The sequence below is a fragment of the Papaver somniferum genome, chromosome 5 (genome assembly GCF_003573695.1).
Source record: "Papaver somniferum cultivar HN1 chromosome 5, ASM357369v1, whole genome shotgun sequence".
Lineage (NCBI taxonomy): Eukaryota > Viridiplantae > Streptophyta > Magnoliopsida > Ranunculales > Papaveraceae > Papaver > Papaver somniferum.
The window spans coordinates 145,016,895-145,088,983 of record NC_039362.1 but is presented as its reverse complement, the minus strand read 5'-3'; the positions used below and the strand labels follow the sequence as shown (position 1 = coordinate 145,088,983).

At 35.9% G+C, this 72,089-nt stretch overlaps 3 protein-coding genes, 3 non-coding genes and 1 pseudogene across 6 annotated transcripts in view; all 7 read right to left on the bottom strand.

The window, feature by feature from the left end:
* Positions 1–13,246: 13,246 nt before the first annotated feature.
* LOC113283070 (protein LUTEIN DEFICIENT 5, chloroplastic-like) lies at positions 13,247–17,942 on the bottom strand. Its single transcript, XM_026532221.1, has 15 exons — positions 17,535–17,942; positions 17,209–17,422; positions 17,012–17,083; positions 16,821–16,931; positions 16,550–16,741; positions 16,257–16,418; positions 15,872–15,967; positions 15,682–15,783; positions 15,488–15,520; positions 15,248–15,328; positions 15,037–15,119; positions 14,631–14,762; positions 14,214–14,274; positions 13,982–14,047; positions 13,247–13,790 (listed from the first exon to the last, which is right to left on the bottom strand). Exons 1-15 carry the CDS (start codon positions 17,822–17,824, stop codon positions 13,629–13,631), a joined length of 1,857 nt encoding a protein of 618 aa, XP_026388006.1. The 5' UTR covers positions 17,825–17,942; the 3' UTR covers positions 13,247–13,628.
* A 13,896-nt stretch (positions 17,943–31,838) lies between these two features.
* Positions 31,839–31,912, bottom strand: TRNAW-CCA. The gene has a single exon. It is a non-coding gene; the product is annotated as a tRNA-Trp (tRNA).
* A 391-nt stretch (positions 31,913–32,303) lies between these two features.
* Positions 32,304–37,514, bottom strand: LOC113283069 (annotated as a pseudogene).
* Positions 37,515–43,671: 6,157 nt separating this feature from the next.
* TRNAI-AAU lies at positions 43,672–43,745 on the bottom strand. The gene has a single exon. It is a non-coding gene; the product is annotated as a tRNA-Ile (tRNA).
* A 300-nt stretch (positions 43,746–44,045) lies between these two features.
* Positions 44,046–44,119, bottom strand: TRNAI-AAU. Its single transcript has one exon. It is a non-coding gene; the product is annotated as a tRNA-Ile (tRNA).
* A 235-nt stretch (positions 44,120–44,354) lies between these two features.
* Positions 44,355–47,821, bottom strand: LOC113277929. The gene is made up of 4 exons (XM_026526894.1): positions 47,556–47,821; positions 45,974–46,035; positions 45,742–45,846; positions 44,355–44,672 (listed from the first exon to the last, which is right to left on the bottom strand). Exons 1-4 carry the CDS (start codon positions 47,764–47,766, stop codon positions 44,529–44,531), a joined length of 522 nt encoding a protein of 173 aa, XP_026382679.1. The 5' UTR covers positions 47,767–47,821; the 3' UTR covers positions 44,355–44,528.
* A 19,965-nt stretch (positions 47,822–67,786) lies between these two features.
* Positions 67,787–72,089, bottom strand: part of LOC113283067 (protein PAM71-homolog, chloroplastic-like) — a 6,457-nt gene continuing 2,154 nt past the window's right edge. Inside the window, exons 3-10 of the mRNA XM_026532220.1 lie at positions 71,555–71,738; positions 71,278–71,325; positions 70,416–70,512; positions 69,294–69,454; positions 69,145–69,210; positions 68,495–68,545; positions 68,232–68,336; positions 67,787–68,099 (exon numbers count right to left, since the gene is read on the bottom strand). Coding sequence (XP_026388005.1) covers positions 68,034–68,099; positions 68,232–68,336; positions 68,495–68,545; positions 69,145–69,210; positions 69,294–69,454; positions 70,416–70,512; positions 71,278–71,325; positions 71,555–71,738 — 778 coding nt within the window. The 3' untranslated portion in view covers positions 67,787–68,033. The remainder of the gene's footprint in view (positions 68,100–68,231; positions 68,337–68,494; positions 68,546–69,144; positions 69,211–69,293; positions 69,455–70,415; positions 70,513–71,277; positions 71,326–71,554; positions 71,739–72,089) is intronic.

The following is a 72,089-nucleotide window of genomic DNA, read 5'->3' as shown; positions in this document are numbered from 1 at the left end:
TTATTCGTTTCTGCCGATAAGCTCCAAGTGCATCATAGGAACTACAAAATTTCTGAAACAAATGTAACTATACATGTAACTTTATAAATCTCGACATTAATAAAGTTGCAGTAACATTGCATGTTCACTTCTAGCATTTCACATTTATTTTCTTTTTTTGAAAATTTCATTTCACAAATTTGCACGTGATATATATATACACGTATATCTTCCAAAACTTTTACAGATAAAATCGCTGCATAAGATAATTTATTAACAAAAAAGATTGCCAAAAAAATCGTGTAATTATGTTGGATTGCAAATATTCATAGGTGTATAAAATTTAATTATTTAAACTCCAAAATTTATGGAGTCAACTTCTTTTTGATTATTTTAATATCTACCTACAAAATTGCTACATGAATTTAGGTTTATAATATCAATTTATATCATCAAATCATTATATACCTAAAGGGTATAAAACTTCCCTAACCCTTTAAAAAATCAAAGTAATCAAAGATTGTTCAAAAATAACTTAACGCATTTAACCACGTGTGCAGGGCGAAGCCCCACTACACCAAATGAGCTGATCCCATCGGCTCCGGTGCGTAACACGAGTTAGATACTAGTTGGGTTAATTGATCAATTTTGTGTAGTCTCAAAGATATTACTGATATGGTAGGAAAAAAAATGGAACTAAGGTTTGCCTGCTAAAGTTTACTGTCTCAAGCCATGTTTGTTCTGTTCATTCAACCCTTGGTTTCTGTCTTGAGCCATGTTGTTGTTTCCATTACTTGAGTCAACATGATCAAATATGCTCTAGTGCACCAGAAATCCCTCGTTTATATAAAATTTCTTTTGGCCGAAATTTGCAGCCCTGCATACCAAGCATGGCCTAAGTTTCAAATGCATGCTTGTAAAACAACATAATCACAATTATTGGAGTTTACTAATTAAGATATAATAACATGCAGATATTTTTAAATTGTTTAAGAAAAACAAAAAAGTTTATTTTCAAAAACTAAATAGTAAAAAATAACATTGAATTGAAATTGTGTTGAAAATTTTGATCCCCAGCAAGTAAGTGCGGATGGTCACCACTTGCAATTGCTCTTCCGGTTGTGTAAGCAACTAAGCATGCATATACCCATAATCACCCAAGTATGTATCTTCAGTTAAGTGAGACTAAGCTCTCGACATAAGTCTCTGATCGTTGACAAGATATCTTTTGAGCATCACCAATATACAACACTCTAGTACTTCTAAAGCCTTCAGTTTTTGGGTCAAGTAAAACAAATTCCCCTTCCGTCTCCATCAAAATCTCACCATTTTCAAAAGACCAAATTGGTTTCCCAAAAGGATAAGCACTAACTTCATCTTCTAATGTGAAGTATTTAGTCCAAGAGTCTCTCACGCCATAATCCTGCATCACCCATATATGAAAGCTATGTCGACTATTCACGAAAGGTGGTAAAAAATGAGGACTACTAAAAACTAAACAAAGACAGTCTACTACCAAACTTAAACTCTGTGTTTCCGAAGGTTGCTCTGGAAGTGGAATATCTGTGTGTAACTCATTGCTTACATCAAAAGAAACTATAACGAGTTCGGCTTCTTGGGTTCCGGGAATACATAACCAGTTAAGGGTTCTGTTGAAAAGATAACTAGAAGCTCCACGAGGACAATCATAAGGATGTCGTCGAATAGGTTTCCATGAATTTGTTCCTAACGTATAGACCTCAGTATAAAAATAACCAATTCTTACCAGCTTGTAGTCCTCATTCTGAGAATCATAACCAAACCCATATCCTAACTTAGAGCAACTGTAATGGACGAGTAAACCTATAATTATGATCCAGGGAGGAGACGCAACGGGACGGAGTAAAGACTAAAATCTGGACCAAAACCAAATTTCATACCATATTTGGTCTGGGACCAAGACCAAAACTATATATAGTGGATCGGAGGTTACTCAAATCGACCGTTTCATCGGCTATATATAATCTACGCCTGTTGTGAAACGTACGTAAAGTCACCGCCCCATAAAGAGGCGTTATATAAGTTACGCCCGGTTCAGGCGTTGATAAAATGTTCGCCCGTTGGGACGTTGATAAAGTTTACGCCCCACGTCAGGCGTTAATAAAATGAACGCCCCATTCAGACGAAGATTATACAAACGCCCCAGCCCGGCGTTGATATTCTTAACGCCCCACGCCAGGCGTTGATAAAGTGTACGCCCATCAGGCGTTGATATAGTTAACGCCTCACGCCAGGCGTTTATATAGTTAACGCCCCAGACAGGCGTGATATAATTAACGCCCCATGCCAGGCGGTGATATAATTAACGCCCCATCCCGGCGTTGATATAGTTAACGCCCCACGCCAGGCGTTTATATAGTTAACGCCCCAAGCTTGAGTTTAAAAAAAAAATACTTAGACAAAATTGATTTTGAAATTTTTTTATACCGTTGGTAATTCGACGTTGAAGAAAATGGAACGTTGAAGAAAATGGAACGTTGGATAATTTGGAACGTTGGAAAGTTTGGAAGACATTTTTTCGGAAGAACACACCTATATATACACATGAGATCCTGTGACATTTTCCCACGACCAATACTTCAAACTATCCACACCAATAAGAAGAAATATGTTTCTGCTTTCAAATCAGTTGGAAAATTTTCACGGATTCGCTTACAATGGCACCAAGAGTAGCACGAGGTCCAAATTTTACGACAATCGAAGATGTAACAATGTGTAAAATTCATTTATCTATATCTCAAGATTCTAGTGTTGGAGCTGATCAATCAGAGGCGACGTTGTGGACTCGTATCAAGGATGATATTGAACTTCATTTACCTAATAATCCAGAGCGGTCTTGGAGTTCTTGGCAAAAACGATATCAGGGAATAAGTAAAGATGTGGCGTTATTTTCGGCAAAAGAGGCAGAAGTTGAAGGTGAATATCATACTGGATGGGGTCCTGAAAAGAAGGTAAGCATTCTTGATTTTTCCAACCATTGTTTTCTAATATTTAATAAGCGCCCATGTACTTAAGTGTTTTTAAAAACATTAACAGCTTGAAGAAGTTAACAAGAGGTTCAAGGAATGCAACGATGGGAAAAAATTTAAGCACGAAGAGTGCTACCAGTTGTGTTAGAAAATATAAAATATAATCGACGATCGACTTTTGTATTCGATACGACGCATGATTTGGACACTTATGAGAATAACGAGGAAGATGATGAAGGACCGCAAACAACAACTCAAGGAGAGACCGGTAACGACACAGATGGGGGAGACATAGAGAACACATATCTTCGTAAGATGGGGAAAAAAGCAGCAAAAAGATTGAAGAAAACAGGGAGAGAGAAATCCAGTCACCAAGAGGAATTGATGGGAATAATTATTAAAGAACAACAAAATTTCAATACTCATTACCAAGCACAATCAAGATTCAAGATGGAACAAAGAGCAGCAGAGTTTGCAGCAAAACAAGCTGAACATGCTGCAAAAATAGCCAAGCAAGCTGAAGACGAAGAATTTCGCATCATTATGATGGATCTTGAAAAAATGGAACCTGTACAACAAGAGTACTTCCGACTTCGCAGGGCGGACATAGTTCGGAATAAAAGAAACCAATCTTAACACAAAGGCGGAATAGTTCAAACCTTAATTATTTCTCCTATTTAGTGATTAGTAGTATTATTAGTATTATTATATTTAAATTTCTTAGTATCTGAACAATTAGCATTATTATTATGTAATTTTTGGATTTTAAATTTACTTCCGTTGATTTGAATTAAATTTCTACTTTTTTGAAACATACGACCTTAATTAAAACTTGAGGATGTTTACATACAAAGAGATAATAGAAAGGAAATGACAAACGACAATTTTTAATTCCCATATTCTGCCCATATATATTCGATCAAGTCATCACGCAAGCGAATATGTGCATCTTTGTTACGCATTGCACATCGGCGTTGCTGAGCTCTAATTTGGGAAAACTCGTCACTATTGCCTCTTAATATATTAACCGGTGCTGCGTTGCTACGTTGTTCATAAACATGTGGCCAGTCACCGGGTAGACGCTCATCCTCGACTATCATATTATGTAAGATAATACAAGTTTTCATGATATAGGCAAGCACATCTGGATTCCACATTCTTGCAGGTTGTTTGATGATTCCAAATTGTTGTTGAAGTACACCAAATCCCCGTTCAACATCTTTTCTTGCACCCTCTTGCATCGATGAAAATATTTCCTTTTTCCTACCACCGGATGTTTAATGGCCGTAATAATAGTAGGAATCTCTGGGTATATTCCATCACCTAGATAATACGGCATATCATATGAATGTCCGTTCACCTCATAGCTCACCGGCGGTGCTTTTCCTGTTACAAGACTTCGAAAAACATATGAACGGTTCATAACATTAATATCGTTGTTAGAACCGGGCATACCAAAAAAAGCATGCCAAAACCATAGGTCATACGACACCACTGCCTCCAACACGATACTTTCGCTCCCTTTATACGCGGTGTAAGCCCCAGATTCTGCCGACGGACATTTATCCCATTTCCAATGCATGCAATCTAGACTACCCAGCATCCCAGGAAATCCCCGGTCTTTGTTTTGCTTGAGCAACAGTTCAATATCACCAGCCGTTGGTTCACGCAAATATTCTTTCCCATACAAATTCACAATCGTCTTACAGAACCTACGAGTAGCTTCCAACAGTTGTTTCTCCTATGCGTAAGTACTCGTCTATTGCATCTGCCGCACATCCGTAAGCTAACATTCGTACTGCTGCTGTTACTTTTTGATGAGGGTTTAATCCTAAAACTCCACAAGCATCGGGCTTTTGAACAAAATATCTGTTTGCATTGGTAACACCTTCCACTATCCGGTTAAACAATTGTCGACGCATTCTAAATCTTCTGCGAAAAACATTGGGTGGTTGGTTTGGGTACGGAGAGAAATAGTCGTTCCATAGAAGTTCAGCCCCTGACTCACGATCTCTTGGTATTCTGATACGAGTTTGAGGCCATTTTGAATTTGTAACAAGGACTCCCAAACTAACGGCCATGTTATTTTGCATAATTGCTATTGCATCATCATCAGAGGAATAAAAACTACTATTGAAGAAGAAGATGAAGAAGAAACAGAAGAGCAATAATGAGCGGTTTTCTCATATTGTTCCATTGCTATATGAAGCAGAAGAGATGTATTGTTATTCATATATTGAGTGAAACCAGTCTTTAATTTATAACCCATTTTCAAGAGCATTAAAAAACCAAAAAATAGATATTTTTTTGGGTTCACGCAAATGTGTTTTCAAAAAAAAAAGTGTTTGTCAGTGACCTGATATGACAATACTATATATGATTAGACTATACTATATATGATATGACTATACTATATAAGATAAGAAAAGATAACTCCAAAGACAGTTCATCTAAATAGTCATAACAAATTAACCCTTCATATTATCATTATCCGAAGTGGACGATCTTGGTGCCACAAAAGGCATGTGCGTTCTCGGATTGGTATTGACTGAGACATTGTTGAAGCTGATCCCTGATTCATACCACTCCAAACTTGTGATGGCAGGGTTTGGGAAAAGAACCGTATCCAAGCTGAGGTTGGACAGTGTGCGGCATACGGAAAAGAGATAGTTGTTGCTGCAAATCAACGTTCGCATTATTTAGCCTTTGTATTTCTGCTTCTTTCGACATGATAACGTCCATCCTCTCCTTCGTTTGTTTTAATGTAAATTCGCGAAATTGTTGATTAAAATCAGCATTTTCTTGAAATAATGTGTAAGCTTCATGCTGTGAAGAAAAAATAAATATATAAGTACAAATATACCAACAAAAATCGAACGTACAATAAAAAGTCGAAAGTACACTTACGTGGGATAATAGATGTGGAGGAGGGATATGTACATGTTCAACAGGTTGTTCAATTGGGACCGTATACAAGTCACCGACATACCCATATGTTTGGGCTTCCCAAATAGGATGAGTCACGTAATCTTTGGAGTTGGTTACCATTGTCCAGTATTGTAAATATATATCATAATCTTTAACAACTTGCACTATCTCTGTTGCATCGACCAAACCTTCTTTTTTAGGCGTTCGGCTTGAATATTGCCAATATCCCCTATAACTGTGTGTAGTCTTATAGGAACAGCGAAAGTACAATGGTTTTGCCGCCAACACCTTTCACCAAGATACATGTTGTGCTGTACAGTTAGAAAGGGAATAAGAATTTAGTAAGTATGTTATATAGGAAAAAAGTATGTTATATAGTAGTATGTTATATAGAAAAAAAGTATGTTATATAATAAAATTTACAAATTAACTCACAATGCCCATGTAAGAAAATATATATCTCGAGTCTGATAGCCGCGTAGCCGTGCATCCCATATCAGATGCAAGAACTTCTCTGTATGATTCCCATGGTCGCCATGTCACTTGTTCAGCAGTAAGCTTACTTAGTAAATCCCTACAACGGAAAATATCATTTGTATTCTTCGGTACATTCCATTTAGAAGATACGGGCCATTTTTGTTCTGTACTCGCCTCTGGGATTTCTGGTCGACATATGCCCAGGTATTCATACCCCCAAAACTACTCATCAAATAATTAGCCAATTTAATAACTTAGCAACAAAATAAACAATGAGAGGAAAAAAACTAGATTGAAAGAATACCTCTAATACTTGGAATGGACCACATAGTGCCTTCTGTCTCCTCCCAGATAAACGGAGTGCCGCATACAATTTCGAAAACGCAGCACCACCCCAGTCAACGTGGATACTACATCAAGATTTTCAAAAGCAGCTAACCATCCAGCATCAATATAAGTCTTTGCATTAGAAAAGAAAAAATGTCCCAAAACATACATGAAAAAGGCAATTGCTACTCTATGAGCAAGGGTGCTATCATTTTCAGCCGCAACCAACTTGTCTTCGAAGAAATATGACCTTAAATATTTAATTGTAATTGAATTTGAAACCCACGACGGTGCTTTCGGAGAGAGCGTGACATCTTGGATATCCGGAAAGATATGCTCACGAACATGTTCAAATTGGTACTTCCCCGAATCATAAGGAACATCAGGCCCATCACCGATACTCAGTCCAGTCAACATGAGCCAATCTAGGGGGTGAATCCCATCTCACCAAATGGGAAGTGAAAAGTGTTTGTTGTATCCCAAAACCGCTCAGCAATATAATCAACCATTGAATGGTTGGTTTCGCTACATTGTATGTCCAGTAAATTTTGCCATCCCGCTTTTTCAATAATATATTTAGCTCTAGGACAGTGTTGTGAAATAGTTTGATAGTGATGAATTACCGATGCCAAAGATCCACGATGTTGATACTTCAATTTGTGCTCCCCTGTAAATGTGATGTCCGTAGTAGCGTGCGGTTTATCATCTTGCAGTATAGGAAACCTCCCTAACCGGGGAATATCAACCTCCTTAATTGTACCAGTAGCGATTAAGTTATAATCCTCTTCGGCTACAGATTTTTGTTTCTTGTTCGTCTTCATGCGACCATTGAACCGCGATGTGAATTTGTTCAACATCTATGCACACACAAGATGATGCAATTAGACCAACCCGCGCCATTTCTTATTTTTATTAGTCCACCACCATTTATATTCCAAATACTATAAAAATCCTTAACACAAACTATATCAATTCCAAATCTATAATTCTACGAATACAAATTAAATCGTCACCGATGCATTTTGAAAATCCTTTCAACATTCCACAACCCAATTTAATCACTTCAAGATTCCATAAAAATCACTAAAAAATCAATTCCATACATATAAATTAGCTCTTCTACATATGTAACACACAAAATGTACATAACTACAATTTTTGGCATAACCACGTGAATTGTAAAAACATATTAATCTATATAACCCACAAATTAAGTGTTGTACATATTTGACAAAATTTCATAAAATCTTTTAGCCTAATTCACATGAACATCAAAAATAAACCAAAAAACAACTAAAATTAATCACCTCCAAATTCAATAAAAAACATACAAATTCAATTATTTTTAACCATATTCACATATGTACAAATCATCTCTTCTACATATATAACACACATAATCTACATAACTACCAATTTTTACAGTAGTCAAATTGTTTAAATCTATTCCACCCACAAATTATATCTTCTATAATTATTTTAAAACTTCTTTTAACCAAATTTACATAAGCATCAAAAATGGTTTTCTTGATATACATATTATTCTCTAAAATCATAAAACACACATACCCAATTATATTTAATCAATTTCATATTCATATTTGTTCTTTAAAACCCATCTTAATATAAACTAATTTTAACAAATAAAACCCTAAATAAATTATACAACAATACGGATAAAAAAAAGGTGATTAAGAAAAAAGAAACATACCTCTTTTCTAACCGGGATTCATCAAGTATCTGGTTTTTTTTTCTATTCTCTTTTCCTGCTAGTTACTGTGATGTGTTGTGTTTGTGGGCGGTAGAAACAAACAGGAGGTAAACAGGAGGTAGAAAAGAAAAGAAGAGAAGAAAAGAAGAAGACGGAGAAGATTAGGGTAAACACCGAGTGAACACGTGTGTTATACGTGGTGGTTTCTCTTTGTCCACACGTGCTCGATACGTGTGTTAATTTGGGTCCAACACTATGCGTACGCCTGACAAGGGGGCGTTGATTATACATTCGCCAGACAACGGGCGTTGATTATAAGTTCGCCCGAATGAGGCGTTGATTATAGGTCCGCCTGAATGAGGCGTTGATTATACGTCCGCCAGTGTGAGGCGTTGATTATACGTACGCCTGCGTGAGGCGTTGATTATATGTCCGCCTGAGTGAGGCGTTGATTATAAGTTCGCCCGTATGAGGCGTTGATTATATGTCCGCCTGAATGAGGCGTTGATATTCTTAACGCCTGAATGAGGCGTTGATTCACCCGTCCGCCACACCAGGCGTAGATTATATCTACGTCCCTTCTCCGAGCGTTAACTATATGAACGCCCCACAACGAGCGTATTCTTTAACAACGCCCCACAACCAGCGTAAACTATATCAACGCCTCTTCGGGACGAAGATTATATGAACGCTCCACATGCAAGCGTTCATTATACATCCGCTCGACTAAAAATACTCCACTGCCTTAACGTCACACTCCAGACTACTCTCAAATTTGATCGTTTGTTTTGGTCTTTGATCTTTGGTTATGATCGTACCATTGTGGACGCTCTTAGACATTCAAAATATCCTAAATACAATGCCACATAGACAGAGCCGGGCCTGAGGGTGTGCAGGTCGTGCGACCGCACAGAGCCCATCTCTGTCAAGGGCCCTCTTTCTCTACATTTCTCTCTAAGCAGAAAGCCCAGTCCAATTCAACAGTGAAACAAAAAAAAAATTTGCTGATGCATGCATGGATCGAACGCCTGACCCTTAGCTGGGATGCCATTCCAGTATGCCATAGAGTAGTACTTGTTTTCTTTATGAGCCCCTGAATTATACTTATACTCGCATATTGATATAACCATGGGCCATAGCTATATGTTTTTAATTCCCTTCCAATATTTTTGTTCACGTAGGTGGACATCAACAAGAAGAGTTAATGCTCCAACTTAAACGTTTTATCTGGTGCTTCATTGTCCATAATTATGTAAATAGTTGACATTTTTTTGCTTACAGTCGTCAAAAAATTATCAAAAAAATACATTTGACATTATAAAAGGCCCTACGAAAGACACAGGGCCGTCTCTGCACATAAGATTTTTTAGGATTTAATCAAAAGAGCAATCTCCAATGGGAATGTGAAGAGAAAAAGTGAAGATGATGTGTCCGGTAGTTATGTAGACATCCTCAAAGCTATCCTCTAGTTTTAGAGGTTCTTTTTAGAGGATGTGAACATCCTACTCATCATTATTAATGGTTATGATTAGATACACAATTTGGATCAATGGATTAAAAAGTTCAAAAGTAAAGAAATACAACTTGTGATTGGAGATGTTTTTCTTTCATCTCCTCAAATTAAGGAAAATTTGGTCTTTACATATGAAAAAACAACTTCCACAAAAGATGCACACCAAGTTACCATTGGAGATGCTCTTATACTTACCACCGCAGTATGGATTTCGTATTACTTTATATTTTCTGGTTAATGGGTTCTAAAGACAAATAGTAGTCTCTAATTCCTTAGTCGAAAACCCTAGACAAATCAAGCCACCGCTGGAACCCATAATTTCAAAGCTACTATTAACTTCCTTATCATCTTCAAATGGGAAGTGTTTTCTAACAACTGCTTCTTTACTTGTAGAAGGATTCGAGTTTGTAGATAATGCCTCTGATGATATTGAAGCATAATCTACAGAGAAAAGCCCTTGGAACCCATTCTTCCCAGATCGACAACAACCTTTAAATAAAAGCTTAGTGTTTTTGTTATTTTTGATGGTGAGATTTAATAAATCTTGGACTACAAAGTAGAGAATTTAAAGACTTACATACGCACCTACTGATTCCAATGGTATTCCCTGGTAACATCTTAAAAGATATCAACTACAATGTCTTCAAAAATGCTTGACAAAGACATTGTTACAAACTAGAGGAGGAATGGACGCACCAAATTTGTTCTTCTTTTTTTTTGCATGTATGATAAGTATATATAGGGGATTCAGGGAATGAACTTCTAAATCTAATTCTAACTGTTTTCTACAGGGCCCCTTTTAGGCCTTTTCACTATTCCTGTCCAAATAAGGACTCCAAGCCCAAATCCAAAATTATATGCTCAATATCTTTAAACTTTGTGACTTGGTCAAACCCTGACTCTAATACTCCTTCCGTCCTAGTTTACTTGTCAAAATAGGTTTTTGCAAAAACTTGAAACAAATTCAAATTACTTCCACATACACCATCAATCTTTCAAATTACTTGTTTAATATACTAGTTTTTGTATCCTGATTTTTATTTCTTTCTTGATAATGAGATAATTTTAGTGGGAAATATAGTAATTTTTTGGTACACTTTTGTAAAAAAAACTCAATTTTGACAAGTAAACTAGGACGAAGAGAGTACTATATATACATCGAGGTCAGTACATGGAGCTGCACAACCATAAATGTCGTCATCAAATAGATTGTCAAGTACAAGCAGATCTCTAAAGTCGAAATAAATCCCAAAATAGAAGAGGCTACCCGGGATGTGGTCATTACCAAGTTGCATAAGATTTCCACCAATTCAAAGCAAAAAGTATGAACCACAATAGGTGTTTTCGGTTGGTGCTTATCTTTGTTTCCATTCTTAGATTGTGAGAATGATGTCTTGATGGTACTGAAGATCAAACTCGATGAAGCCAATTCATACAATTGAATTACCAAAAATTTCTTTTTGATGAAATTTGTAGCCTACATACCAAGCAGGGTCTCCAAGTTTCAAATGCATGCTTGAGAAGAACATGAACACACTCTTAAATTGTTCCAAAGGACAACAATGTTAAAGACCTGCATACTGATTCCTATGGTACTCACAGGTAACTTCTTAAAGATATCAACTCCAATGTCTTCTGGGAGGCTTGACAAAGACATTGTTGGTTCCAAACTGGAGGAAGAATAGTCGCACCAAGTTTGTTCTTGTTCGCATGTATGAGTGGAAGTATTTGGAGTATTAGGGAATGAATTCAACTGCTTATTCCTTACGCTGGTACCATGAACCTATTTTTAACTATTTGTCTAAATAAGGATTCCAAGCCCAAGGACCGAGAGGCGTCGGGCCTATTTTGGGCCACGAATTCTTTGAACTGAGGGCGGTGGGATCGTTCGTTGCCATTGTGTGGTCATCTCATCATACATACAAGTTTTTTCCAAAACGTGAACAGTAAGAAACAACAGTAAAATATTAAAATCAAAGTTGAAATTATAAATCCATTAGCAAGAAGTGGCAAGCATGGATTATTTGGCAAAGACTGGCTAATGACATTCCTATATATCCGACCGAGTTAGCTAGGTGAGACTAAGGACTCGAAGTAACTCTCTGATTGTTGATCATACAACAATTTAACACCGCCTCCAATATCCAAACTTCTAAGTCTAACTCACCGTTTTCAAATGACCAAATTGGTTTCCAAAAATAACAGTCTTCTTGTGTCAATTGTTTAGCCCAAGAGTCTTTCACACCATAATCCTGCATCACCCATATATCAAAGCGATGATCAGTAGTAAAAACTAGAGATAGATAATCTCCCCAAACTCCTAATCTTATATGCTGGTGCTCGGAAGGTTGCACTGGAAGTCGAAATTCTGTGAGCAACTCACTACTCATATCAAAACAAACTATAACATGATCAGCTTCTCGGGTTTTGGTAACACATAAGCAGTGATGAGCTCCATTGACAAGCAAACTAGAAGCATTCTCGGATTTACCAGAGACATGTATAATATCGTTCATGTAGAATAGTTTTCCATGAATCTTTTCCTAACGTGTAGACCTCATCTTCAGAAAAACCAATTCTTACCAACTTGTAGTCGTCATTCTGATGATCATAACCAAACCCATATCCGAACTCGTACATACCATGGAAATGTGGATTTCGGACCACTTTATGTTCTCCGGTTAATGGGTTCCAAAGACAAATATTAATATCTGATTCTTTGGTCGAAAAACCTAAACAAATCAAGCCATTGCTAGAACTCATAATTTGATAGCTATCATTGACTATCTTATCATCTTCGAAAGGGAAGTGATTTTTAAAAACCGATTCTTTACGTATAATTGGCTTCGGTGAAGAAGTTGATATTAAAGCGTAATCTATAGAGAAAAGCCCAGAACCATTACCACCTTTAAACAGAAGCTTTGTGTTTTTGTTATTTTGGATTGTATGATTAATGTGAGATTTACTAAATCTAGGACCACAAAGTGGAGAATTGAAAGACTTGCATACACACCTACTGATTCCGATGGTATTCACAGGTAACACCTTAAAGATATCAACTACAATGTCTTCAGGAAGGCTTGACAAAGACATTGTTTACAAACCAGAGGAAGAAACGCACCACGAATCTGTTAATTGCATGCATGAAGAATATATAGGGAATGTACGCTTCTTATTCCTAACATGAATCTGATTCCCAACTATTTTCTATGAGGCCCCTATTCCGGCCCAAATCCAAAAATTATGTTGCTTATAACCTCTCTGGAGGACAGATGCCCCAATGTTTTCCAGAAAGCAGTGAAATTTCGGATACTAGAGATGATTCATGCATTAAAGAGATCATCAATTACATCGTAGCGGCAATACCTTACAACATAATTAAGAGCCAGAAAAAAGAAGAATAAAAAACTTGCCAAACCTGGGATTGTTGCACCAGTTTTGCATTGATTCTGCTATACATTACATCAGCTTATGCATCTTCCTTTTTATGTATCTTCTTGTGCTCAAATACTACGCGTGATCAGGGTTGTCGGCCTCTTTCTCTAGAAATTGGAAATGGAGCGTCCATGTTGCTATCTTGTGTTAGAAGTACTGGCAAAATGGAATCCACATTAGATAAAAGAGCCAGTGACACCTCATCTTGTTTGCTGTCCTCCCGGGGGGATTTTGCATCCGAGTAATAATGCTACCGTTGCACCGGATTCTTGAGAGAATCATCAGCTTCTACTTTCACTGAAGTTGCTAATTTCGTCTCCAATGTGGGAATTATGGGAGGTTTGGTCCTTCGGGTAACTGTCATCAGCAAGCCTTCTGTTGTGTGGATGGTTGCTCCTGTTGTCATTTCCACCTGCGTATAGACAAATTTCATATATATCAAATATTTGACATTACCGTTGATATTCAGTAGTTGGAATATGACTTCTTTGCAACAAAGGCTCTCTCTGTCTAACGAATCAAGCAGAGTCATAATTGATTCACCAGCTTGCCTCTGTTACTTCAGTAGAGTGATCAAAAGTCATGAGACAGCAGAATACTTACTGGAGGTGCTCCAATGGCCATTTGAAAGTCGAACCTCTGAACAAGCATTGCAACGGCTACTACAGTCTGCACACAATTAGAACATAATCTTGAAGATGATGTGCTTGATACTCGATAAGACACTAGGGGGGAATCTCAAAAAAAAAAAAAAAACAGTTGTCAACTAGCTCAGCGTTATCAATTTTACCAAGAAAAGGGGGATCAATATTTTAGAATGAATGAATCCAATTACCTCAAAAGTAGCAAACATGTCACCTAGACATTTTCGTGGGCCTCCACCGAAGGGCAAGTAACTGGAAGAAAAAAACAGATAAAAAGTACATGTAAGTTGATATTCTCAGATGGTTCTCTGGGTCAAGAATCTCTTCTCTTGCAGAAATCTCCAGTAATTCGAAAATGCTTGTAAACTCACTTCACATGAAACTACTGAAAATTATTTATATGCAACACATGTACATGGCACGTGCACACATGGGACAGTTGATTTACCTAAGATAGAGCCTTTTTAATGAACTTCTCTATGTAACTAACAAGTTCATCTTTAAGTAACAGATTCTCCAGGATACCGCTCCACTAAACAGACAAGACAGAAAAAAAAAAAAAAAAAAAAAATACATATGCTGCACCCATCTAGAATTTGAGCACAAACCTGAAGTTTTGGTTTGATTCGTTGGGGTTTGGTCCATCAAGAGGCCACCTCTCCGGGTTGAATTTCTCCGCGTCGATCCAATGATTGGGACAGTGATGCAAGTTCCAAACAGATATAAAGATGTCTTCACCTCTGCGCTTTAGCATAAGAAACAACTTCAGCACTGGGATATGGGTGCCTGTCTAACTATTCAATATTCGTAATATAAGAGACAGAAGTTTACAGCAAAAAAAAGGAAGACCGGACAACTTCCTAGACATGCAAATAACTATATGAGTACACAGCATTGTGATATGACGCCACTTGTTAGATAAGGTGAATTGACAAACTGAAATCAGCCTCAATCGAATATAGATCAAAAATACAACTACTGGAACATTCTTATAGTTTTTTTGGAAACAAAAACCTTGTTATCGGGTATTCGCCAAGCATGTCATCTTGAAGAGAACGCCGGATCAAGACAGGTGGTTGCGGATAAAGCCTCAAGGACTACATAAAAAAGAAGAAAACAAAGACAAATTTAAGAGGGTCAGGTAGGAATATCTTCTGGAAACATACAAGTTAAAAATCATAAGAACGAAACCGGATGCTCTCCAAGGTTGATATTGAGGTCATACTTCATTGATTACTCGAGTTGTATACTTTAGTTTCTTCATATCTTCGATGGTAGGGAAGCGATCCCCTAAGACAGAATCAGCCTGGAAATCAGAATTTGATCAAACTACATGGATGTCAAGTACAAATAAAATTTTAGTCATACATCATACTCCCTCCGAATAGGCTAAAATGAAAAAGTGATAGTATCTCTTTTTTAGAATCAGAGGGAGTATTATTATTAACCAAAAAGTTAAACTAACCTCGCTCTGGAGCTTCGCCATTACACCAGGTTCCTGAAAAGCATGAAATTTACAGACTTATCAGCTTAAGATGTGTCCAATATGATAAGCCATGGAGTTACAATCTATGGCTAAGAATCAACTAGTCCCGACTCAATTGACAAATCAGGAAAGTGGATTAATGAACTTCAGAACCATCTGAAAAAACCGCACACCTTAGAGAGAAGGAAAAAGGTCCATGTTAGCACCGCTGCAGATGTTTCATGACCTGCTATAAGCATTGTCATCAAGTCATCACGTAGTTGTTTGCTTGAAACCTAGAAATAAATATTCAATTATCAAAAGCGACAAATAACTTGAATAACCTTGACAGACAAAATGGAAATAAAATGTAAAATGCCATACATCGTCGCCTGATGCCAAAAGGAAGTGAAGAATACTAGGATCTTGTTCGTTCATGTATTCTTCATGAAACTGCAATTCTTCTTCTTCCACCATCCTCTGCAGATTATAAACACAGACGAAAAAGGGTCAATCCATACAGTGCATGTTGATTGTACCTGCAAGTACATGCTGACACTCATAATTGTAGCCAGGACACTGAGCTACCATTTCATGTGAAGAATCATGTTTGTATTGAAGAGGGGAAAGTGACTTATAAAACAAAAGGCATCAAGTTCAAGAGTTACAAAAGAATGCTACATATAAGATACCATTACAAGGGTGCCGAACTAATCAGGATGGTCTCTGAAGCCAACAGATGCCCAGATTCCAGTGTAACGTTGATTACCTTGCATATTGCAATCAGATCATCAAGTATATTGTTAATCAGATTGAGAGCTTCTGAAACCTTCCTTTGCCTGGGTGAAATATCTTTCCATACTGGAATGTTCCACAGAGGAATAGGAGAAACACTCCGATCTTCTGCTTCTCTCAAGACCGTGTAAACAGCCTGAAAAGGGTATCATATACATGATTGTAACAATATTTAGAGGTAAAGCACAAAACCATGAAGATAGCAGTGCCTAATAACGCTGAGCAAGAACAGGTTAAAAAGTAAGACGGAATCAAGAAAGTACCCACATCAACTATTCCTGTATCATTCTCTAAAGAATCAAAATCATAATTGAACACTGCCTTGCCAATGACATCCAACGTCAAGCGTGAAAAGAGGGACTCCATCTCAACATCCTCCCCGTCAGACGCAGCAGCATCTAGCTTCTTGCATAGCCTATCAGTAGCGCTTACGAAAAGGCCAATCATAGCCGCTACATACTACAGATAAACCATCCCATATAAAAATTAGGACTTATCCTGTTATTCAAACATGAAATAAGCCATAAGGTTACATTACCTTCTGATGAAGTGCTGGGACTACAGCCCGTCTGCGTACACGCCAGACTTCCCCATCAGCTGGGATAAGTCCTGTCCCCATTACAAATTCTAATATTTCTGCCAATATACCCTGTATGCAACAACATTGTCATGAACTGACTCAAGAACGGAAAAAAAGAAGAAGCAGAACCATCCAATTGAAAATTTTACCTTTGAGTAAGCCTTAGAGTTATCCTTCAATATGTGCTTAGCAATGGCTGGATCAGAAACTATCAAAAAGGACTGCAACCAATATCCGATTCCGACCATAGGGATGCAAGGACAACAATATTAAACAACTTTGCAATTCATTTTAAAGGTGTTTATGAGCTGATAGTAAGCAACACAAAACATAAATGTGGGCGAACCTTGGGACCGAAATTGAGTCTGAAAATTCCACCATAGGTGAGGAAAAGGTTATAGAGAGGAATGAAAAAGGGTTGACCCCTCAAAGCACTTAGTGCTCCTCTTGCTTGCGGAATGATCTTTAAAGTCTCTACCCCCTTTTTGGTTGATACAAAATTTAATAGCACTTCAGGTACTCCAAATTTCTCCAAGGCATTTCTCAATTTGGGAAGATAACTTTAACCCCAACATTACAATTTACAATTATATCAAACAATAAGTTTTAATCAACACCAGCAGATAATGAAATTATCACTAAATTACTGTAAAGAAAGTGTTGGGTAGTTACCCAGATTGTTCTTCAACAGTGAATTCTCCTGAAGCAATTCTGGCAGCCAATTCAGCTCGTTGTTTCTCTTCCAGAAGTTGTTCAGCGTTCTTGAATTTACCGTCTTCTTGCCCACCACTTGACCCATTTAGTGAAGAGTGACATCTTCTTCTTCCTCTTCTTCTTGTATTTGTGATTTTGGGTAGTGAAATTGAGGTGGTGGTTCTTCCAATTCCATATCTCTTGCTTGAAGTTGTATGAAGGGAGTAGTCGTTTGGGAGTTGAAGTAGAGTGAAGCTGGTTGAAGCCATGGTAGCTTCTTCTAGAGAAGAAGAAGTAAAAGAGTGAGTTTCAGGTTTTGGAGTTTCTGAATTTCATTGTAAAGAAGGGAAGTTTTTCTTGTTGGAAGAGAGAGAGGGAATCTGATAATGGGGCTGAAATGTTTGATGCCAAAAGATCGTGTTTTGGACATATATGAGTGAGTGTTTTACTGTGTTCTCCGCCGGACCGCAAAGCACAACCTCTTCGCATATCACCCACACAAATGTTGTTTGAACGAAAAAAATCTTAAAAATCATAGACATGGTAGTTTTTGACAGGAAAAATTGCAAAATAGTCGTACTATTAAGACCCGATTTACAAAGTAGTCATATTGTTAAGTGGTAACTCACGGTTAAATATGATAATGAAATTACCTACATATCCTTCCATACATAATTTCAAATTCCATCTTCATTATAGTTTTTTTGACGGTGGTGCTATTTGTAAGTGGTGGTGCCGCCGCATACATATCGTTACATCGCATTCAGGTTCGTTAGAACGCATTCAGGATCGTTAGAACACATTCAGGATCGTTACCCCGCATTCACCCAAAGGGTTCATCACTTCCCCTCTGGGGTTTAGTGAAGATTCTTAAGCTTCCACCACCACCACCGCTTCATCACCACCACATCAACCAATTTATTAAATGAAGAGGGTATTTTGGAGGAAGGTATTACGGGAAAAGTTAACACCGTTTTATTCAAAAATGTTAAATCGGATGGAAGCGTGACCATTTTGTAATCGAAATACAAAAATATGATTATTTTGTGAACGAATTACAAAAAGTATGACCATTCTGTAATTGGCCTTTTTTGACATCCAAGATAGTTTTTTCTTTAATGGCATTGTGTTAGGATCCGGTTTAGGATTTGAATCTCGCCGGAGATCTGACTCGGCTCATACACAAGATTCAATACTATCTGAGAATCATTTTGTATGTGGAACTAAGGGTGCACACGGTACGGTTCGGCTCGGTTCTGCCGAGACCGAGTACCTGTACCTTCCTAGCCCCGGTTCCTATTTTTTGGACCGGTACCTGTACCCTGTACCTCGGTTCCGGTACTATTCGGGACCGGTACTGTACCAGATACGGTTCCGGTACCAGTCTCGGTTCCAGACAAATTTTTTCAAGCAGTGAGTTATACTGCCAGACTTCCTTTCTTGTCCTGGCCTATATGACCAGTGGAGCTCATGAAGGATGATGTACTCAGGACAAAAGCAATACCACCCGTACGGTAGCACAGGAAGGTTGTTCATGAATAGGGTGAACTACCCTGCAACAAGTACATGGACAAACATACAGCTTAGCCAATTAAGTTGTTTGGATTGTAAATAAAAAATAGTAAAAAAAGTTTTAACATTACGAAGGTCACCTTACAACTGAAGAATAATAGGCGATTGGTGGAACGGGCAACTTCAGAGCAACATTAAAGCATGTTTGATGCTTTTCCTGATGTCGTATCGTGATGAACTGTACCGCCGCACCATACTTTCAGTCTTCTTCAGCTACAGCAAGAAAATATGATTTGATATCAATGACAAGCGCAAGCAAAACGACCATTATACTAAGGTCTACATTAAAACTGACATATAAAACAAATGTAGTTACTTGATTTTGAGAGAAAGAGTGGTTATGACGAAATGGAATCACCTGTAACCAGTAATAGTAAGTAATTAGTACCATTTGGTGATATTTGTGGCGCATAACAGCAGGATGGATCAACTCACCAGCAAAGTGATCTTTGAGTTTAAAATGTCCTAATATCCAAAGTTGCTCTGCTAGAAACCAATTAATCGAATCTTGAATCAAAGCCTTCATATTCACAACACCCAGAGTCAGAAACACTGAAAAAAGAAAGGTATATGACTGCTAAACTGTTTCCTAAATCTAATGGCTAGGGGTGTACAGAATTCCCGGAAGCCTGCGGTCTGCCATGTACCGCCCGGGTCCGAAGGAGCCCATGGACGCCCGACGGCCTGTAATGGGCTGGCCCGGCCTTCCCGATAATTATAAGTGGGCGGACCCGGGTTTTTGTTCAAAAATTAGAGCCCAGCCTGTTTACCTGCCCAGTAGCTTGTTTAATTACCCGACCTGCCTGATAGCCCGGTAGCTTATTTAGTTACCGACCCCCCTAATAACTTATCTAGATAATACCAAAATTATATGCTTTAAAATATTAATACGTATAAAATATTAAATTATACGGAAATTTGACTTTCCCTTTCTCTCGTTATCTCCTCCTAATACTTTCCCTTTCTTTCATTATTCTGTCGTCATTTCCTCCTAAAAACTCTAGGTTAGAGAGATTTGAGCCAAAATCTTGTCTGTTATTAGTATAAATTTCACAAATTCAGAATGAATTTTTATACGCTGTGCATAATTGATTTCTCTTTTAATCGTTCTGCAACTGCAATTTCCTTCTTTATTTCTAGGTTATTTGTTATCGTCGATTCATTCGCTACTGTTAATTTCTTTTGGAGAAGAAAAGGTTGATAAAATTGTAAGTTCTTTTCTTCTAATCTAAATCTATTGCAGTTCATGTTTAATTAATTTAGTTATGTTCTATGCTTTTATTTTGGATGGTGACGGTGTTAAAAGCATGATACTTTAGGATTAGTTGATTTGGTTTTCATGGTCCCGATAGATTGATACTTAAAATATTGTGTCATCTCCTGTTGGTATAAATTCAGAATGGTGTTTAACCTTCTATTTTGAATGGTGTCGAAAGCATGATACTTTGGGTATTGGTTGATTTGGTTTTTTTGTTTATTGTCCTGATAGATTTACATTTGATAATTAAAATTCAATTTTATAACTAAGATTTGTTAGTTGTATGGTTCTTTTGATCAAAAATTTAATTTTAATTGATGTTTTTTGATAGTTTTGTGACACTTACTGAACATAAGTTTACTAAATTTTTTTTTTTGGTTGACCAGGTTTGTAATTTTTCTCTAATTTGAAGCATGGATGTTTCTGATTTGGTTGAAACAACACCCACTTCAAATGTTACAGACTCACAATTACCATCCCCTGCTACCGGTGGAACTAAAAAAAGAAAACTAACGTCAATAGTATGGAAAGGTTTTGAACAAATTGAAGAAGTGGATCCAGATGATCCACAAAAGATAAAGAGGTTGAAGCTTGCACAGTGCAAGATATGTGACCGGAAGTTTTCGGGGGATCCAAAAGCAGGCACTTCTCATCTCAAAAGGCACATGGAAAGCTGTTTGAAAAAGAGCCAACCTGCTGATGAAACACAGACATTAATAGCTCAAACTGGGTCAGGTACTTTTACTGCATTTCGATTCTGTCAAGCAAAAGCTAGAAAGAACATTATAAAGTTGATTATTTTGAGGGAGTTGCCATTTCAGTTCGTAGAAGATCCATTTTTCCAATGGTTTATAAATGATAGTTTTCACCCTGGATTTGTGAAATTTTCTCGAACCACTGTTAGGCGTGATATTTAAAAAAAAATTGAAATGGAAAAACAAGTTTTAAAGAGAACTTTATTAGAGGCACCTGGAAAAATATCTTTGACATCAGATTTGTGGTTGTCGTGTCAGAAGTTAAGTTACATGTCTATCACTGCTCACTTTTTAGACAAAAATTGGGTCTTGCATAAAAGGATAATTTCTTATACTTTACTTGACAAGTCCCACACTGGAGAACATATTGCTGAGTTACTTATTCAGAAACTTGCCAATGATTGGGGGATTTCTAAGAATATTTTCTCATTATCCTTGGATAACGCTAGTGCAAATACTGTTTCGGTTGAACGGTTAAAAGTGATGCTGCCTGACTTGCCATCGAAAGGAGACTTATTTCACGTAAGATGTTGTTGTCATATCTTGCATTTATTCATAGATGATAGCAGGAAGAAAGTTAAGGATTTTCAAGAAATGATTTCTCATGTTAAATCTAGTATAGAATTCATTTTTGCTTCATCTGTAAGATATGACCAGTTTCGAGCTTTGTGCAAATCAATGGGTTTGAAACCAAAAAAGCTTCAGCTAGATGTCAAGCACAGGTGGAACACTACTTATTTCATGCTAAAAGATGCACTTCCTTATCGTGCTGCAATTTCAATCTTTCTCGCTGATAGGACATGTTCTGATTTAACTGATTATGATTGGGATATTGCTGAATTATTATGCAAGTTCTTGAAGCCTTTCTATGATGCAACCAAACATTTTTCTGGTGTCGATTATGTGACAAGTAACTCTGTTCTTAATTACTTATTTAGAATTGGGAGGGTCTTACAGAAACACAGGCATATGAATCAGCTCAAGGACATTATTGTTGTTATGGAAAATAAGTTTGTCAAATATTGGGGTGAGACTCCTATTTTATTTGGCATTGGATGCATTCTTGATCCCCGTCTTAATCTCAGAGGATTGGAAACTACATTAGCTGATATAGAGAGTTGTTTTAGTACTTCTGCACATGTCATTCGTTGTCATGCCGAGCAAAAATCTTTGATAGTAGCTAAACTTAAAAGTTTATTTGAAGAGTATATTATTATGTTAAATGAGCAAATGCAGAATGGTTCTAGTATTAACTCAATTTCTACTATTAATCAACCACCTTTACAGAGTGTTCTACAGATGCAAGAAGACACAATCTCTGACGACGAAGATGACTCCTTTTGGCAATCCCGAAGTCAGAATAGGAGGGATCCCCTTTCTACAGCATCAGAAGAACTGATGAGATACTTCGCAGAGCCAGAACCAACTTTTGAAGATATGAAGAATTTTGACAAATTGGGTTGGTGGAAAGCTAATGAAAAACGATATCCAGTCCTTTCTTGCATTGCACGATATGTACTAGCAGTCCCTGTCTCCACAGTTGCTTCTGAATCTGCGTTTTCTCTCGGCAAGCGTGTGTTGAGTGATTATCGCAGTAGCTTAACACCGCAAATGTTGGAATGCTGTGTGATTCTAAAAGATTGGTGGAAAGCTGAACTGAAAAATCGTATGATTACACTAGATCCACTAAACGAAGATATTACTCCAGTTGATGATGAGAATGATGTCTCTGAATCATCATGTGTCTCTTTAAGGTAAAATTTATGGAATTTTTTCATTTTATTTTCATGTCTATGTCTGACTGTTCTATTTTCTTATCAACTCTTTAGATACAAGCAGGCTATAACTTGATGCGCACTGAATTTACTTCTTCTCATCTCTTTAAATACAAGCATGCTATAACTTGATGCGCACTATTACAATTTGTTCATCGATATTATTTTTTGTGTTAATTTATGTTATTTGAATTGTTGATTAAATTTTTACTTTTCTTGATCTGTGTAGGTAGACGGTAGAGAATCTGAAGTCATGTGGTGTCAGTGGTGAAGAGCTAGACAAAGAGGAATAAAGTTTTTAACCATTTCATTGTTTTTTTTAGTAAGATGAAATAAAGTTTTGGAGTAGTAGTGTTATGAATTTGTTTGCTAGTTGCCTAGTAGTGGTGTTATGAATTTTTGTTGAAGTTTGATTTGAACAATCTACAATTTTATGCAATTTACTGATTTGAAGTTTGCTAGTTATTATCTTCTCATTTACTGTTGTCACTTGTCAAGGCCTGATACCCGCCTGGCCTGGCCTGGCCTGGCCCGTCTTGTTTCACAGGCTTGGACAGGCCATGGGCGGTAAATTTCTGCTGCTGCCCGGCCCGGCCTGTGAAACTTAATGGGTAGTTAGGTTGCTAAGCCCGTCCAGCCCGGCCTGTGATATATTCGGACTAGGGCCGGCCTGCCCGGCCCGATGTACACCCTTAGCTATTACTACTCGGTACATTCGGTCCGGAACGGTACGGGACTTGGATAGGACCGTGTACATGTACCTCCGTAGCCTCGGTTCTTATTTTTTGGACCGGTACCTGTACCCCCTTCCTCGGTTCGGTACAAAAACAGGTACGGTTCCATCGGTTTCGGGACGGTCCATCGGTCCGGCTCGGTTCCTGTGCACCCTTATGTGGAACACACATCTTATTAGATTCAAAAGCTTTCATTACTTTAGTATTTAATAATTTTTAAGTCAAGATTCGGGGGAGTCAAAGACCAATCAGTCCATTAATAGATATGCCAAAAATTCAGACACCGCTAGAGCACTCACCTCTAATTTGAAGAGCATGTAATTTTTTTTTTGGAAGAATTGGTGAGCCTGAATGGATGTCAGTTTTAGTGATGTTTTTAATCTCGGTATGTCAGCATGTAGGAGCTATTATATGAATTTTCAACTTTGTATTTAGGTCAGAGTCAAAGTCAATGTTCTCTCGTATAGGCATGATGGCTTCGACGTTATTCGTATTATCATCAAAAGATAAGTTATGATATTTCCTTCATTAACGTTGTTTCACATGTAGAACCGGGTGCAGATCCCATGTCCCCTTCTTGTATATACCCTCCTGTCCTTCCAATTATATGCTGACATGTGGCACCAATTTATTCCCCTTATTTAGACTTATTCTTTATGGTAAGATGAAATCCCCGAACTGCGATCTTTCCTTTTATCTCATAAATTACTTTTTTTTTTCTACTGTCATGTCTGATTATTGTGAGACGTTGATTAATTATATATTTCTTTGATTGAAAAATTAAGTTGATTGATAAGCATTTGCAGTAGATGAATAAAACACACATTTAAAAAAATTCCGTATTTAATTTCTAGTCTTCTCATCCCAATTTATCACATCGAACATGCTATAGGTGTTCATCACTTCTGATGTGATTCTACAGACGATAGTCATAGGTTTGACGAGTATGTGGCTCTTGTTTTGGTTTCAATTTGCAAAACAATAACGGAAAAGTAATTGATCGTAAAATAAATTTAAATAAGCACAATGGATTCCGTGATGCAATTGCTTTGGCCGCATTTGCATCTGTTTTAGCATAAAGTCTTCTAAGCTATTAGATAAAATCATAAAAATGGAGATGTAGTCTTTGGTTCCGAGATAAAAATGGTAACGATATATATGTTTTTATTTTCTTAGTTATAATTAACTGTAAATGAGATAATTAAAATATGGAAGAAAGGAGAGGCCACATGTCATAATCTAATTGGGGGGACATGAGGGTATATACAAGAAAGGGACATGGGATCTGCAACCCTGTAGAACCAGAGTTGACTCATAGTAATACTGCGGTTTGAAGGCGCAGTCAAAGGAAAATAGTGTCATTTTTGTTTTTAATATGAAAAGATGAGTTGATTAATTTCAACGAGTATCGGCATGGAGTTTCTTTTGGAGGAGATTTTTTTTACCATACAGGGGAGTCAATTTTCCAAAAAAAGATGACTATTACTGAGCCCAGCTTCCTTACCTAAGCAATCCGCAACCATTCGTACCTTTCGGGTAATGAATGCAAATCCAACTACTAAAACCCTTAATAGTTCCTTATAATCCATAATAACGGAATATTAGCTCATCTAAAATATCCTACTACACTATCTATAGCCAAGACTACATTCAGAAAATCTCCCTCCAAGTGCAACTTTTGAATGTTGTTTCTTTTCGTTTACTTGACTATCTTCAGGAAATCTGTAACCTCAACTTGTTCCTCATCCTCCGTTATTCCCAGTATACACCAAGCTCCACGGAAGGTTCTTACATCATCAATCAAAAATTAGTACCAGAGCTCATAGTTTTATCTTCTCTATAGAAAGTTGCATCAAAATATATTTTCAGAACATCAAAGCTAGTATGAGTCCATCTAACTATCTCTCTAACTGAATTTACATTCAACCTGACAGTTCTTTGTTTACTTAGATGTTCATTCCAATCCATCTATTTGCAGCTCCATCTATTTACATTTTCGGTTATCAAATACCAAAGAAAATTTAGTTTTCCAGATATTCCATAACGTAAACAATTACCATAGATTCATGTATAGTTTTACTTCTGAACCAGCTAGTAGTTCGGCTCTTGAGTTATCACAATTCTAAGAACTCCATCTATTTGGACCTGCAAGTTATTAAATACCAAGGAATATATGGTTTTCTAGATATTCCATAAAGTATACTCTGTAACAATTAACATATATTCCTGTACAGTGCTACTTGTGAACAAGCTAGCAATCAATCTTTTGAAAGTCCGCCCACCAATAACCCTTGCAAGGTTTGAATCTACTGTATTCCACACCTGTCTACTTCTGTAACAATTTATTAGTAGATGATCAACAGTTTCAATGTCAGGATTGCAAAGAGGGTAAATAGAGATAATATTTGCTACATTCCTAGCAAATATTATGCACCCATTCCCCTATGAAGTGTAAATTTTTTGGTGGAATAGAAGCCTTCCCAAATTTGGTCCAAAAATTGCATTTAGTCAGCCACATGGTTAGAATTATGTAAAGCACTATTCATAGGCAGTCTTACATAGAAAAGACCAGTATGAGAAGGGGTCATTTTCATTTTTTTTCACTCCCTTAAAAGGTATTCTTATTGAAAAAGCAGGGGTCTAACAACCACACCCAATATTTCGTTCGACAATCTGTATAGACTAACTCCAATATAATTCCAAGAGAATCAACTAAACAGTTTCTCTTGAAAACTCCTACAATATTCCACAGCCGCACTCCCCACAAATATTTGGCAATTAAGCACAAGTTCAATTAACAACTCTCCCCCATAAAATGTCATTCCTGAAAGAACAACAAGAGCGACCTTACTTTTATGAGAAAAGAAGGATTTCTTTGGACACTAACAAATCACATGAAACATGAATTTGTATCCAGAAAACTCGAATAAATTAATCACAAGAGAACCTTAATGATTAATTTAATCGGAAACGCTCAACATAAGAAAACTTACGGACCCATACAGTATTTTCACATATAAGTGGATCAGGGAAAGATCAATACTGCGTAATATTCAAAAGTTCATTCTATCTTTTATCAATGTTTGCATAAAGACATAATAGACTTAACTTTTTCCGTATGAGATAATCATAGTTCACGGACGTAAACACACGTATCCCATAAAATTTTGCAATATATAAAACTAATAAAGATTAATACTGCAAAATCATCTTCCAAATAACTTAAAATTTAAATAAATAAATCTAAAACATTGCAAGATGAAAATCGTTGGCAATATCTATGTGTAATCACAATACTACAAACGTTCACAATATTTGTTAGTCATCATTTTATAGGCAGTCTTACAGAGAAAAGACCATTATGAGAAGGGGTAAATTTCATTTTTTCAACTTCATTAAAAGGTATTCTTATTGAAAAAGCGGGGATCTAGCAACCACATCCAATATTTCGTTCGGCAATATGTATGGACTAACTCCAATATAATTCCAAGAGAATCAACTAGACAGTCAGACTCAATCAAGGAAATGTATCCAAGAGTTATATTTATGTTTCTCAATGTAATCATCCAATCAAACAGATAGGAATACGTGAGCCTGATTATTATGAGAAACAACTTGAATGGTATCAAAGACCAATGTTCAAGTGTCAATCAATTTCAATCAGCAACCAAAGGTTGGATTTACCAATTGATTGAACTACGCACAACGTGTCATATTTCAATTATATAAACAAATATAATGCGGAAAAGAAATAACACAGACACCAGAAGTTTTGTTAACGAGGAAACCGCAAATGCAGAAAAACCCCGGGACCTAGTCTAGATTTGAACACCACACTGTATTCAGCTGCTACAGACACTATCCTACTACAATTTAACTTCGGACTGGAATGTAGTTGAGCCCTAACCAAGGCTCACATCGTTTAAGGTACAATCGCATTCCTTACATCTTTGAATCCCAGCAGGACTCTACGCACTTGATTACCTTAGTTGCTCTCACCCACAACTAAGAGTTGCTACGACCCAAAGTCGAAGACCTTATAAACAAATCTGTCTCCTACAAAAAAGTCTATTCTGATAGATAAATTTGTCTCCCACAGAAATACCTACTAAGTTTTTGTTCTGGTTTTTGATAAATCAAGGTGAACATGAACCAAATTATAATCCAGTATTATATTCCCGAAGAACATCTTAGAAATATCAATCACCTCACAATAACTTAACTATATGGTAGTAGAACAAGTTATTGTAGAATCACAAAAAATGAGACGAAGAGCTTTGTGATTACTTTTTATATCTTATCTATCAGAGATAAATCTCGAACAAATCTTAGAGAAGATAGTAATCAATACGATAGAACAAGTAAGATCTGAACATGCAACTACAGAGAAAATAGTTGGGTCTGGCTTCAGAATCCGAATGAAGTATTCAAGTCGTTAACCTATAATGGTTTTAAGAAAAACCTAAGTTAAAGGAGAATCGACTCTGTTACGCAACTAGTATCACACAGGAGATATGGGATTAGGTTTTCCATTTGCTAGATTTCTCCCTTATATAGTCTTTAAATTAGAGTTTGATAACTTTGAAATAGAGCAATCAATTTTCGTTGTTAGATGAAATCCTGATTTAAGATTCAAGTTCAGTTTTCTTAAAACCAAAGCAATATCTCTCCACCGTTAGATGGTCTTAGCTTGTTACACACATGAAATATACCTTCATTTAGATATGGGTAACTATACCTAAATGTGTATATTGAGTTGGGTCAACAATAGTTAACCGAAGTTAGCCGTATGAACACTTTTGTATTAACCACATTCATCTAACACTTATAGATCAAATGATAATAAAATGAATCTAATTGTGTTACTCATAGAGTTGTTAATTTGTTTATATTCTCGTAGAAGTATACAAGACACAATTGAAACAAAATCGGATTGATTTAAGAGAATCAATTCATGAACATTTAGCCACGGTTTGCAATGATTGCATTCCTTAATTTATAAATATATTTTTTCATGAGTATGGAATCATATTTAACCGATTTTGGAACTCAAACCAACTCAATTTGCAAACGGGTACGCAAACTTAAGTTCCAGACTTTGGTCTTGACCGACAGTTCGCAAATGGGTACGCATACTGTCGTTCCGAACCTAACTCAGGTAGAACCATTCGCATACTGGTATGAAAACTTGGTTTACGGGCTTTGGAAGTTAAACCGTTCGCATACTGGTATGCAAAATTGGTCCACTGATAATGGTTAATTGTTCTAAACTCCTATTTCAATCATTGAAACATCCTTAGAAGACGACAATAGCTGTCTCACACAAACTATTATATTATAAGTAATTTTCAAGTGATTGAATGATCAATACGAAACATTCTGAGTCTACATCAAATGATTGTCTCACACAAATCATGAAAGATGTTTCAAGGAAATTTTCGCATGATCATCTTTTGACTCATCATTTAGTTTCCAACAAATAAATTTCTTTCCAACTAAACTCGTCAAGAATAATGATGAACGTAGCTAAAGCAAAAATCTTTCCAACACATATTTCGAGAAAGATATAAGCGAGTTAAACTCATCTCAAAATATCAAATGTGTATAATGTAAGAGTTTATATAGTTAGACGACTTAGTCTCATTAGGAGATATATATAATTGAATAGACTTCTGAGTGATGGATAAGTTTTAGTCTCCACATACCTTTTGTTGATGAAGTTCCTCCAAGATCTCTTCAGTAGATCTTCGTCGTCAATCGATGAACGCCGTGAAGTATAAAGCTCAACTACACATTCTATCATAATCTGAGACATAGCTATAAGTAGACTAGAAATCAAGACTTATAGTTTTGATCACCTAAACTTGACAAGAAAGCTTGAGATAGCAACACTTGCGAGTTCAACCGAGCAACGCTTGCGAGTTCAATCGAGCAACGCTGCTCTAACACTTATATTGAAAATTTCTTTGACAGTTTCTTTACAAATAGCACATTCAACATATCCAAATTTCAAGTACAAGTTTCATGCATAATAAGTTGGTCAACGGTTTTAAAAGTCATAGGCCTAAGATCTTGGGGAAATCAATTCCGACCTACTATGGATCCACCTATCATCCCATATAGCGATTTTCCTACCTACTATTTGGGTGATATTTATGTTTCAAAATCCAACAACATAAAGAGTTAAATTCACACAACATTTTCCATGCTAACATAACGAGAAGAGCATTATTCAAGTCTGTTGTTTTCTTAATGTTCAAGCCCCTAAGAATTTCGGTATAACAATATTATCCCAACCCTTAAAGACTTAATCTTTTTTTATTTCAAATTTTGTTGTAAAAGAATTCCGACGAATACTATCAAACCTATCTCTGAGCTTTCTCGACATATACAGGAAAAACAACTGGGTGATGAGAGGCTACTGATCCAAGCAGGCTAACTTAGCTTCATACTCTTCCAAGCCGCTAATTTATCATAAAATTCATCCTCTAAATGCTCAAAAGTCTCTATCTTATTCCTCTGAATGACATTAGATATTTATTCATTTTGGGACTAAAGCCAATCTCAAACTTGTCAAAATTAATTGAAAGCAAATTATATGGCAAAATGATTGAGAAAAAAGTTTATTGAAAGCAGATTAGATGGAAAAATGATTGAGCAACATGTTTGGTTTCTTAAAAAATATGGCCCATGCAGGTCTCGAACCTGCGATCTTCGCGTAAAAATTAATATTACCGAAAAATATGGCCCTCCTCTTCCTGAATCTCTATCCGATAAATATTACCCAAAGCTTGAGTTCGCCGGGTTGGGTTCTAATAATTAATGAAAGAGGTTATCATATTCACACAATTCTATTAGATGTGAAATATAGAAACCTCTTTTCTTGGTTGTATAGAACGGGTTTTTCTTCGAATCCTTTCGGTTCAAGGAATGGATTAGTAGTACAATAATAGGAGTAGATAGTATTCGACCAAAGAAAAAAAGGAAGAATCAATCAATATTCGTGATACAACCATTGTCGTATTACAGCCAAAGGTTCTTTATCTTCTTGACCTAGATAGAAGAGAGGGATTCCCTAATATGGAAAGGCAGCATGTAGAACCTAAAAGGAAAAGATAATAGAATGACTAGTCTTAGAATTGAGTTGTCCCAAAATAAAGCTCTTATTTCGTCCAGCGATCGTGCGATACTTTTTTCTTAGCATTTGTGAGATATTATGTACAATTAAAGAGCCTACGACTTCATTTTATGAGGTTAAAGGTGTTGTGATAAGGTCCTTTGCTCCAAAAAGGAAACTTTATTATATACAATTTATAAAGAAATGATCAAAATGGAAAAGATTTTCGATTTGATTCCATAGTTATTCAAAAAGAGTTTACCTTACGAAATGAACGAAATTCCACTACAAAGTTTGTTCTTTTTACTTTACTCAATATTACTTTACTCAATAGTTTTTCAACGAATCTATTGATTCAAAATAACGGAATCGGTAGATGTTATAGATAATGGATCACTAGATCAATCTTTTTTCTACTTCTGTCACCCTATCTTTGTTAGTGCCGTCTATAATGATTGATGAATAAAAAACTTTTAATTGGAGCAGATTTTTTCAGTTTATTTTTTTTATGTAATGTAAACTTAGGTAAATGTTTTATCACCATATGTATAAAAAAACGTATCTTATTTAGCTCCTTTATGCCTACTCTAACTAGTTATTTCGGTTTTCTACTGGCGGCTTCAACTATAACTCCCGCTCTTTTTATTGGTCTGAGCAAGATACGACTTATTTGAAATGAATTGAATGAACAATTCAAAAAAAAACTTTTTCTGTGATATTCTAGTTCTAGGTATTCTATAGTGACTTCCCACGTCAATTCTTGATCATTCAGATTCATTTCTCGATTCGGATTTATATTTAAGAATAGATATTACCTCTATTTTTCCCCTTTCAAACAAACCGAAATGATTGAAGTTTTACTATTTGGAATCGTGTTAGGTCTAATTCCTATTACTTTGGATGGATTATTCGTAACTGCATATTTACAATACAGATGCGGTGATCAGTTGGACCTTTGATTAAGTAACATCTCGTTTTTGATTGACCTCCTCCTTTTTTAATTCACAGGAGGTCAAATTAAGGTTTCTGTTTAAGTTGGTGGAGTTATTTCATTGTAATTCGAGAACAGAATCACGCTCTGTAGGATTTGAACCTACGACATCGGGTTTTGGAGACCCACGTTCTACCGAACTGAACTAAGAGCGTCTTCTTATCACAATAGATAAGACCATAAAAAAGTATTATCTTTGTAGGCCCAATAAACTTTGCATGTCTATAGTATCATAATGTATGTACAATTATGATCGATCTCAATTACTGTCCGCGGGAAAAGTAATAGGTAGGGATGACAGGATTTGAACCCGTGACATTTTGTACCAAAAAAAAACGCGCTACCAAGCTGCGCTACATCCATTTCAATTGGTATACAGTGTCATTGTAGAGAATCCCTGTCTTGTTTTCCACATCATTATTTCCCCCTATAATAAAAAATTTCGCTTGCAATTTGTTCTTTTTGGTATCATATAACATATAATAAAAGAATTATTTACATATGAAATACGTCGTTTTTTTATTTTTATTTCACGGTTGAGTCAATTTAAAAAAGAACTAAAGTTAAATATTTATCAATAGGTAATGTTGCTCCAATACCCAACCAAAGAGCTCGGTCCCAATCAAAAAGACAGTTGTAGCTACTGGACGACGAAACGGGTTTTGGAATTTATTAACATTCTCCAAAAAGGGTACTGTCAGTAATCCCGTCGGTACCGAAACCATTAAAAGAACCCCCAACAATTTATTTGGTTCTGTGCGAAGTATTTGAAATACGGGAAAGAAGTACCATTCGGGTAATATTTCCAAAGGAGTAGCAAACGGATCTGCAGGTTCGCCAATCATTGGCGGTTCTAGAACCGCTAAACCTACGTTACATGCAATAATACCTAGAATTACTACTGGAAAAATATATAAAAGATCGTTAGGCCATGCGGGTTCTCCATAATAATTATGACCCATCCCTTTTGCCAATTTGGCTCTTAATACAGGATCATTCAAGTCAGGTTTTTTTTTTATTGGGATAGGTGAATTCGTATGGATCCATCCCCCGAAGGAACCGGACATGATAATTTTTCATCATCCGGCTCGAGAAAGAATCAAAGGAGTAAAATAGATCTATATAAAATCTATATGTCATCCATATCCACACATATATGACTCTATGTAAGAAAAGATTTACCGGATGCAATTTTCCGGAGTTGCAACTACCCATTGCAAAGAATTCAGTTCTTACTTGTAAATGCCCAATACCCAAGTAGGCTTAAAAATTTGATCATGATCAAGTGCGTTTTGGGTCGTCTCATACCTTGCAATTTTTTCTCCCAAAAATATCTCGAGTCTTCTTACATACAAAGGATTTACTTGTTACTAATATAGTTTAGCCTCTGTTTTTCTTTAGATCCCTTGTTTCACTCTGATAGTATTATAGATCGAAATCGATGCAAAGGAAATGAATGCATTTCCATACTATTAAGTAAGTTCAATTGATACAACATAAGCTTGATCATACCACATCACTTATTCTACTGGATCTTACGGAGCCTGGTGATGCACGACATGATTCGTCTCTGATCATAGAAAAAATTCTCCTCAAGCGAACCAGCCTATCTTCTGTATGGGGCGTACGCAGTGGTTGGAACAGAGACACATTTGGTTGTCAATTCCAATGTGGCGGATAAAATCATATATCTGCACGGGCCAATCAATAGTTCAAGTCAACACTCCTATAATCCATTTTCTCTTTGTAGAATCCACTTCAACTATTCATATCAAATAAATAATACAATATTGTAGAGTTGAAGGTAAATATCCAAAAAAATGTCTTATTTTTCAATAATCCATATTTCTAGCAATGAAATACTACTCCTCCTCCCCAAACAGATATATAATTGATTACAAATATCTAGGATCTGTCTTCTCTATAAAGGACCAGAAATGCCTTGCTTACGTATCATTGGGAAATGCATTGACATAAATACGGCAGTAAGCAGAGGTAATACAAAAGTGTGTAAACTATAAAAACGCGTTAAAGTAGATTGGCCCACACTAGCACTTCCTCGTAATAACTCAACCAAGGGTGATCCTATTACAGGAATAGCATCAGGTACGCCTGTCACGATTTTTACTGCCCAATAACCAATTTGGTCCCGAGGTAAGGAATAACCAGTTACATCAAAAGATGCGGTCAATACACCCAGAATCACACTCGTAACCCAAGTCAATTCGCGGGGTTTTTTAAATCCACCGGTGAGATACACACGAAATACATGCAGGATCATCATTAAGACCATCATACTTGCTGACCATCGATGAACTGATCGGATTAACCAACCAAAGTTAGCTTCAGTCATTATGTATTGAACCGAGGCAAAAGCCTCGGTAACGGTCGGACGATAGTAAAAAGTCATAACAAACCCCGTCGCTACTTGTACTAAAAAAACAAGTAAGCGTAATCCCCCCTAGACAATAAAATATGTTGACATGAGGAGGAACATATTTACTAGTTATATCATCTGCAATCGCTTGAATATCGAGACGCTCTTCAAACCAATCATATACTTTATTGAGATAGGTAAACCAAGGGGACTCCCCCTCATAGAACCGTATATGAGAATTTTATCTCGTACAGCTCAAGCCCAAACAAACAAATACAAGCTGCAAGTGCAAGGGAAAGGGATATTGTATTGTAATAGAAATTTGTAAAACTCCTCTTTATCCCGGATTCCATCGTCTCTCTGAAGATACGAAGGACCAAAAATCCCAAAGTTCTTCTTTAGCTCTTCTTTGTGATGATAATGCCAAAAAATCAAGTTGGCTCATTCGTCTTTATGTTGATCGTTGTAGGCCTCTTGAATCTTCTCTTTCCCTATTTTATTTATTTTTTTGTTGTGTGTAATGTAGATTTTTTTGTTGATAGAAATTATCTTGTTGAGACCCTATGGATTTATTGAAACCTCAGATTCATACTAGAACCACGATGATTCAATAAAGCTCCCAAGCTAAGTCCAAAGGTTCTTTGAGTAAGAACCTGTGGATCATCACTTATTCAATGAATAGATGTAATGACTAAAAATTCTTTGGTTGATAATTATGCCCCTTAAAAAAAAAATTGAGTTCGGTCGCGAGGTCTAAATAGTAGGTATGAATCATAGTTCAAATTTTTCTTGATCTATGGATTTCGTGCTCTAGATATTAGAATAAATATCCGACGGGGTAGAACCATCTCTATCGAGATGACATACCTATTCTCTGTATTATCAATAGGATCAATTATAACAAGTCACACACTCATATTCCGGAAATACCTAAACAAAGAAATTCCGTGGTCGAACTACCAGAATGCCCTATAAAAAAAATCCTAAGTAATTCATTTTCTATTGAAAAGCCAGGACTTCATGGTTCTTATGGACCTAATTCATTGAAATCCCGTCCAGTAAAACAGAAGAATTATAAATCTCTAAAATAATACATAGGAATACCGCAAATAAAGCCATTGCGACACCTATCAAAGGGGTAGTTCCCCATCCAGGAGCTACTTTACCATATTCCGAATTCAACGGTTTCAATAAAGCTCCTACATTTGTTCTTCTTGGACCAGATCTAGAACTACCCTTAACGGTTTGTGTAGCCATAAATACTCTTGCATTGGTTGAGATATGTTGACGTTGTATACCATTCCGTTGTAAATAAACGATCTTATCATAGATCCATTGTGGTCTTGAAATTATATAATAATGGAAACAGCAACCCTAGTCGTCATCTTTATATCTGGTTCACTTGTAAGTTTTACCGGGTACGCCTTATATACCGCTTTTGGGCAGCCCTCTCAACAACTAAGAGATCCATTCGAGGAACACGGGACTAGTTGAAGTAATGTAATGAGCCTCCCTATTACATTACTTCAATTGAGATAATGAAAAATTATTTCTTAGTCGGAACCTTCGGTGGTTCTCGAAAAAAGATAGCGAAAAAAATAATCCCTAGAGTCGAGACTAAGAGGAATGTATAAACCAATGCTTCCATAGATTCGATCGTGGTTTACAATTATAGCTTCCACACCTGTTCATTTGGGATCAGCTCCTAGATAAGATAAAGAAAGGACAAGAATCAAAGAAAAAATGGTGATTCAAATCAAGATTTCTCCAGTACCTTATGTTATGTTAAATCACAAAAAAAAATAGAAAATAGAGTTGAAAGAAACCATAGTACTGTTGTCTCAGACTACCTGTCTCTTTGTAGTTGGATCTCCAAGTTTTTGGAATGCTCCAAATTCCACTTGAGAATCCAAATCTGGGTCAATACCAGCAAAAACATCTCTGAACAAAGTTCTAGCACCATGCCAAATGTGTCAGAAAAAGAAGAGCAAAGCAAATGAGGCATGCCCAAAAGTGAACCAACCCCTTAGACTGCTACGAAAAACACCGTCGGATTTCAAAGTAGCACGATCTAATTCAAAAATCTCGCCCAATTGAGCACGTCTAGCATATTTTTTCACGATAGCAGGATCACTATAATTGACTCCATTCAGTTCACCGCCATAGAACTCAACAGTTACACCTACCTGTTCGACACTATACTTGGATTCTGCCCTTCTAAAAGGAACACCGGCTCTCACAATTCCATCTCCGTCTACCAAAACTACTGGAAATGTTTCAAAAAAAGTAGGCATGCGACGTACAAAAAGCTCATGGCCTTCTTTATCTCTAAAGATAGGATGTCCTAACCACCCAACGGCTATTCCATCCCCGCTGTCCATTGAACCCGCTCGGAATAATCCCCCTTTGGCTGGATTATTACCAATGTAATCATAAAAAGCCAATTTTTCGGGAATTTTAGACCAAGCTTCTGATACACTCTGATTTTCGGCTAGCCCGGCGCTAACCCTGCGATATATTTCTTGTTGGAAATATCCTTGGTCCCATTGATAACGAGTAGGACCAAATAATTCGATCGGGGTTGTTGCTGAACCATACCACATAGTTCCAGCAACAACGAAAGATGCAAAAAAGACAGCAGCGATACTACTGGAAAGGACAGTTTCAATATTACCCATATGTAATCCTTTGTATAGACGTTGAGGCGGGCGGACACTAAGATGGAAGAGGCCCGCTAATATGCCTAAGGTACCTGCTGCAATATGATGAGAGGCTATTCCTCCCGGAACAAAAGGATCAAAACCTTCTACACCCTACGCGGGATTTACAGATTGTACTTTTCCAGTCAGTCCATAAGGATCGGACACCCATATTCCAGGACCATACAAGCCTGTTACATGAAATGCGCCAAACCCAAAGAAAGCGACCCCTGAGAGGAATAAATGAATTCCAAAGATCTTGGGAAAATCCAAAGAAGGTTTTCCTGTACGTTCATCACAGAAAATTTCTAGATCCCAATATACCCAATGCCAGATAGCTTCCAAGAAGCACAAGCCAGAAAACAAAATATGTGCCCCGGCCACACCTTCGTAACTCCAAATACCCGGATTCGTTATAGTCCCTCCTGTGATACTCCAACCACCCCAGGAATTCGTTATTCCTAAACGAGTCATGAAAGATATAACGAACATACCTGGTCTCCACATTGGATCAAGAACTGGGTCAGAGGGATCAAAAACGGCTAATTTGTATAGAGCCATCGAACCGGCCCAACCAAAAACTAGAGCTGTATGCATTATATGGATAGAAAGTAACCGGCCGGGATCATTCAATACAACGGTATGAACACGATACCAAGGCAAACCCATGGAAATACCCCTTTATCAAAGAAAAATAGATACTATGTTACTTTATCGCATTGGAAAAGACTCTTCTTATGCTATGGACTTCTCCTTTTCAATGGATTATCTCGGAGCAAGGGTGCATTTATATTGCATTCCGTTGGTAATAACAGAAAAATTCTGTTCGTAAGAACAAAGAGAAGCAAATTTATTCTATACCCGATAAGTACCAATACGCAATGGGGGGATGTGTCTCATTTTAGATGAGTGAATTAGAGATACTTGTTCATGATTTGAACATCGCAGCTCATTCATAATAATTTTTTTATGCATTCCGTCTTCTTCGATGAACTTTACAATCTAGGGATAAAACCCGAAAACATAATATTATAAAAAAATAAAACCCATTGTTACGTTTTCACATCAAAGTGAAATATTAGTACTTAAAAACCTTTTTCTTTCATTTAATGCCTATTTGTGTTCCAAAAGTACCTTTTCGTATTCCTGGAGAGGAAGATTCAGTTTGGGTTGACGTATAGTGCGACTTGTCAGACATATTGGGTCATATGGGATTTCCCCATTTACTCCCCCGATCGAGATATCCTCTGTTTCACCCAAGAAAGATTGATTGAACCATCAATAATTTGAAGCGTGAAGTGCAATTAAAGCAATTTATTTGGGGGATCAATATGCATTTTTCAATTAGAAAAATTTATGGTTGGCTTGGTTGGACCAATAAAATGAAGTATCCAGGCTCCGTTCAAAAAAACCCAATCGGTAAAATATGTATGATTACCTTTTGTATCATAAAGAATTCCTATATTATACCAGCGACCTCAAACCGCCAATCAATCGACAGAGTCATCATACTATTCCAGTGATTGGCGGAAGCGGAAGACATAAAATGAAAAAAAGTATTATCAAACAAAAGAAGCGGTATTGGGATCATTTGTCCTATATGTGCAAATAGAGGTCGGGTAAATCTTTCCCCGGAGTAGAGCATAAACCTAAACGAATTGAAGAGGCCCATTCCGGAACAAAATGACATCGTAATTTGAATTGGATTTCGATGAAACAATATATCAATGAGGGTAAATTTAGTGAGCTCGTTTTTAGGGGTAAGTGAGTCAAAACCCTGCTTTCTTGAAAAATAGAAGAATAAAGGCCCTTCATTCATTAGGAGTTAGAAAAATCCTCCTATGAAAAAAAGGGAAAATAAAGAGGGCTGGAATCGACACATTGATTCTTTTTTTTGAACCGTATGCATCTAAAGGTGCGTGTACGGTCCCTAAGGGATACAATTTTGTCCTAATCAACCGACTTCATCGAGAAAGAATTTTTTTAGGCCAACAAGTTGATAGCGAGATCGCAAATCAACTTATGGGTCTCATGATATATCTCACTATAGAGGATGATACAAAAGATGTTTATTTGTTTATAAACTCCCCCGGTGGGTGGGTAACACCCGGAATAGCTATGTATGATACTATGCAATTTGTACAACCAGATGTACATACAATATGCATGGGATTAGCCGCTTCAATGGGGTCTTTCGTCCTGGTCGGAGGAGAAATTACCAAACGTCTAGCATTCCCTCACGCTTGGCGCCAATGAGTTTTTTATTTGAGAGAAAAAAGAAGACTATGCCTTCGCCAGATAAAATATGAATAATAAAGTAATAATAGCATGGCACTTCGAGTTCGATATCAGCAAACCATCATTGTTCTTTTATAACATGAGATTCCGTATCGAGAGAGTAGTATGAGACAAAAGGAATTTCTGATTTGATTTTATCTATCAGGGTTCGATTTCAGCGTCACAAACTTTTTTGTTTTCACATCACACATCAGAGGGCTCTTTCCAATATTTCTGTTACGAAAGAGTATTAAAATGAAAAAACATACACAAGATTATCCTTTCCCTATTTGATCGGATCAAAAAGAAACTTTGGGATTGCTGAATTACAGACGAGATAAATATAGAAAGCAACGGAACCATCATAGTATTAACTCTTCCGAAAGAAAGGGTGGTAAATGGATTATTTACCGATCTGGGTTTGATAGATCCTCCACTTTAGGTAAAAGTAGATTCCATTCTAGAGCCGTATGCAATGCGCAAAAAATGCCTGTACGGTTCTTCAATTCGATTTTTTCTTGTCTCTTTCGATCATTGAGATAGAGGAAGCATTCATTATGTTATATCATCAGGGTAATGATCCACCAACCTGCTAGCTCTTTTTACGAGGCACAAACAGGAGAATTTGTCCTGGAAGCGGAAGAACTGCTGAAACTTCGCGACACCCTCACAAGGGTTTATGTCCAAAGAACGGGCAATCCGTTATGGGTTGTATCCGAAGACATGGAAAGGGACGTTTTTATGTCAGCAACAGAAGCCCAAGCTCATGGAATTGTTGATCTTGTAGCGGTCGAAAATACCGGGGACTTCACGTAAATCTGTGATTCCATTCCATTTCGAACCATAATTGACTGAGCTATGTTATTTCCTATTTTATTTTCTTACCGAGGTTAAAAGTGGTAGTGGTAAAATATTCAATGAAACGAGAGGAATTCAGAATCATCCGGTTAGGATTGATCTAAACCAGCCCATTCTGTATACGATCCAGCATGCCAACTATTAAACAACTTATTAGAAATACAAGACAGCCAATCAGAAATGTCACAAAATCCCCCGCCCTTCGGGGATGTCCTCAGCGTCGAGGAACATGTACTAGGGTGTATGTGCGACTCGTTCAGATCATGAACTGGAACAAAAGAAAGGAGACTTTTTTGACAGTATCAATGATCGGTACCAATGAATAGGAATGGAAAAACCCCATATCACTATTGAAAAAAGGACCTCTATTGTGTATGAAATGTATGGTTTCCTTTGGTATAAATCCAATCATCTCAACTAGAGATGAGAAGCAACTCCCCATTGGTAGCAAATGGTTATCCATTAAGCGGGGGAATGGAATGGTATTTTAGAAGCAGAGAGATTATGCTCCCATTCTTGCAAAAACGGACTAACAGGGTCAGCTACCTAACCAACCTTCATAATGAAATGCCGTTACTGTATGGGTGGATCTAGTTGTGAAAAGACCCATTACTGGATAATTCATGGGTAGAGCCAAAGAGTGTGAACTGTACAAGTTACTAAATAGGTAAGAGGCTCCGGTGTATAGAAAGGACCTCACCGTTTAAACAGTAACCCTAGAAACGATGGAACCCACAATTTCTCGTTTTTTATTTACTTTTTTTGATACCAAGTATCAATAAAATTTCTTAATTTCGAGATAAAATGAAATGACTCAAAAAAATCGTGGTTGGGAAGGTCATAGTAGCAAAAGCCATTGGAATTTTTATTTTATACATCGGAAGAATCAGTTTTGTTATTAATAGACTAGGGGGGGAAAAGAATGACTGAAAGAAAAGAAATCAATTAGTTATTCATCAAAGTTTCATTTGATGCAATGACCAGAATTAAACGAGGATATATAGCTCGGAGACGTAGAACAAAAATTCGTTTATTTGCATCAACCTTTCGAGGGGCGCATTCAAGACTTACTCGAACTATGACTCAACAGAAAATGAGAGCTTTAGTTTCGGCTCATCGGGATAGGGGCAGGCAAAAGAGAGATTTTCGTCGTTTGTGGATCACTCGTATAAATGCAGTAATTCGTGAGAATAGGATATCCTATAGTTATAGTCGATTAATACATGATCTGCACAAGGGGCAGTTACTTCTTAATCGTAAAATACTTGCACAAATAGCGATATCAAATAGGAATTGTCTTTACATGATTTCCAACGAGATCATTAAATAAGGGGATTGTAAGGAATCCACCAGAATGATCTAAATGGAGTTCCCCGGAGAATGAACTCCGGGAGGGTAGGGTATAAATTACTATATATAATAAAGTAGTAAAAAGAAACTAATACGTTTCCATAATAATAATTAAGGACTTTCTCTTTTTCTTCCCCAATTCTTTTTTTCTTATGACATAACAATACAATCTAGATTCTATAATTTTTGAACAAAATACCAACCAGAGTTGGGGTTCGGGTTGGAATTTTTATTCAATTGAGGCATGGGCCTATTTATTTCTGGTGCTAGGACCGGTAGTTCTAGGAGTCGACTCGGTTCTCTCAAATTGTTTCTCATTATTAAGAAAAGGTAACGAAGATAAAATACGGGCTTGTTTTATAGCAATAGTAATTAATCGTTGTTGTTTCAAGGTTAATCTATTCACTCGTCTAGATAATATTTTTCCTTGTTCACTAATAAATCGACTAATTAAACTCATGTTTCTATAATCAATTCGATCCCCCGATCCAATTGGGGGCAAACGCCTACGAAAAGATCGCTTGGATTTAAGAAAAGGTCGCTTGGATTTTTCCATTGTTTATTCCTTATCCCGAAAATACTATTTCTGAATTCCCGAATTCATTTTTGATCCGACTGAAATAGGATTTGATTTGTTTCTATATATTATATGTAATTTATTCTTGTTACTTCGAAGGGTAGCACACACACCCTCTACCTCAGGTTCGGTCTATTTCTTTATCTCCCCATGAGTTGTATGTTTGCAACAATAGGGACAAAATTTTCTCAATTCCAATCGACTAGGCGTATTGTGTCGATTCTTTTGAGTAATATATCTGGAAACGCCCGACGATTCCTTATTAACACGGTTTCGTATACAACTGGTACATTCCAAAATAACTCTTACTCTAACATTTACCCTTTGCCATGAACCTCCCTTGAATTTTGGATTTACCCAACTCTTCGATTTTCGACCCGAAATCAAATTTCAAAAGATTTTGTTGTAATCAATAGAGTAATATAAAGAATAAGTAATACAACAATTTCTAACTATCAATGATTTTGAATCCTAGTACATACAGTATTTCATTTAAATATCTTGTATGATTTATTTAGTTTCCCTAGATCCCATTTATTTCTATTTTCTTAGGCCCTTTGAGTCTAACCCAAGTTTCACTGAGATTGAATCCACTTTTATTTGTTCCTTTTCTGTCCTTCTATATTTTGAAAATAAAATGGGAAAAAATAATAAAACAAAGAGAGGAAGAAGGATTAGTCACAGATAATTTATTATCTCACTAATCTTCTTCATCCCTTCCTATGTCAATAACTAGAACTAGAATGAAAAAAACGGGAATGTCAACGCATCTGGGAATAAATGATTAATCTCTATCAATAGCCCTGCTAAAGACCCGAACCATAGAGTACTTAGCACAGGTGCCACAGAGAGATATGTTTTTATATCTCGCATTGCAAACTCTCCTTGTATTAGTACGTGAAATCACTTGTATATGTATATGATCAGATGTATATGATCACTTATATCCACAAAGAGATATGATCAGATGTATATGTAGTTAAGGATCACTTGTATTAGTACGTGAAATCCCTAACAAAAATGGATATACACAACGACCCGGTAGATAAGATTTCCCTTTCCTTAAAATAGAAAAAGACGCCCTCCTCTTCCTGAGTATTACCGACAAATATTCATTTCTCTATCCGGTGGACTCAAGTTTTAAAAGTCATAGGCCTAAGATCTTGGGAAAATCAATTCCGACCTACTATGGATCCACCTATCAACCCATATAGCGATTCTCCTACCTACTATTTGGGTAATATTTATGTTTCAAAATCCAACAACATAAAGAGTTAAATTCACACAACATTTTCCATGCTAACATAACGAGAAGAGCATTATTCAAGTCTGTTGTTTTCTTAATGTTCAAGCCCCTAAGAATTTTGGTATAACAATATTATCCCAACCCTTAAAGACTTAATCTTTTTTTATTTCAAATTTTGTTGTAAAAGAATTCCGATGAATACTATCAAACCTATCTCTGAGCTTTCTCGACATATACAGGAAAAAACAACTGGGTGATGAGAGGCTACTGATCCAAGCAGGCTAACTTAGCTTCATACTCTTCCAAGCCGCTAATTTATCATAAAATTCATCCTCGAAATGCTCAAAAGTCTCTATCTTATTCCTCTTAATGACATTAGATATTTATTCATTTTGGGACTAAAGCCAATCTCAAACTTGTCAAAATTAATTGAAAGCAAATTATATGGCAAAATAATTGAGCAAAAAGTTTATTGAAAGCAGATTACATGGAAAAATGATTGAGCAACATGTTTGGTTTCTTAAAAAATATGGCCCATGCAGGTCTCGAATCTGCGATCTTCGCGTTATTAGCACGACGCTCTAACCAACTGAGCTAATGAGCCATGACTGATATCAAGGTGTCTTATAATGAACAGTTTCTTTTCTTTTGATGTATTCTCATGGGAACATGTTTTGAAAAAAAAATCGGACTAGGTGATGAGAGGCTACTGATCCAAGCATAGCTTGAGTCATAACAATTTTAGCAGGCAGATTTAGCTTCTTACTCTTCCAGGACGCTAATCTATCATGAAATTCATCCTCCAAGTGCCCAAAAATTTCCATCTTATTCCTCTGAATGAAAGACGAATCCTAGATACTTCAGGCAAGAAGAGGCAAATTACATGGCAAAAAAATCAAAATTATGGCCCATGCAGGTCTCGAACCTGCGACCTTCGCGTTATTAGCACGACGCTCTAACCAACTGAGCTAATGGGCCGCAATGATATAACAGTGTCCTATAAACAAGAGATAATCAAATCTTCATTTTCTTTTCGCACTTTCATGACGACATTGGGAACATATTTTCGAAAAAATATTGGCACTTCAGGGACAAAGATTTATAGGCTTAAATCTGTAGTCTAGACAAGTTGGCATTTTTTTTATTTTCTACATGGATACATGCCGATGATCAGGACAACACACACAACCTCTCGAGGGGAAAGAAAGAGGACACTAGAACCAAGAAGTCAAATAATTTTTACCTATTACTATCCATCCATTCACATAATTTCAATGATATCGACAAGCTTTACATTCTGCGCCCGAATTATAAAGAGAACAGCAGAAGGAAAATGTAAAATATGTATAGATACTTTTTTGAAAAAGAACATTAAAGTGCGAAATCTTCACTTGTACTTCTCCATTATCCTCCGTGCTTCTTCTAAAGAATCCTCATCCGAAGTGGTGGTAGTCGTTCCTCCACCACCTCCTCTTGGACCTTCATCCTTGTTTAAGGCTATGTATACAAAATATATGAGCCCCATCATGGCCTGTTAACAAGAAAAATATGCTTGTGTTATTATTATAATGAGTAACTTCAGCCTTCAAAGTTCTACAACTCTAAAAGATCTTTCAGTTCTTACATCATTATCATTTACCAGCATCTAGAGGTAGTCTGAAGAATTTCATCTTTGGTATATGTGACAAATAATTACAGGTCATGTTGCCCTATAATCTTAAGCATTCAAGTTACTGCTTCGATCGAATTTTTATGTGCACTACATTTTGCTCTTCTAAGCTCTGACTAATCCCCACAAGATATTAACGTGTATTGAACTGACATTACTCGATCCGATAGAATCATGATATTAGAATTTGGAAATTAATGCAAATCAATAAACACCTCATTAAACCATAATCAAATAAGACCACATGAATAACGATCATGCTTCCAACCTAATTAAAAAGAGGGAAGGGTCCAAGACAAAAGATAGAGCCTGTCTGAGATGTTGAGTAATTCTACTTTTTCTTATTTCTCAGTCATTTAGCATCATTATTTTTGCGAAAAATGGGTATTTTATTCTTCTAGACATGTTATTTTCACCAACGGTCCTACAGTGGCTTATGTGCACATGATTTATGATAGTGGCATCACAACGCAAAATATGCTGACATGTATTAAATCTCATTCTACCAAATGTTTTCTTCTACGCAAAGACACCAATACTTCCCAACCAAAATTTTCGAGAACATTTCAATATATCCCAATATAGCAAATAGAAACTGCTACAACTCTATGAGCCCAGTGAAAGTAAGATGGTTTTGTCACTTTTGTACAGGTAACAAACCAAACAGAATCCAAGCACTTGAAGTATAAAGTGAGATAACTATAGGGGACAAAAGAAAAAGAACCTCTAACAGCAGTAATCATGCAATTATCTGCCCAACAGCAAGATGCTATGATATACTAGTTGAGCAAAAAATCAGAACATTCAAAATCTCTACTGCAAACTAAAATTAATATCATTCCTACTTTGAGATCTTATTTATTAACTGTCAATGACCAACGACACTGGCATAGTTGAGGTTGCAGAAAAAGATAAAATCATATGAACATACCAGCACAAAAGTGACCGTAGACACCAATGATTTGAGTACAAATAGGGAAAGCACTGCTGCTCCAATCGTCACGGAAATCTTAGCCACTGGCCTTGGAACAGAACTCTAAAAACAAAGAGGTACACGATTATGAATATCACAGACTCCATAAGCTTAATTAGAGAAAATATACAAATTAGTTGAAGTTATGCAAGTAGAAATTCGGAATATGACAAAGTGATAATTTACATACAGGAACAAGATTGGTCCCAGCTTCAATGCCATCCTTGCCAACGCTCCATACTGTTTGAATAACTATCTCAAAGAATTTAAAGATAGCAATCAGTGGATGTTAAAATAATAAACTAAAAGAATTTTCTTGTTTTGATAAGACATACAAGAGTCAAACAAAAATGTTTGGCTAAGTTCTTAAAACTTTTAAAGTATATTAATAATGAGCCATATGCCCATCCATCCCAGTTTTGTTTATCAACCCCTTCTGCCCTATAAGTAACCCAATCATATCATGATCTACAATAACTCTGTCAAGTGTCAAACAATAACACAACATGAACTGTTAAATATACCCCAACTTCTGAGAGCTTCCATACTCTGTAATTGGAGTAATATCAAGAGGGAAACACATACAGTTGATAAAAATGGTCACAACTCAAAATAACAACTATTTGCATACATGAAGCAACAATCCAGACTTGGTCACATGCCCTTTGTCGTTCTTTCCTTTTAGTGCGTTTGTAACTTGGTATGAAGGAGTAGAAGCAGGAGTACTATCATTCAGAACAATTAAAAACTCAAGCAACAAAAACAGTTACCAGACTGATCAACTGAAAAATGTATTACCAACTATGAAATTCAATTGATGTGTGCTGAAATCCTTAATTTCACGTTTTGATTACAAGCCATGTATACACCAATTACTTTTGTTTTAAATGGGAGGTTGGCTTGTTTTTTAATTATATCAAAAATAAAAGCAATAACATACAATGTTTGGTGAACATGTAACAGTGGTAGCGCATGTGCATTACATTATACAATACGCAGTCCTAGCTAGCTTACTCCCTCTTTTTTCCTCCCCTCTCCAACCCTGGCTTAGGTCTAAACACTAACAAATTTTATAATTCTTGTTATAATTTGTTTTAAAATGTACTAGTATACTGGTTTGAATGGTATAAGATTTCTTATAAGCATCAAATGTTTCCGGAATCTGAATAGAAGTTCGTAAAATTAGAGCATTTTATAATTTCAGTGCCATCTATTATAGCAAAAAAACGTCAAAAAATTTGTGCGGCCGTAGGCCACCAATATGTATAGTGCTGCTTGTTTTGGTATTCCCATTTGTCCCCCAACCATAAAACTCTGGCTCCGCCACTGGATGAAAGGGTACATGGATGAAAACAACTACCGAATCCTACTTGACTGCATGTGAGAAGGGGATAGGAGATAACCATCCGGCTAGAACTCACCAGGGCCTGCCTAAGCACCAAGTATCCCATATAACCCTTGAATTGCGTCCTACCAATTTGCTATACCTTGGTCCCTGAACCTGTTCCTCTTAATCAAATTCTACCCATTTCCTTAAAAAAGAAAGTACTAATTCATGCAATTATGATTCGATTTCCAGTTCTCTACTATTCTTAATAGATGATTTTTCAGTTTCGAACACTAATCGCGACACAACACCATAATCAATTAGTTTTCAACAATCTAATCTGGCAGCTTACAGCATCTATCTCCTCCACAAACCCTAAATACACATTTGGCTTGAAAAAGTACTAATGAAACACTGAGAGAGGAAGAGAAAGAAACTAGTGTACCTTTGTAGAAGAGATTTGATTGAGCTGCCACAATACTGAAAGCGTTCGACTTCTTCTTACTTTGGCTTCTAAGACGGATTACTGAGGGTTTTGTTGACGGACAAAACTGAGAATATAACTTGGGTGTTGCTAGATTGAATCCTCCTTGCCGAGGAAACCAGGTCTTGGGTTGGGGAGAACAGAGAAGAAGGGATTGATGATGAAGCGACATTTTCTTTTCTTTTTTTTTTCCAGATAAGAATCAAATTTAAAGTCTAATAAAGTCGTGAGTGCTCCTCCAGCGAGACAGGTTTTGCGGAATGGGTGACCAAGTTACATTTGGGTGCAAAATGAGTGAAAATGGCTGGAGTAGGGTAAAATTAGAACCATCATTCGGGCATACCCAAAAAATTTGGGGCCTATAGAGCAACGCGGGGGCCATGGAAACTAATTAGGGGCCAAGACACATTTTATACCTGCACCAAAAGATATATGGGGTTTCTAAAATGATGGTAAAATAATTATTTTATTCTTCTCTAATAACTTCTTCTCCACCCATTCTTCTTCTCCTCCGCTCCCTTTTTCCCATTGTTTCTCATTCCATTAACGACTTCTGAGAAAAAAAAAAACTCTCATCGATTCATCGTCGTAAGTGAACTAAAACCCCTAAATCTAAGTTGGGTTTGCGTTTTAATTTGATTTGTTGATTGAAAAATTAGGTTTTCAACTGCAAAATTGCAGTTACAGTTCCAGGGTCGTTAACCACGGTTTTTTATTGCTTAACGATTTTTGATATGCATGTTGAATTGATGAAAAATCGTTAACCATTAGGGTGTAGTAGATAACAACCTTAAACCTGGTTTTCTGCATTAGAATAGTGTCGTCTAGGGATTTCTAAATCGTTAACGATTCTTCTCGACGGCCCTTTTTAAATACGAACGACTATGTCTTACGCAGAACCACCTATCTGTCCCAAGTAGTGACAAGGTCGTCAATATATTTCTAAAACATTAACGATTCTTTGTTTGACAACTCTTTTGTGAAACTAACGACTTTATATGATACAAAATTTGTTCCCTGTTCAAAAAATAGGAAGGGTCGTCATGTCAAATGGTTGTAATCGTTAACTATGTTGAAGGATCGTCATGTCAAATTTTTGAAGTCGTTAACGATGTTGAAGGGTCGTTTGGTTTTATAAATTTTGCTTGCCGACCCTTGATTTATGAAATGGCTCGCTAGGGTCGACAGTATATTGGAATGCCTAATTAACGACCCTAAGAGTAACATCTTCAGAGAGTTTAGAGTCGTTGGGTTCTAAACATATTAAGTTAACCACTCTATATGACCTAACTAGCTGGAGTCGTCAATTATATCACACTTGGTTGACGATTTTTCATAACCTGCAAAATTTGCAGGTTTGAGTCGTCAAAGGTTGTGTCAAGTAATTGACGACTCCTTAGAGTCGTTCTTTATTACCCTCTCGACTTAACGACCCTCACTCTGAGTAGTTGCATAGTGTACATGAATCGACCACTTGGGGCATCATTCATACAATTTGAAGAGTATATGAAGTTTACCTGATTTTTTTGAGCTTCGGATTCTTCATTTTGAGGATTGGTTCCTTCATTTTGAGCAATATGATTCCTCTACTGGAATCCCCCAAAAACTCAACTTCTTCCTCTCCACAACACAAAAACACAATTTTTCTTTTATCAAAATTTTATCCCTAAATCTGATTTTAATCTAATTAAACTAATTAACAATTAATTAACTTAATTACCACTAATGATTTGGGGTAGTTTAGCGATTTAAAAAAGTTGGGGATAAGGGATAACTCCCAATTACTATTTCATGACCTTTTTTGTTCTGTAGCTAGGGGTCCCCAATTATTTTTCCACGGCCCCCAATTCAGCCTTGCTATAGAACAGGACAAAACCGGGATGTTAAGTAGTATTTCTGTAGTACCCCTTATCTAACCATTTTTCATAATGACAAAAATACCCTTATTATTTATATTTTTTATTATCTTAAATAATTGAAAAACAATAATTATTTTTAAATTAAAAAATATATTTTCTTTAAAAAAATTTTAGTTTTTAACTTTTTTTCAAAAAAAAAGAAAAATTGTTAAGTTTTTTTTTATTTAAGAACCTAAGTTCGGCTGACAAGTGATATGCCGAACCTAAGTTTTTTCAAAACGTACGTAGGTTCGACTGATAATATGTCAGTCGAACTTGTGTTTTGTGAAAAATGCCTAGGTTCGGCAGTTTCGATAAAAAAATAGGACATCCGAACTTAATATTATTCTTCATAAAGTGAAGTTCGGCTAACATCTTCGTGTTAAATTATCACCCGAACTGGTCATCAACAGTTTCAGGATGAAAAAAAATGAGAAGTTCGGTAGATAATTTGATTTTATTGTTAGCCGAACTGTGCTCTGTAATTGTCGTAAAAAAAAATTCCATGCAATAGGAAAAGCAAAAAAATTAAAAAAAATTCAAATTTTCAAAAAAAAAACTCAACAAAAATTTAAAATTGAAAAAAAAACTAAATAAAATTAATATTAAAAACTAATTAATTAATCAAAGGTATATAAGTAATTTAACCACTCATTAGAAACTCCTTATCACCCCACACTAGTTAGGGTCATCCATATTCCATATGTATGCCGCAAAATCTTTGGATATGCCCCAAATGATGGTTCTAAAATTAGTCAAAATTGGACTTGAAAACCAATTGGACTGGGCGAGTAATTGGAAACCCATGTTTCAAGCTGGCTCCACCCTTGAGTGGAGAGATAATAATATCTGGAGGATAGACTCAATCGAAAACAAGATAACTTACAGAGTTTAAATTTGATCTAGCATATTTTGATAGAGTGTCGGCTCCTAAATTAGTTGTTCTTTATTTATATGATGTACACTTCCGCTGTCTAATATTCCTAAGTCTACTTAATGGCTTGATAAATTTCTCACTAGAAATGGGTACTTTACAAGAAAGAATTACTTCTACCAAAGGGGAGTTTATAACTTCTATTCGATCAGAAAGGTGATGGAATATGCGGCTCCACTTAGAGTTTGTAAGATAAGAAAAGTAAGATCTTATTATTCTTCGTCACTACCATATTCCGGGGAAAATGATACTCAGTGCTAATGAAGTGTGATCGTTTGTACCTGAAAAGACACTTGCATATATCAGTCAATATGATTTTTATGTTTGAAATAAGAGAAACTTTAAAGCTTTGTCAGCGAGATGTCAAGGAGATGTAAACATTTATGATAAGTTAAAATTAAGTAGTAACTTTATGAATCTACAATGTTGTTCACAAAATCTAACTTGAGTTTTGCAACTTTTGGAAAATTTGACTGAAATTTTTAAACCGTTGTATTCACTGAAATCCAGATTTTGTGTTTCATTTATTTTGGAATACATAAAAATTTCTTTGTATAATTAGCTTTTAAATTTGTGGATATTGTTCCTTATGGATTGGTGAAATGTCAATGAGGATAAATATGAAAATAAGAAAAAAAAATTAGTGGACCTAAATGAGTTTATAGATGAGGAAGGGTATATTTATTGTATGATAAAGGTATTTGTGAAGCCCATCAAAACAAGGGATATTTATTCAATTTCCACCTTAATCTATTCATCTGATTAGTTTGATTCCGGATATTGATGTCCATAGTGTGATTATCTAAGCAGAGCTTTGTCACTTATCACTACATACACCAAAACAACCTTTTTGTGGCGTTTATAAACGTTGGTAAGCGCATATCCGTTGCACAAATTAATTTGTATAACGTGTATAAACGTTGCACACTCGATGCTGCAACGTATAAATTATTTTTTGTAACGGATATATTTATAGAATAACACTTTTGTGGGTCCCATTTTTATTTTCTCTCAACGCTTTATTTATTTGGTTGCACTTACATCCGTTTTCATTTCAGGGATTAGTGCAACGGATAATTTTCCTACATTTATATCCGTTGCAAAATAATTTACAGGTTAAAAAAAGTTACCGCCGGCACAAATTCTGGCAGATTTCTGCTCCCGAATTACAATCGATCAAGAACAATAATTGATCATCACAATCAATCAAGAACGATTCATACATCAACAGAGTAGCTATACAGATATAATGAACCATAAACCCATAAAATAGTAAACAACTTATGCAAAATCCCAATTACATAAGTTTCTGAATTTGAAACTATAAAAACCCTAACCTTTTGTTTTTTTTCTGAGAAGTCTTTTCTGAGTTTGATATACATGCCATATCCATGTCAAACATATGGAAATTCAGATCTGCGTGGAGAAAGTGAAACTGCTTTACCTGCCACCATCTTTGGATACATATGGGAATTCAAAACCGTTAAGCTTTGTGCAGGCACATTTCCTTGAATAGATACAAACTCCTTTGCAGTTGCATCCAATCAGGGGCTGAGCAGGAAATTTCACGTTTGCAGGAGCTTGGGCAGTGGTGAGATACAATTAGAAAAAGCTAGTGCTTTGTTCAGTATCATACAAAATAACCATTTTACTCCAATAGACATCTATGGAAAAACTGAAATGAAAAGATGGATGCATATTTGATATTACCTGTAGGAGCAACAGGTGGGTCATCGACCATATTGGCTGCTGGAATCGGAATGCTCTCTTTCCCCCCGCTAATATCATTACAGACCAACCTACGAAAACAGTAAACTTCGTGTTACTTCCTTTTATCTCACAAATGGTTTAAATGATTTCAGGAAAGCAGTAAGGTGCAACTTCAACCAAAAAAATAATATTCCCAGAAAAAGAAAATAAGGTAAAGAATCCTACCTCACATACTACAGAGGTTTGAACTCCAAAACTGATTTATCTTGTCATATTTCACCACTTATCCTTTAGATCTCCCTGTGGTGGATGGTATTGAATTAGTTAACATATATATGGAAGAACTCAGACACGTTAATGAGTGTGAAGAAGAATGTTTACCGCAATTCTATCCTCAAACACATCACGGTTTTTGTTTAAGACTAAGGTCCAGTTTCCTCTGCAGTGCCTTCACAAGTGAACATAGTTATAATAATTAACATATAAATGTTGCTCTCAATTAGTCACACAAACTTGTACCAAAAGAACTTCCTAGGATTGTTTAATTTTAAAAAAGAAGTTTAAGTGTTAAATTAACAAATATATATAATATCAATTCCATACTTGGTAACAGCATCTCTAAGAGCTTGTTCGTCCTGCGGGCTCCATTTCCTTTTTATTCTCTTGTGGTTTCCAAACTCATGCTTTACCATGGGAGAAATAACTACTCTCCTCGGGGTAGGTAAGTGAGGATGATATGGCGACCTTTCCATCGAGGATTCAATTGAATATTCATTCCACTGCACACAAGCAATTAAGAAGATAAGAAGAAAGCAATTGAGATCCAAAAAATGGCATAATACCAAAATAAAAATGGAATAAAAATTCATACACACATAATAAATGACAACAGACCAGATTCACGAGTTTTTTTTGCATATATATATATATATATAAAGGCGGAGTCGCGTTTAAGAACCAAGCACTTAAGATCTGTATATATATTAAGATCGAAATCCCTTCGTCCGACATGATTTCCTTTACTGCTTAAGGGTAATCATAATCCAAACCAAGATCTCCTCCCAACAAATAAAATCTAAGATTTTAAATGCACCAACCATGATATATCAGATATAAAAAATGACCCTAAAAAACCATTGGTGAAAACATGTTAACTGATGGAAATATATGCATGTATATAAATAAGGCACATTCTTGTTCATTTTGGCGGATCTTATTGCATGGAAAATTTGTACACTACGTGATTAACTGTTAGAGAGCTTCCAAAGTTTTTATTAGGAAAGATGACAAACCTCACAAAAGAACATAAACACAATGTCCGTCACCGCAAACTCTTGAGCAGTAAAACCTCTTAAAAGGATGCGGAGTATTGAGTTTAGGGCAGGTTCAACATTTGGTTCTTCCCATAGTACTTCGCTTGCGAATGCAACAAGATTCTGGCGATGACCAACAACCAAATAACCAATGCATCGCAAAGCCTGAAACGTATCCACTAAATTAGATAGAAAAAGAGAACTGCTTGGATGTATAGACTCGATGATAGACTAAAGAACTCGATAAAAGTGAGACATTTAGGCAAAGAGATGAAAAATATAGATAGGGCTCAAGCATAAAGCTCTAGCAGGCAGTACAATTCACTTTTTAAGAGAAAATAAAGCTTCCTAGAATAAACACAAATGCAGCAGACACCTGCTCAACACACCAAGTCACTAAATTAAAAGTATTTGATGCGCTGGATCACATTTCTCGGAACAATCATTTGAATTTATGTTAAGTCCAATAGTATATACATTAGAACACCAAAAGGTACAGAAAACTTACTAACCAACGTAGACTAACTTCCGCCCGTAAGTTCTCAACTCCCAGCCATCATTAAACTATTAGTGTTCTGGACTCCTCTTCACAACAATTTTAGCAATCTCAAATTTTTCCCAGAGTTTCACAATTGAAGCAGCCAGTCCCTGAAGGTTCTTGTTTCTCCCTGATAAAAAGGGAATCCATTAAAGAAATATTAATTAGATAAAGGAGGGGGGAAGAGATAGACTAACCCAGGGAGAAATGGCATGGTAAAAGGAGACCAAGTCTCCTTAAAATAGTCATCTCATCATCAGTTAGCTTGGGATTTATCCCATATGGAAGAAGGCGAAAGGGTCTCCGATAAACAGGGACAACAGCCGGTAGAAGATCAACATCAATAGGTAATAAAACGTGAACCAAGTCCATCCAACATACGGTTAGCTTCTTCTACAATCATTCCCATCAGGTACTGAGACTAACTCATCACCAGAAGTGTCATTTGTTGTGTTTGTAGTCAGGAAATACGGGTATACGTAATTGACACCTCTGTATAAGATAATAATACTCCCAGACCGGATGTTTATGGCTGCACTAGGCGCAATGGATGATTAGAATCAAATGAGCGCATTCATCATATGTTTCGTCGCTAACTTATCTCTGTGCTAGCATACTAGTAGCATAGTAAATTTAAACTAAAACTCTATTCAAATAAATTGATACTTTAGAAATTGCCTAACACCAACATATATAGATAGCAATAATAATTAAACTAATTAACAACAACAACAACATCTAGGCAACATAGATTTCACAGTAGTATAGATTTACAGAACCTCTACCAAATGAAGTAAAATCAGCAATAACCACACACACTCAATACTAATTGCTACGAATATTAAGCTTAATCATTTCTCCAAATGCTAGTATCAAAAGGAAATAAAGCATTTACTCAAGCATCTGAAATCCACCTAAATGAAAATGAAGGGAAAAAAAAAAAAAGCAAAACCCAGATTTTATTTTCTTTTAGATAAGAGTTCTAACACATAAATACTTGAATCTAGTTTACAGAAACCTCTACCAAATGAAGTAAAATCACTACAAACACCTTGAAAAACATCAGATTACTTCAAAGACTCTACACAAAAACTAAAATTCTACACAAAAAAGACCCAAATAAAACATTAGATAACTCAAAAATCAAAAGCTCTACACACAACTGAGTCATTCACGAAAGCTTCATCTTCAATTGAAACAAAACATACCCAATACTTCAAATCCACGTATTACAATAAAAAAGGAACACCACAATCAAAATCCCTAACCGATTCAGATACTAGCGAGCTCACAATCAAAAACCCTAACTATCAAATTATTTCAGATAAAAATAAAATTAACAACACACTAGTTTATACCTGATGATAATCCACCAAAATCAGAGCTTGAATGATTTGATTTTTGATTTCAGGGAAAAAATTAGGTTTAGATTTGATTTCAAATGATGGGTTTTGATTAACTTCCACATTTGTTGAAAGGAGGGTTTTAATTTCATGCAACGAGGTAAAATCCACGAGATCTGTTGAAGAAGAAGAAAAGAAAAGTTTATCTCTTCTCTCGATGAAAACTGAAACCTAGAGAAGAACTTCTCTTATTCTTCTTCTTCTTCGATGAATACTGTCGGGGTTCGATAAAAACTGTAAAGAGATAGAAAGGGAGATGTATTGCAATAAATAAGGTGAGTGGAGGAATTTTATTTAACTGAAAATAAGAAAATTAATAAACAAAAATAAACTACTAATAGCCCATGAATATACTATATATTACGAAATAACCATATGTTGTACAACGGATATAGGCGTGGACATACGTTGCACCACTAGTTTATTTTAGTAAATGAAATATAATTAATTTGTGCAACGGATAAACTGGTGCGCAACGGATATTAAAGTTGTTAATTGTACAACGTTTATATCCGTTGCGCACCTCTAAAAATGAAGTGTCGCTAAAACCAGGATTTGGTGTAGTGTATATATGAATTGGATTTGCATCAGGGTACTTCCTCTTGTAGTCAATGAGAGTATGCCGACCAAAGAGTTTTTTAGTCTCGTTCCTAGATTCTGCACAGGTAGCAAGGATTTGAAGTAAAGGTTTTTTGGGTATATCTCTAGTAAATCCTCCCGAGATTATAAATCGATCACTGGTACCACATAGGGGTTTAAAGGCTTGTTGCACTCGCTAAGTACGATCGCAAACAACAAAGAGAGAAAAGCTAAAAAGCGCTACACACTAAGCAAACAACCAAACAAACTACAAATTTGGACAAGCACAACAAGGCAATATCGAAATTTCTTCTTAGCTGAATTTTTTTTCCCCCTGCCAAGATGTTCGATACCGGCCTTATCCTTCACCCCTAATCTTCCAAGATCTCTTTCCTTCTTTGATAGCTAAAAAGGAACCTATTTTCCTCCTAATCCTAAGTCTGATAACTGATCAACAGCCACCTTTTGGTATCCTCCTATCCAACTCTTTTTTAGTGTCTCCATCTCCTCCGGCCTCTTATTTTCTTGTACCACTCCTTTCACTAGTACCAATATTAGTACCCCAATCACGAAAATAGCAAGACTAACTACTATTGTTGTTAACTTACTCCATTGATAAGATGCCCACAATATTTCCAAACTAGAGGAAGATTCTTCGTTCTCATCCTCTAGAATCCAGTGTTGCTCTGTATGTATAATCATCCTCGTTAACATTATTGTAGGGAAACATAGGTTTCCTATTTTAGGTCAAAGAAAAGACTAAGTTCTAGAAGATTCTGAAAAGGCTCCGTTTGGGAAACGTAGCTCGTTTAGGACAACTTCCATATATAAGATGGGTTTCCTAATTGACCATGGTTTCCTTGGGAACCAAGTTTGTGACTCTTATATAAGGAGGTCTAGGATAAGTGTTTTAGCCATGGAATCCTCAATGTAAATATCATAAATATGTGAGGGATTCATCCCACCTATTGAGGTTGTTATGTGATAGACCTAATGGTGGAAGGAGTACATCATTATGGTGTTTATGGGATACTTATCGATGTTGGAATATATGTCGTTATGGAGTATTCATGTGGAGATGTTGGTAAGACATATTGTTAAGGAGAAGATCATCTTGGTGGTGCTGGATTAGATTATTGGTGTTGAGCTAAAGGCGTCCATGATAATCTATATCAGGGTGTGCAGAGAAGATCGTCTTGTTGTGGTAGATAATGTGGTAAACATTATCTCGTATGGGTGAAGACGCTACTTTGGATCTTATAGGGTGCTTGTGAGAGTTCTTGTGTTCGGTCACGTTTTGGTGAGTCGATGTATTGATTTATTCAATCAGTTGTGTAATTCTCAGTGGTGATTCTATAATGAATAAAGAGGTCGTAGCCGTTTGGTGGATGTAGACAATATTACACACATTGTGTATATTGTTGAACCACGTTAAATCCGTGAGTACTTTACTTCTTGTTGCTTTGTTTATGGATTGCATCTATGTGGTTCTCTTTCTCTTCTTCTTATCCTAGATCATAGTAAGGTTCATGGAGCAATCCGAGAGATCAAGTGTTTCTTGTTAGCTAATATATTTCCGCAAGATTAGCACGTAGATGGCTCTGAACCTCAACAATTGGTCTCAGAGCATTAAGTTAGATACCAATAGCCCCAACAATTGGTATTAGAGCTATAGGTCGGGATAAAATATTCGAAGAGAGAAGTTTTGGGTTTTCCAGTAGCTGAAAATTTTGAAGACAAAGGATTTGGTTTCATCAAGTATGTGAGGATTTGATGTTATAGCTTCCGAAGATGCAGAGTTTGATGTTTTCAAGTTAATATGAGATTTTATTTCATCAGTTTTGGGAACAAAGCAAAGTGAAGTGTACTTCGAAAGGAATGTGATTATATCAGGCGATCTACATTCGATATGGTCAAGAATTGTTGTCTTGATGTTTATGGTTCTCTACATTGGAGATTTGACATTGATACTTAGTGGAGCGTAAACCCTATGCATGGCTTCAAGTAATTTTATTTTTTCTTTATACTTCGTACTATTCTTGGAACTGTTTGAAAGACCTGCGTAGATTGGTTTTCAATTAATCGGTGTTTGCTTGGAAAGACACAAGAAGGAAAGAATATCGTAGTTGGGATACAAGCATGTCAAAGTCTCATTATTGTTCCAAACCAAGGAAACAATAATTTGGTTATCAATCGTCATCAATTGGATTATGTTGCTGCTTGTATTTAACCTGAAGTTGAAGAATGTGAAGATGGATTCATACTCATTCTGCCTTAGTTGTTTGTTACAATAAGGATATATGGGACAATCTCGTTGTAGGTTTCGTTTTGGAAGTATTGTTCGTTGGACAGGGTTTGATATGTTCCAGAAGTGAAGAGTTTGATTTTCAATCTTAGTATTTGAAGCATATGGCTACAAATAAGTTGCAAGACATGGATCATTGGATGAGATGTGATATTGTTTGTGATGGAGATATGAATTCTTATTATTATATAAGAAGCAGTTTGTTAGGGTTTCTTTGTCTGTGTTGAAGTCTGACATTGTTTCGGGTAGAACAATGTTTTGGAGTTTCTCTCGCAATGTTTCCGATGGAGAAGCTAGATAGTTTGTGATCTTTTGATTCTTGTCGATGAAGTCCAGTCGAAGAGTTATTTTTGGTTGTACACCATTTGAAGTCGATCGGAGCTAGTTGAAGTGCAAGACCGTTGTGAGAAACAGGTTGGTCTATTTTTGTTGCGGATACGTTCTTATTTTGGTAAAGACCCATTGTGAGGAATTAAAAAGGTATCGCTTGGACAATTCAAGAGTTTAAAGAATAAAGATACAATACTACAATGTGTATGGTGGTGTGGCTAAGGAAGCTAGCGCATACTAATTGGAGAAAACACGGTGCATGAATTTGAGTGGGCTACAATTTCGGCGTGTTTTTCCATCAACCTTTTATTATGCATTGGCTATTTGATTTCCCGATGATCAGTGTGAGACTTTCTGTTGGAGAGAGCAACATTATATCAACGATATAATTTGGGTGTTTGCTCATCTTCTATAGTTATTAAAATTGATTTCAATAGTGACAGATCCTGTAGAGATGAAGGTTGAAATTTCTATTGAGAAATTTTGTTCAGCAACGATATAGTTTCCGTCAAGTTATAAAAACAACAGTGTCTTGAATTTCTTGGAGCTTGAGGAAGTTACCGAAGGTTTCAGATTATGGCTGGGTGTGATTGGATCTTTGTGTGAGGACGGATTATAAGAATTCAAACGTTGGTGTATGTTTTTGGAGCAAGATTGGTAAAGGGATATGCATAAGCCAGAATGTGTGACTTTATGCATTGTTACGAGGGTAGCAGTGAATTCTTCGACGATGGTCACAGTTCTATCCGAGTCCGATTGTGTTGTGGTTTGACTGTCATGAAGTCGAAACTACATGCTTGCTTAAGAAATTGATAAAAGACTATCTTGACAATTATTCCTGTAAAAGGACATTGTTGTCAAAGCCCGTTGAAGTTGCTGAGGTGATGTAGAAAATGATGGTGTGTCAGTTGTTGAAGTCTCTGTGAAGCTGGACACGTGTTTGGTATGTATGCAATGGTTGAAGATATGATGATCTTTTTAAAGGAGTAAAACTCAATTGGGGAAATACGGTCATAGAATCATGATCCAATCGGAGATAGGCTTGTAAAGAAAGATTCATAGAGATGAGATCGAGATTGGAACGCAAGGGAAATGATCTATAGATTGGTTGTATTTGGTGCGCAGTTAGAGTCATGCTCAATATGCTTTGGTACATACAAGATAGTTAGTTTCTTGGAAGCTAACATGGAGGCTGGTTTATCATAAACTAACCTGAAGTATATCGTTAACTCGCTTTCGTGGACATGCTCGTAGAAAGGAGCAAGTGTGTGATCAGTTTTTTAAATAAGCAATTGACTCGGCTGGAGTTTAGAGACGAAGATGAAGACTATGTTCTGCTAAGGTAATGCTTAGGTAGACGCATGGAGGCTATTGTAGTAGTTTCATTTTCCTATCGAGTAGTTATGGATGTCAGCCCTAACGGATGTGGTGCGAAACTTGGAGTTAGTGGCTCAGAATAGTGGAACATTAACTTAGGTGGAGAAAGGAAGGCCAAGATGGAGCTGCGCTCATGGTGGATCAAGTTTCAAGAGGTAGCGAAGGCTCAAAGGCGCATAATGACTGTAACTAAGTTCGATTGGTAGAATATGGACAACGATCGTGTATGATCTGATTGAGTTGGCATGAAATACACCTAGAATGGTGCCAATTAATGTGGACTTGTGAACATAAAGGAGTAAGGTGTTTCTCAAGATGTTGCATAACGGATGATCATATGATGATAGTTGTTGAGATGGTCATATTTTTCACCGTGGTGGAGATTTGTACAATCATCTGTAGGTTGGATTGTTAAGTCTGAGTTGGTGATGTTCAAGTTTGGTTTGCTCTCTTCTGGTGGAGGTTCTATGGAAAAATTTGGATGAACTAAATTTCGGTTTGATTCCTATTGAGGATATGTAGAGCAACCAGTGATGGTGCAATCGATGTTCAGAAGATGGAGGGATAACAAGTTGATCGTCTCATGCATGGATGCATGATCCGAGGTGGAGAATTGTAGGGAAACGTAGGTTTTATATTTTAGGTCAAAGAAAATACTAAGTTCTAGAAGATTCTGGAAAGGATCCGTTTGGGAAACGTAGCTAGTTTAGGACAGCTTCCATATATAAGATGGGTTTCCTAATTGACCATGGTTTCCTTGGGAACCAAGTTTGTGAATCCTATATAAGGAGGTCTAGGATAAGTGTTTTAGTCATGGAATACTCAATGTAAATCTCATAGATATGTAAGGGATTCATCCCACCTATTGAGGTGGTTATGTGAGAGACCTAATAGCGGAAGGAGTACATCATTATGGTGTTTATGGGATACTTATCGATGTTGGAAGATAGGTCGTTATGGAGTATTCATGTGGAGATGTTGGTAAGACATCTTGTTAAGGAGAAGATCATCTTGGTGGTGCTGGATTAGATTATTAGTGTTGAGCTAAAGGCGTCCATGATAATCTATATCAGGGTGTGCAGAGAAGATCGTCTCGTTGTGGTAGATAATGTGGTAAACATTATCTCGTTTGGGTGAAGACATTACTTTGGATCTTATAGGGTGCTTGTGAGAGTTCTTGTGTTCGGTCATATTGTGGTGAGTCGATGGATTGATTTAGTCAATCAGTTGTGTAATTCTCAGTGGTGATTCTATAATGAATAAAGAGGTTGTAGCCGTTTGGTGGATGTAGACAATATTACACACATTGTGTATATTGTTGAACCATGTTAAATCCGTGAGTACCTTACTTCTTGTTGCTTTGATTATGGATTGCATCTATGTGGTTCTCTTTCTCTTCTTCTTATCCTAGATCATAGTAAGGTTCATGGAGCAATATGAGAGATCAAGTGTTTCTTGTAAGCTAATATGTTTCCGCAAGATTAGCACGTAGATGGATCTGAACCCCAACAATTATTACTAGTTCCTTCTTCGAGTTTTCGTTGTTGATTTTTGTCTTCATAAAGTATTTCATATATAGCACCATTAGAGGTCACAATATATAGCACACTGGCAGTGTTTAAATTGAGGGTTGCCGGTGGAGTTTCTGGTCGCCCAAACCAAGGCTCACCAGTTATCCTTGTTTGAAACTCATCGTAAGCATTGGATATGATAACTGCACCTTCAGCCTTATCTATTGATATTTTGTACTCCCCTGAATTGGAGATTAGATGATCAACTCCTCCAAGCTTTAACTTTTGACAGCCGAGAAGTGTATCACTAGGATAATCAAAACTTTCCCAAACAACTTGAGAATCTAAACCATATAAAACAAAGTTTCCATTATCATACAGCTTCGCATTTGACACTGTTTATGGTGCATCATGCAACAAGGGTTTCTCTCTATTGTCAGGTTGTATCCTCAATACCAACTTTCCTTCCCTGGTAAAGAAAATCGAAGACGGTATGTCCACAACCGGAATAAGATCTTTATGATTAGCAGTCCAAACTAGTGCTTCGCGAGACGATTTAACGAACCATATACCAACAATATACTGATTAGGAGACCATGGTAACTGGTAGAAGCCAAAAGCAATGTTACCCGAAGGAGAAAGCCAGTAAGGACTCGCATCGTTCATAGAAAGAGACGAACCTCTTGTTATGTTGTTGACGGAAGGAGTATCGTTCAAAGATGAGGATTCAACAACTAGTAATGATAAGAACAAGGAGATAATTACCTAGAGGAACTTCATGTTTAGATTGATGAAAGAAAATTGAAAGCAGATTGTTTGTGGTTATAGGGCAGCAGTGATCACTTCTCTCTCTATATATATATATATACTAGTTGGTCACCCATGCGATGCACGAGTCTTTTCATTGCTTATGGAAAATTGAATGTTCTTTTTATATAATCATCATCAAGATTATTTTGGTAAGGGGTTTTCGTATTACTTCATTCTTTTTTTTTTTTTTTGAAGTATCTACCAATTTGTGGGAGTATCCTGGAGTAATAATAAAATAATCCTAATAAGTGTGCAAAAAAAACCAAAGTAATCCCAATAAGTGTGCCAAAAAATAAAATGAACCAAAAAGGGCCAAAATTATTTGTAGCAATAAAATTTTATTATTTTTTTAGTTGTATTCTTATCAAATCTAAGAATACCATTCTTATCAAATGGAAGATGATTAAAGTTGTTTTGGTTGGTTGAATAAAACCATACCATTCTTATCAAATCGAAGATTCACATCCCTTTCGCCTATGGTTTCTTTGCGGTCTTTGTATGTTTCTTCGTTTTTTTCTCTTTTGTTGTGAAGTTTTTCAAGGTAGAGATAAATATACTTTGCCTTTTCATATTGTTCCGCAAGTCATTTCTGTTATTGTTTTTGTGAATTTGTTGTTTTTAGCCATTTTTTGCTGTTCTTTTTGATTACCGCGTGTAGGTAGTGATACTCGTTTAAGAAGATTTTCTTGCTTCATCATATGGATTTTTTTTGGGCTAAAGGAAGTAAAATCGATCATAGATTACCGCGTGTAGGTAGTGATACTTATATACATAAAGTATAATTAGGGTGTAATTATTTATTTTTTTATTTTCCATATTTTGTTTCCATATTTTATCTAAATTATGGGTTTATTTTGAAGATATCTTATTTTGTTTCCACATTTTTATCCAAATTGAGAAACCCTAATTCTTATTTAGGGTAAGCAAACCACTTTTTTTTGCATGAAATTCTTTTTGGAAAATGTAGCTATTGAAATTTACAACAACAAATATCTAAATTAATACGGTAATAATCCCATACCATGTAAAGGACGATGGGAAGATTGATAACCCTACGATGGGTAGTCTTCGTTGGCCCGTTTCTTCATTGGACTGTACTTTCCACGGTTAGTGCTCCCAATTGCCATGATCGACCTCAAAACCTTTTACTGCACAATCCCAGCTGCTCCGGCTGAACGCCATTTCTCGATACAACACCAACTTAATGGTATATGAAATGCTGACACCCCGAATGAAATCCATGTCATTGTCCATACTTTACTTTGAGCTTGTAAAAATATTTGCATCGGAAAATTCAATGCATACATAAACAATTGGGTATTACAGCTGACTGCAATATTTCTATTTTGACCTATCAATGACAGTAATGGTGTTGCAAATATAGAGATTAAGGTTAGTGGTATTGCTCTTCCAAGTAAAATCATCCCTGATTTTTGTAAGTAAATCCCTAACATTCTCATTTTCCCTGCTCCGTACGCTTGTCCACATAATGTTTCCAAGGCTGTTGTCATCCCTGGATGCGTACAACTAAGTGGTCCAAGGTATAATCTCTACCGTCCGTGTTTTCTGATTGATCAACAGCAAGAGAGACCGAAGCAGGGAAGGGAAACGGCTTGAAGTTGATATGAAGCTTTGAAAAACCAACAGAAAGTGGTTCTTTAACTTTGAGTTTCATAACAGAGATGTATCAGCCATTAGACGTGAATGGAGAAACCTGAATTAAGCCTCCTAGCTTTGCACCAATAGTTTGAAAAAAATGAACCCCTTGGATCAATGCCCAGGACCCAGAAGAAACCTCATTATTGGACTGAGTATAGAGATTTTCTTTAGAAGACCAGTTTACAAATTTAAAGGCATAAGAGTTGTAGGACCCAGAAGAAACCTCATTATTAATCAAAATCTCATTTAAACAAATTTATTCCTAATGAGGTTGCGATTACTGCATTGAGAAACTCATTCTCAGTGGACAGAAATAGATAGGACTTTGTCCGAGAAGTAATCACTGCTTGAGCTCCTCCGTTAATGGTACTTAAAATGTTTCTCAAATACTGATTTTCTTCCATACCTGTGGTTCACTAAACAATATGCTATTAATATAATTAACTCATGCGGAAACTTTAAAACACATCATGCTTATTAAATGATCGACTATATACTATAAGCCATTGATATGATTACATCATGTGAAAGGAAGGTAAGCCATTAATATGATTAACTCCCTCAAAACTTCAAAACACATCATCTTATTAAAAGATCGATTATATATTGTATGAAATTGATATAGATTTGATCAAATCATGTGAAAATAATGTACATCTAAACAGATCATGCTTATTAAACGATCAAAAAGGTAAATCTCACAAGAAAATGACTAACCTTGTGTTGTATTTAGAGAACGAAATTAATTTTGGAAAACCCGTAAGGAACTTATACATAAGATGTATCACTCATGTCCTACTTATATATAGTATAATAATTTTTGAAACAAGGTTATATATGGTTTATTCTAGACATGGAATAGTTATTTATACTTTTCTAGAAATAGGTAAAACTGAATTTGTAATTTTGGCATAAGAATTTCGATAAATATTTTATATGCATTTATTTTCCTAGCAATAGATATTTTTAGTATATATACCTAATATGTTAAGAGGAAGTAATTATATTATTCTATATATGTAAATTACGTGGGCAACACCTACTAAAAAAAAAATCTTTTTGAGGAGGCAAGATTTTTTTTTTTTGGAAAGGCAAGATATTCTGGATGATCTATACTTAAATTATTTTATTATTTTATTTTTGAAAAAGGCAAGATATTTTGGATGGCAGTGTCCTTATGATACACGGGTTTGTTTAAGTTTTTCAACACCCTATTGATATTTTTTTTGATATGTTGTATGCAGTATTCTAATTTCTATCATAGGGACGATTATAAATTGAGTCTTTGCATTTTACATTTCTAATGTTATTCAAGAAATTGGAGTACTCTGTTCAATATTGGCAATCCATTTCGCTGTAAGTGTATATGAGTAAATGTAACGTGTTTAAAAATGCAAGAAGTTAGATGGAAAATTGAGTGTTAGTTATAATCTTGTCCAATTAATCCAACATACTTATTCATTAAACTTAAACAAAATAAATTTCCAACCAACTAATAATAAACCAACACAAATACATACCTAATAATAAACCAATCCTGGTGTGTAGTATTCAATTAAGCTTCATAAACTCATTGAAAGTCACACCGTTCCAGTCCTTTTCCATCGTCTGATATTATTCAAACCTTATAAGCTCGTACTTCTATTGTACTCTAAACTCTAGGAGGTTGTACTCTTGATACTTTTGCATTTTATGTTCATCGAATTATTCAAACTCTAGGAGACAGCATGGATCATACGTAAGGGTAAAAAACAACGAATATGTTTATAAACCAACAAAATATCAAAGCATGCAGATTAAAAATAATATAATACCTCTATTTTTTCTCTTTCACACTCCACTCTCAATGTTGGCTCCCCCATCCATCACCAAGGAACTCGACCCACTGTTCTGCATCACATTCTTATCTTATTTTTAGATCATTTTAAATATGTATTTTGTAAATTGGATCCACTGTATGGAATCAAAAGGATCTTCAAATCCTAAATATGTACTCCCTCCGTTTCCAAAAGACAGTCCGCTTTGACTTTGTCAAAATATTAAGGAGACCGTAGTAGTTTACATGCATACCCTTGGTTACTTGCCTAATTTATTTGGATAAAAATGTTAGTAATAAAAACTACCAAAAATTGTTATGGGATTGTAAATAGAAAATAAAAAAAAACACTAAAAGGAATGAAGGATATATTGGTTTCCTTAATTATACAAATCTCATTAATATTTTAGATTAGGACCATTAAAAAAGAATTTATGAATATAAAACTTTAAGGGTATATTAGAGAGTTTGTTAGAAAAATATAACTATAAACAGAAGCTGGACACAATTTTGAAACAGACCAAAATGGAATAGAGGACGGTCTTTCAGAAACAGAGGGAGTATTTTGTAAATTGGATTCCACTGTATGGAATCAAAAGGATCTTCAAATCCTGTTTGATACATATACGTTGTCAATTTGCGATATTACGAATAGTAGATCAAAAGTGATGACTTTTCTCACCGTGATGCAACCTGGAGTTGACGATCCAAAAAAATAAATTTGTTTCTGAAATCAAATCAATGAAACAATAAAGATTTTCATCGTAAGAAAACCCAAGAAAAAACAATGAGTTCACCTTGATTTAAAAGTGTTGAGTTTCTTACCGTGCTGTAGCCTGGAATCTATGATCATAAAAATAAACCTGTTTCCTTATCAAATAAATCAATAAATGACCGGGAGTTTCCATATTGAATGCAAAAAAAAAGTCAGGAAAAAAATGGGATTTTCGCATCTGCGCATGGGCCTTAAATAGAGAGGTGATAAACCCAAAAAAATTCCGGAACAAAAAAAACTTCTTCTTACGAAATAATATACGTATTCACAATTATTTTTATATTCACATTTATTTCAATATCATATTCCAATATTTTCTTCCTTTGGAAATCATTTTCTTCCCTGTTATTTTGATATCCATTTTTATTTTGATATCTTTCAAAATTATATTCCCCCTTTTTTTTTCTTTTTTGTTAATGTTAACGATTCTTTTTTTTCCTAATGATTTTTTTTCTTTTTTTGTTGTTGATCATTTTTTTTTCTTGGAATTCATACTCCTAATGGTTTTGTATTATTTTTATTTGTGCAGGATTAACAAACCGCGTGACTTCCTCAAATCAGGTATTTTGTTTTAATCGTTGATGCAAATTATTTTTTTTCTTTTATTCAGGTTCATGTTTTTGTTTTTGTTTAGGTATTTAATACCAATAGAAAGTGTAATTGCAATCATTTTTTTTACCCGTAGTTTGGAGATGTAATTAGGGGGATTTTATTAAAAAAACTGTAAATTGACATTGGACATTGATTTTTTTTTCCTTATGAATATTTTTTTAATCATATGATTGATGATTGATTTAATTTTGATGATTGACGATTGATTTAATTTTATGATGAAATCATGATGAACAGTTTATTTTATTTTATTTTGATAATGCTTTATTTGCTTATATTTGTTTCTTAGATTAAATAACATTTCACAATTTTAGGAAATTGTGATTGGTCAAATAATATTTTGTGGATCCAAAAGATTCTCCTAAAATTTTACTGGCTCAAATTTAGAATGGTGGGGTCAAAATCTCCGATTAACCACGTCCCTTAAAAAAAACTATGTTTTTATATAAAGAATATGTTCAAAATAATACAACTTCGAAACTAACAAGGAACTGCAAAGTTCTAAATCAAAACCAACTAGGGGATTCTGAAAACGGAATCAGATAAGAACATGGAATCCAAGCCCTTTCGGCCCAGAACCTTAATCTGGCGCCCTAGACCAACTCGGCCTTATCAACTGTTGTTTTCTGCCGTAACACTTTAAACTTTCGTTTCTTTTATTACAAATTTTCAGTGAAAGATAAGGTTACATTTCTAAAATCCAGTAGTTCAGACTAGCAAAATAACAGAAGACATTACCAAATTCTCTATTTACTACTCCCATTTTTACAAGGCAATGAAAATCTACAACACGTTAAAGAATTTTGATCCGCGATAGTGATGTTAAGGGTGAAGCATTTGTGGCATGTTGCTATCGGCATATTTCCTCATCAAAATATTCCAAGAAGTGTGGCTCCGGCAAAAACGAGAAACAACGATCCCCCCAAATAACCAACCTGTTGAGAAATTCAAACGTAAGTCGTTTCAATAAAAGTTGATCAGAATAAAAGAATTGTATTGATAAAATAACTTTAAACTGCAGGCAGCATTGTCTATAATTTTATATACAGAAAATTATTTTGACCTACCAGTTTCTCAGATATATAGTTTGCAAGTAATGCTCCACCAATAATCGCAACTAATGTTGCCAATAAGTGCCCAGCAATGGCTCCGCCAGCCACACCCCAGGGTGACTGTTATGTACAGAGAAAAACGGAATAACTATACATGGATAAAAGAGAAAGACAAAAAGGAGAACAGCGATATTATGAATTCCCAGCATAGGAGTTCAAGATTAACACACAGCTTACAGTTCATTCACAAGTCGCAAGTTAAACACATATGCATATACCTGTGCAGCACCTAAAGCAATTGTTGCTAGCATTGAGCGATCCCCCCATTCCTGCAAGTGTTCACAGAGCTTGTGAGTAATCATATTTGATCCTCGTCATCATCATTGCCAAAGTATGTGAACCATTAAAATGATCAATTTTGATAACAAATATAAAGAAAAGCCTTGACAATATACGAGTAGAAGCTGGGTGCCTTCCTCTAGGCAATGTGGGATTTTATAGAAGTCCATTTAGTTAATACTAATATTTGTTATGCTACTACGTAACCAAAGCATAAGATATATTAAATGCAGTATAAGAGGCTATTATACAACTGTTAGCAGCATGCAAATTTCTACGTTAATTAGATCGATAAAAAGGTGACCAAGTTATTTTTGTTCCTTTAATAACTAGACACAGACCTGAAATCCCAACTACCAGCATACAAAAAGGAACCAGTGTCTATTTGGAGTACTGCATTGTGAGAATGATCTTTCTAATCCCCCTCTAATTACTAACTTTGACACTCATATACACGTAGTGCATCTTCATGAGATATTACCAAGAGAAATATATATATATGCACTAATTTAACAAATTTGGAGCATTCCTACATGCAAAAAGATTTTTAAGTATTAAATGAGATGTTTATCAAAGGAAGGCCACTTACAGCAAAGAATACGAGGCTAAATGACTTCCAGATTATTTCAAGAGGATTAGTCAGCCGCTTTGCCACCTGCAGTCATTGTGCACAGAATTTCAGAATGGGAAAAACGAAGAAAAAGACCACAAGGGTAGTGTACAATTAACGTGTGTGACCTTTTCTTTTACAAGCTCCTCAGCTTCCATATATTCCCCGAGTTCGGTGCTATTTTCACTACTCTCTGTCACCTTCGACGGAAGGTCCCATGCATCCTTCAAAGATTTGAGACCAAAAAACATGAGAAGCGTTACTGCAGCATATTCTCCAACTGGCAAGGCTGTTCAAATTGTCAGTGAACAATTGATTGAATTAGGAATGAGTTGATTTAGAAAACTACAAAGAAAAATGCATAACTAAATGCAAATATGGTGATAGAACTTTGTTTCAGCCTATACAATGTACTTGAAGCACCAAATGTTTCTCTTATCATATTCCTCCCATCCAAAGTCCAAGAATTAGACCCTGATTTGTAGAGGAACTAGTCAAGCTTTATCTCATCTTTTAAACAATAGTTGTTACTGCATATACTTTCTAACTTTCAGCAGTTTTAAATTCTGAAAGCAGATTTGGTTCTGCCTAAAGAAGCTGTACAACCTTAGTTTTCTCCATTAACTTATAACTCTGAAAACAAGTAATCAAGTATTATTGGGTACTTTGGAAATTTCATGTAAATCCAGTAGATCTGTTTTAGCTCAATTTGAAGAAAGCGTTCTTTCATGATTCATGCACGGAGAACTCCATGTAAATCAATAACCAGCAAGATATTTTGTTAGGGTCCCATAAAAGAAACAAAGAAAGCACTGGAAAATGATTCTGCTTTAGAAGGATAAAATATTAATTGAGGCTAAAAGTCAATTGCCTAATTAGTCTATTTGCTCTCAAGATTTTTTATGAAATAAGGTACGGTTGATGAATGTGTAGCACGCGTCAACTGTTTTTCATATGATCCTTGCTTTGTTTCACTTCCTTCTCAACCTCAAATTGCTGGCAAATGATTTTTTTAACTTGTTAAGGGATTTCCTTGGCAAAATGCCATGAGAATAAGTCGCCAAAAATAGAAATAGCATTGAAGTACTAGACGATAAGGTTGCTGAGACTCGGGCAATAGAAAGTTTCGAAAAGAATTAGTTGGAAGATAACAAAAGAGATATGTTTCCCTAAATTAGTTGGAAGATATTACATGTTCTGATGATGCTCAATGTACATTATATAACTGGAAAAAGTCTATGTCAACTTACTTGTCTGAAACTGTGCAGGTACTGACTGAAATACTCGTCCAATTATCACAGACAGGACTGTCATTAGTGAAAGAGCTCCCATTGATCCTAACAAGACCTGCTCGGTTAATTAAACATTATATGTTATAGCAATAAGAGAGATTTATTGGAAGAAAAAATATCACTCATTTTTTCTATTTGCGTCCTGTACATGTAAGGAGGGCTTCATGAAACGAACCAATCCCAGTTCATTAAAGTTTAATTAAACTTTTCAATATCGCTACGTTTGGTGGTGGTAATGTAAAAACCGAACAGGACAGATTGGCTATAATGTAGAAGAACAAAGCTGATGGTCGGGGAATTTCATGCAGGCCAGCCTCGCTATAAATATATTTTACGATATTTAAACCCTAAAGGTATGGTGATTTATGGCCCATCAAATTTTATGGATCATTTTAAACCAGCATTTTGATAGAGTTGGACCGTCTTGCTCTGAGGGGAGCCTTGGTTGTCAAACCTAACTCACACATTCTGTGACCGATAATTGCAAATGTAAGTTTCATAAATAACTACACTGGTTCAAAAACACATTGTTTCAGTTGACTGGGTACATTCTCCCAATATCTTTTTGGTGGAGAGCAGTCAAACATTCCTAACAATATGTATACTTCTATGATTCATATTAACAAAAATAAGCGTAAAGTAGGTAAGGTATATGTAAGTTTGTAATCTAGTTTTTCTGTCTTAATAGCACAGCCCAAAACTCCAAACAGATCTATCCAATCACTATTGGATCAAACAAAATGCAAAATGACCTGAAGCAAATGAAATGAGCCATAAACAGATATAGAAAATTGAAATATAGAGGGTGAGAATGACATACCAGTCCTCTTTCATATTGCATGGCCAACAACGCAGCAATGAAAAATGTCTGTTCGAACAACCAGGCTATCAGGCTATATTTCAAAGCGTTTTGTAACAGAAAGAAAAAGCTGATAAATTCATGTCAGTTATCAAAACGATAATGTAAGACTTCGCGAAGTAAATAACTCTGTTATGCCAAATATAACTTCTAGTAGGTAAGACTAGGTTTATAGAAAAACAATTTAGGTGGAAAAGAAAATGGCATTTATGATTTATCAAGCCGGGAAAACAGTTACCTTGTCACCGATCTCGGAAACAAATATCAACGTGAATGCAGCAGTGAAACCAGATTTTGCAATTGCTGCTAGGAGTGCTGAAGGGCCTCCATTAACAAAAGCTATCAATAGAAATAACGAAGCACATCCGACTAGCACAGCAGAAATAGAGGCCACATATGGAACTAGATCAGGTGTTTTTTCCCTGACAAATAAACAACTATGGTTCAGATGTCTAATGAGAGAACAGAGCTAAAAAAAAGTTTACGCTACATTGTTTCAGCGTTACATAGTTAGAGGTTGCCATGTTATCTGCTGACTCAGTCGCTGGTTTCTAATAAAGACGCATTAAGTGTGTTTTGCTTCGAAAAAAGAAAATTGCATCCAACTGAGTTGCTTATTTGAGGGGAAGAAAATGGAACTGTTAGAAATCAGAAAACTATTGTAGTACTGCAATAGAGAAAATCATAACCTTTTCCAGTTGGTAGACAAATATGATAGGAGAATTGCTAATTGTGGTGGTTCCATGTAAAAAATTTCATTCAATATCTTCTAT

What these genes read in the sequence shown, in the direction of transcription:
- LOC113283070 (XM_026532221.1), bottom strand. Translation starts at nt 17,824, where the DNA reads ATGGCTTCAACCAGCTTCACTCTACTTCAACTCCCAAACGACTACTCC. An exon ending in ACTCTAAGGCTTACTCAAAG is followed by an intron (nt 16,932 to 17,011) that starts GTAAAATTTTCA and finishes TGTTGCATACAG; the next exon opens with GGTATATTGGCAGAAATATT. An exon ending in ATGATACAGGAATAGTTGAT is followed by an intron (nt 16,419 to 16,549) that starts GTGGGTACTTTC and finishes TACCCTTTTCAG; the next exon opens with GCTGTTTACACGGTCTTGAG.
- LOC113277929 (XM_026526894.1), bottom strand. Translation starts at nt 47,766, where the DNA reads ATGTCGCTTCATCATCAATCCCTTCTTCTCTGTTCTCCCCAACCCAAG. An exon ending in CTGGGACCAATCTTGTTCCT is followed by an intron (nt 45,847 to 45,973) that starts GTATGTAAATTA and finishes CTTTGTTTTTAG; the next exon opens with AGTTCTGTTCCAAGGCCAGT. An exon ending in CTACGGTCACTTTTGTGCTG is followed by an intron (nt 44,673 to 45,741) that starts GTATGTTCATAT and finishes TCTTGTTAACAG; the next exon opens with GCCATGATGGGGCTCATATA.